Source organism: Delphinus delphis, chromosome 15, assembly GCF_949987515.2.
Source record: "Delphinus delphis chromosome 15, mDelDel1.2, whole genome shotgun sequence".
Taxonomy (NCBI): domain Eukaryota; kingdom Metazoa; phylum Chordata; class Mammalia; order Artiodactyla; family Delphinidae; genus Delphinus; species Delphinus delphis.
In genome coordinates, this window is record NC_082697.1 from 81,633,196 (window position 1) to 81,685,398 (window position 52,203).

The following is a 52,203-nucleotide window of genomic DNA, read 5'->3' on the forward strand; positions in this document are numbered from 1 at the left end:
AAACATGCGGTCTTGCATTATCCTGATGGAAGATTATGCGTTTTCTGTTGACTAATTCTGGACGCTTTTTGTCGAGTGCCGCTTTCAGTTGGTCTAATTGGGAGCAGTACTTGTTGGAATTAATTTTTTGGTTTTCCGGAAGGAGCTCATAATAGAGGACTCCCTTCTAATCCCACCATATACACAACATCACCTTCTTTAGATGAAAGACCGGCCTTTGGTGTGGTTGGTGGTGCTTCATTTCGCTTGCCCCACCATCTCTTCTGTTCCACATTGTTGTACAGTATCCACTTTTTATCACCTCTCACAATTTGTTTTATTTATTTATTTTCTCTCTCTCTTTTTTTTTTTTTTCATTTTGCGGTACGCGGGCCTCTCACTGTTGTGGCCTCTCCCGTTGCGGAGCACAGGTTCTGGACGTGCAGGCTCAGCGGCCATGGCTCACGGGCCCAGTCACTCCGCAGCACGTGGGATCTTCCCGGACGGGGGCACGAACCTGTGTCCCCTGCATCGGCAGGCGGACTCTCAACCACTGCGCCATCAGGGAAGCCCCTCACAATTTGTTTTAAAGACGGAATGTTTCCATTACGTTTCAGTAGAGAATCGCATGCAGAAATATGGTCCAGAAGGTTTTTTTTCGCTTAACTTATGTGGAACCTGAACATCAAAGCGATTAACATAACCGAGCCGGTGCAAATGATTTTCAGCGCCTGATCTGGATGTTTTGAGCTTCGATTTGATCGTTGCCATCTTCAGCTGGTCTACCCAGCCATGGAGCATCGTCCAGCGAGAAATCTCCAGCACAAAACTTTGCGAACCACTTCTGACATGTTCGATCAGTCACAGCACGTTCACTGCACAAATCTTTTTTTGTGTGTGTCAGTTGCGTTTTTTACCTTTCTTTAAATAATAAAGCATGATATGCTGAAAATGTTGCTTTTTTCTTCCATCTTCAATATTAAAATGGCCACACCAAAATTCACCAATTTTGATAAGTCTTTTTTTAAATGTACACTGATATGACAGCTGTCACATACAATCTAACAAAATTGTTTTGAATGAAGTTAAAGACAACTAAGTGCTACTAGAGCCACCTTACAGAAAAACCGAATGAACCTTTTGGCCCAGCCAAGAATAGCCAAGATAGGGAAACAACCTAAGTGTCTATCGATGGATGAATAGATAAAAAAAAATACAATGGAATATATACAATATATACAATGGAATATTATCAGCCATAAAAAATAAGGATGGACCGCGGGGGCATTATGCTAAGTGAAATAAGTCAGACAGAGAAAGACAAATACTCTACGCTATCACTTGTGTGTGGAACGAAAAAAACCCCTCAACTTTTAGGTACAGAGAACAGATTAGTGATTGCCAGAGTTGGGGCTGAGGGTGGGGGGAATGGGTGAAGGTGATCAAAAGCTAAAAGCGTCCAGTTTCGGGCTTCCCTGGTGGCGCAGTGGTTGAGAGTCCGCCTGCCGATGTAGGGGACACGGGTTCGTGCCCTGGTCCGGGAAGATCCCACATGCCGTGGAGCGGCTGGGCCCGTGAGCCATGGCTGCTGAGCCTGCACGTCCGGAGCCTGTGCTCTGCAACAGGAGAGGCCACAACAGTGAGAGGCCCGCGCACCGCAAAAAAAAAAAAAAAAAAAAAAAAAAACTTCCAGTTGCAAGATAAATTAGTTTGAAGGCTATAATGTACGGCATGGTGACTACAGTTAACAGTACTGGATTGTATATTTGAAAGTTGCCAAGGGAGTAGATCTTAAAAGTTCTTATAACAAGAAAAAAATTGTAACTACTTGAGGTGAATTGACTAAACTCATTTTGGTAATCATTTTGGAATACATACATCTATCAAATCAGTGTGTTGTACACCTTGGACTAATACAGTGTTATACGTCATTTACATCTTAATAGTGAGGCAGGAGACAGATGGGCTCCAGGCTAGGCATTTACAGCTGGCCTCCTGTTTACATTTCTTGCCGTGAGAAAAAGATGGGCTTCAGGCTGGACACTTAGAACTAGCCTCCTGTTTGCATTTCCTGAGACAGGAGACAGGTGGCTCCAGGTTAGATATTTACAACCAGCCTCCTGTTTGCACTTCGACATAGAAATAACAACAGAAACAGGGTAGCCAGACTTTGTCTCCTGAGGAAACTTTAATATAACAGTCATGGCAGGAACAGAGAGGGGCTAAACCCTTTTGAGTAAAAGATCAAGAGGTCATATATTTCCCTTTCTTGGGACAAGGGAGACATTGCACACGTGCAGAAAGGCTCCTTGGGGATTAAAAATGAGGGGGTGTCACCCCATAATAGATGATGTCAAGGCCCCCCCCAGAGGGTGGGCTGGAATCCATCTTGGAAGAAAGTTGTGCACGCATGCTGGGGAGGATCCTAGGGTAGGGCAGGTGTGGAGAAAGAAACCGGATAATTGGCCAAAGGTAAACAAAGACCCGAAGGACTGCCCTGTATAAATGATTTAACCGCCTTTTTACTGGCTCCTACTCATTAGGGAGGACGCCCACACCCTTTCTCTCTGGGTGTGTATCTCTGCCTTGCGTTGGTCTTAACCAAACAAACTGTTTCTCTGTGTGCTCTCCCACTTGTGCTGTCCCTAATAATAAACTTTGTGCCTGTTTTTACAGTTTTTGCCTCCTTGAGAAATGCATTTTTCAGTGGGGGGCAAGGGCCAGGGAAAATTTGCTTCAGCCTCTAGCCCTGGCTAGTCTAGTGGCTGGGATTCCTGGTTTTCATCCAGGCTACCCAGGTTCAATTCCTGGGTGGAGAACTAAGATCTCCCTTCAAGCCAGTGCTCACTGCTGTCTCTCTGAGATCAACAGCAGTAGGAAAAATGAATCTTACCCTTTAATAAAAACAAACAAACAAAAACCACGATAAGATTCCACCTCACGCTATTGAGATTGCTATTATTAAACAGCAGAGAAGGGCAAGTGTTGGTAAGGATGTGGAGAAATCGGAACGTGTGTGCACTGTTGATGGGAATGTAAAATGCTGCAGCCACTCTAGCAAACAGTTTGGTGGTTCCTCAAAAAATAAAAAAAAAAAAGAATTACAGCAATTCCATTTCTGGGTATATGCCCAAAAGAACTGAAAGCAGGATCTCAAAGAGGTATTTGTATGCCCTTGTCCATAGCAGCGTAATTCACAAGAGCCCCAAAATGGAAGGAACTCAAGTGTCCATTGATGAAGGAATGGATTAACAGAATGTGGTAAGTATACATACAATGGAATATTATTCATCCTTGAAAAGGAAGGAAATTTTGACGCATGCTACAACATGGATGAACCTTGAGGACATCATTCTAAGTGAAATAAGCCAGTAATGAAAACACACATACTGTATGACTCTACTTCTCTGAGGTACCTAGAGCAGTCAAATTCATAGAGAAAGAACCTAGAATGATGAATGCCAGGGGGTAGGGAATTGTTTCATGGGTGTAGAGGTTTAGTTTGAGAAGACCAAAAGAGTTCTGGAGACTTGTTTCACACAACGCCAATGTACTTAACACTACTGAAACTATACACTTAAAAATGGTTAAGATGGTAAATTTTATGTTATGGGTATTTATCACAATTTTAAAAATTTATGTTAAAAACTTAGGTTGGGTTGAATACAGGGCACTCTCATCATTAATGAGATATTCATTTGGATTAACAGAAAGGTATGATCCAAAGACCTACCACAAACATACATTTTAATGGAAAAAAAAACATTAGAAGTTTTCCCACTAAAGCCAAGACACAAAATTACAATTACTGCTACGATTAAGCATTGTATTAAAGAATCTTGCCAATACGCTAGGAAAGAAATAAGTTATCTTGAGCAGAAAGAAACCTTACAGTATTTTTCATACCTTAGAAGACCAAAAGAATCAATTTACAATTAACAGGAGCAAACAAGTAAGCTCGAGAAATGTACAAGAAACAATACATTACTTAACAACCCAAATATCCAGTCAGAAACTATACTAAAACATTAATAAATAAACTGAAAATGCTAAGATAAATAGAGATAACCCACATTCCTGAGTGGGAAACTTTTAATTGCAAAGAGGTCAGTCCTTCTTCAAATTAATCTTTGAATTCAAAACGATTCCAATCCAAATCTCTTACTGTGTATTATGGAATTTGCCAAGACCATTCAAAAAGTCAGAGAATATTGTAAGAATAAATAGAAAATAACTGAAAAACAGCAATAACGAAGAACAGGTGTTATCAACTGTCAGAACATACCATGAAATCCAGAAAGTTAAAACAGCATGGTATTAATTCAGAGAAAGCATCAATGAAAGAAGAGTGAGTGCAGAATACAGGTTTATATCTAGGAATTTAGTTTATAATAACCAGAGCATGGAAAATCAAGGAGGAAATGATGTTAGAACATTTAGGTACTTATGGCAGGGTGTGAGGAGTGAATTCTTCAAAGTATTGCTTAATTTAAAGCTTTCTAAATGTTTTATGAGATCCATGAAATAAAGCCTTAAATATTTATTTTTCCCCAGAGTTTGTTTTACCCCTTAATCTTCGCAGGGTATTCTTATCTTGCTTAAGGAGAATATTATAGCACCTGGAGGCAAAGATGCATCCTAGTAACACAGCACTGGAAGCCAAGATGGAAAAGATCTCCACAGCCACCATGACCTTCCCCTTGGTGCTATTATACACAAGGAGGAAGGTGATCCAGACACCGCAGAACACCAACATGCTGAATGTCAGGAACTTGGCTTCATTGAAAGTGTCAGGCAGGCTTCTGGCCAGGAAGGCCAAAGTGAAGCTCGAGAGGGCCAAGGAGCCCAAGTATCCTAAGGAAAGTTAGAACATGACAACGGAGCCCATATTGCACACAACGATTAGGAGGGTAGGCTCTGAATGTGTATCCATGTCAACGGAAGGGGGAGAGGTTCCCAACCAGACAGCACAGAGAGTCACTTGAATCAATGAGCAGATGGGAATGATCAAATTGGGTGCCCCTGAAAGCAACCACTGCCTCATCTTTCTCCCTGGGGTTGTGACCTTGAAAGTCAGGACTACAGTGATGGTTTTAGCCAAAATGGTGGAAATAGCCACAGTGCACATGACTCCAAATGTCATCTGTTGGAGGATGCAGGTGGCAGTGTTGGGATGGCCAATGAAGAGGAAAGAGCAGAGGAAGCACAGGATGAGGGAGATGAGCAGGATGCAGCTGAGAGCCCGGTGTTTAGCTTTGACTACGGAGGTGTCCCTGTACTTCACAAAGACGCCAAGAACTACAGCTGTGAGGACAGACAGACAAAGGGCAGTGCAGGCAAGGACCATCCCCAGAGGATCTTCGTAGGACAAGAAGGTCACAGCCTTTGAGAGGCAACGATCTCGATCACTATTTGGGTCCTGATGGTCTGGACACTTCATACATTGCTTCACATCCAGCAAGAAAAGCAAGGTGCCGTTACCTTGGGTTCAGTGATTCTCTTGATCTCCCTAAATATTTACCTGTGGTCAAATTTCTATAATTCAACACCAAATAAAGGAACATTACAGAGAGAAGAATTCTGAGTTAATGCTGTCTAGTGTTTCTTAGTATATCAAGGACCAAGGAACCTAACATCACCTCTTTTGCTTATCTTACATATGCAAAGGAACATGTTCTTTCATATAAACAAAAATTACACCCAACTGTTTCACTTAGATATGGGCAGAGGAGGACATATCCTGGATTCATTCACTCAAAAGCAAGTGTTTATTGATAACCTGCAGTGACCTAGAGAATATCCCAACTGTTGCACATATAGAGAGCAGCAAGGCATAAACGCTCACTTAATAAGCTACAATTTACATTATTTCTGTTATCCACATCATTGCAAACCTATGTCCTGTTCATTATCACTTTTACTATGTTGTTCCAATTTGAATAACTTGTATTTTAACAGAATAACTCCCTAATGAGTCTCCCTGTCTTCTGTCTTGAATCCCTCTCATCTCTCAACCATTCAATCACAGGTATTATTGTTTCTATTATTTAAATCCTTTCATACTACTTCCACGATTCAAATGCCACAATTATTCTCATGTTCTTCTAGATCAGTGATTCTCAGACATTAGCATGCATTAGAATCACATGGGGGGCTTGCTAAAGCAGTTTGCTGGTCCCCCGCCAGGGTTTCTGATTGGGAAACTCAGAATTTACATTTCTAACACGTTCTCCAGCGATGCTGATGCTGTTGGTGTACGTACTACACTTTGAGAATCACTGCTCTAGATTGAGTCCAAACTCTCAACCACACAAAAAGCTCTGTTATTATCTACATTCTACCTACTTCTCCTGCAGCACCTTCTTTTTTCTGAGGCCGTGGAGTAGGGAGGCTAAAGAAACCAATTCTAATGTGTATCTGTGATACTCCAGGCAATTTGCTTCATATAATATCTCCCCTTCAATTTTCACAGAATCTCAAGAGGTAGGTAGATAGAAGCAACCACTCTGCAGAAGAAAACTGTTGAGGCTTAAAGAGCTGAAGTAACTCACCCGAGATCTTGGAGGCAGGTCGAGCAGGGCTAGATGTAGACTCGTGACCAGGGGGCTGAATTAGGGTGAGCCAAGTAGGACACCCACAGGGGCAAAATTCAAGCAGGATTCTGTTTCAGGTGCCAACCCTGCCTCTGCAAGACCCCGAGTGCCTCCTTAATGTTTGTACCTCCTGCACTTCACTTTCCTTACCGTAGTCTGGGCCCTAATCACGTTTGTCTGATTCCAAAGCCTGTGATCTTTCCTTTATACACATTTTGCTAGTTTTCATGTTCATTACCACCTTTTCTCTTAAAAAGCTGTCATTCTCTTAGAATTACAGGGTTTAGAGAAATTTCTGTATTTTGATATTTATCTCAATATGAATTTCTCAAGATTTAATTTCATAAATTTATCATCAAAAAGAAAACCATAGGCCAATCTCATTTATAAAATGCTAATAAATTTTAAATCAAGCCTTAGAAATGATTAATCAAGTACATTAAATAAATAGCACACCACAGCCAACCGGGACTAAAATTTTTAAATGTTTTCTAACAAAAGAACTTGAAAGAACATTAGAGTCAGGCAGACCTGAGTTCACAATAGTCCAAATATTGGCAAGAATTTTATGCTGAATTATAATAAACAAAAGCAAACCATAAAATTTATGAAGCTTTCCTCTTTAAAAAAATTATGGTACTATTAAATTGAGTGAAAATTACCTGTTTCCTGAAGGTTTAATGGAATCTTCAGCTCAACTGATCAGTACCTCGTGCCCTGTTGGGTGAGCAGCCCTTTGAGGTCCTTCATTACTATCAAAACCTTGAAAGAAATCTACCTTCAGTTCTCAGAATGCTCCTTCGTCTTCATACCTGTGTGTATCACTCTTGTTCTCTTCTTCCTGGGGCATCGTTTCCTCCCTTCTCCACGTAACTAACTATAAACACCTGTCTCTAGACTGAGCTTGAATCATCTCACCTGAGTAGCATCCCTTGCCTGTGTCAAGATTATTGACTCCATATTTCCCCAACAAATAATTTTAGAATACTTTTGTATCAGACTTGTGTACTTGCAGTTCATTACTAAATATTTTAAACGCGTACCTACATTTTGGAATATTTTTCTGCCGTAGAGTTAATACGGTTATTATTTGTCCATAGAAAAGCTGCTGCACTTTTGTGTACTTATTTAGAGACTGGACCTACCCAATTGTGGCAAAATGATCATTTTTGTCTTGTTTTTAAACAAGAGTGCTTTAACGACGGTGAAGAAAGAGTAGTTTTTAATAACCTTCAATATCTTAAATGGGGTTTTCACCCTAATCACTCTCTTATATAATTATTTTCTTGAAATTGATTTTTCTTACAAATGAAATTTGAAATGATTTTGCCTGATTTCAAAATGAGGGTTCTGGCATTATTTGTTATTTAAAATTTCTTTAAGCCTACTTATTATTTCTGAGTAGATTAGGATGTTTCCAAATTCCAAATTTGTATTCTGTAAAATAAAGAGATGTTATATAGACAGGAAGGGGGATCTATTACAGAGAACAGAGGAAGGTCATCGAGTAAAGCAGACAGAAATAAGAGGAGTTAATTAGTGGATTCAGGAAAAATTCTACTTTACAGCCTGATCTGTGGCTACAGGAGAGAAAACTGGCAGAACTTTGCAGTGTTCGGTGTACTTTTGATTCCAAATGTGTGTGAAACCCAGAACATAGTAAAAATCGGATCAAGCAAAGCAAAGGGCTCTTTTTCAGGGCATAGGATCCACTGCAAGCTGCTCTGGCAATGACCCCCCAGCTGATGACAATGAGCTTCTAATGAGAAAGACGTGCAAATAAAGCCAACGCTAATTCGAGGTGAGCTAGTCAGCAGCCAAGTTTGCAAAGGGTTCATGCTGAAGAAGAGCTTGAGTTTCCCCAAAAGGATTCATTTGAGCTTGTGTTCTCCTGAGAGCTCCTGGGTACACACCTGACCTAACAGTCAATTACCCGAGAAGTAGGTCTTGTCCATGGCATTTTCTATTATACACTGTCATCACTGCTTGTAAGCAAACTTCAAGAGGCATGGGGTCAGAGCATGAGGAATTCTGCTCTTGAGGCATTCTACACCAATTTGCCGGAACTGAGCAAGCTAGACCACCTACTGCTTTTATAACTTTCCATGCTTTCACCACTGGCCCGAGGGTGAGCCCAGTCAGGGGGTGTAAAGAAGCCAAGGTTCGCTCTTTCATTTAATCAAGATACACACCTCTCCCAAAGTTTGCATTTTGATGATATAATTACCACGCAGCTCTTCTTAAGGTTATCCCGAGATATACTGTACATTGCTACTATCCGAACGGAATATTTTATTTCCTCTACTTGATTATTTTTATAAAAAGAAAAATCATGTATTTTTATATATGTATCTTGAATCAGGAGATTTTACATGAAAGTTTTAGCAATTATACTGTTTCAGTTGATTCTCTGGAGTAGTTTTGGTACAAAAGGATGTACTTTAACCTCTTGTATTTTCCTTTTCTATAAATATGACCCCTTTGGTTCCATGCATTGTTGTGCCGCTCAGAACTTCAATGTTAAATAACAGGAAGGAAAGTGACCAATTTATGTTGTCCACAAATTTACTTGGTGGGGGGTGTTTTCCCTCTCTCATCATTTAATTAGCTTGTCTGTTGGCAAATCCAGAATACTAGCTGTGGTGTGAAAAGTCTCCAGTACAAGACTGTTGTCACCTCCCATCATGGGGTCCCACCATCCCACCCTATACTTGCTGTTTTTCAGCCACATTAGACATTTTTTTTTTCAGGTTCCTGAAGAGTGGGGGAAATGTGCCACTTATTTCTGACAAGGAATTCTTCCTCCCTTTATTCAGCTGATACAATCCTTTTCAACTTTCAGAAGTCAATAATAAAACCTGCACACTTTGTGGAAAATTCTCTGACCTCCCAAAGTAATGTGAGATCCTCCCCCACATCTCTGTGTAGTGGCCATGGTCCGTGTGGTCAGCTCTCATGTTCATCTCCTCTCCTTGACTCTGAACTAGCAGAGCACAGGCATGATTGAACAATGAGGGGTACCGGAATTTATCCTCAGCACATTGTACAATACAGGCTCACAGCAGCAATACAGAATGTTTTTTCATTTGTGAAATCACAGAAATTATTTCTGAACACTCATTTGTGTTATGAATGGTGCTAGGCACGTGAGAAAGGAAGCAGAATAAGATACAACCTTCAGTGTGATCAGGGTTTGGTTGAGAGTAACATGTACAATAAAACCAAGATACTCATAATACTGTGTATTAAGTTTCCTGGTAGAAACAAACATAGGTCCTTCTGGGATGGTCCTTAAATATTTTCTTGAGAAGATAATGCTAAGGGTCAAAAAGATGAGTAGGAATAAACCAAAGAGAAGAGTATCCTTTCATAGGAATATTAATTCATATCCCTTTCATAGGGATTAAATTTAATAGTGAAATTGCTGAGTAAATGAGGGAACTTGAAGATTTCAGTCGTAGTCTAGATCCTTCGCTTTTGGGGGGCAAATAAGAATGTAAATGAAAGGGTGAGGAAGGAAATTCCTCCTGATTGGTACCTGTGTGATTGGAAATCTCCTTGTCCGGGCAGCGCATGCAGTCTAAGTAGCAGGCAGCCTGTCCCCACTGGGGAGATTTCCTCCATCCAGGGCCACCGCTTTTGCTGCACACAGAGCAAGGAGTCTCGAGAAATCAGAGGAAAGTCTTGTTGAAACCTGCACATGTGATCTAGTCCTGTGTAACCAGAGTGTTTCAGGGACAACCAACAAGTTTTATTTTGAAAAAGGAGCCCATTCATTGACTGGATTGGATGCTCTTCTCTACTGCATGACACTAACTCTACCAAATGTTAGGAGCAGTTTTTAAATGGAGCTGATAGGAAGAGGCCTTTAGTAGAAGTCAGTGTCACCTGTGAGCACCTGCCACATACCTGGTGGGAGAGACCCAAGGATTGAGTGGCTGAAGATTACACTGAGCCAGGTTCTCTGTCTGCTTGGCAGAGAAACTGTGGATTATGTAAAAAACAAAACCTCTGAAGTTCTTAAAACTCAACAGAAATGGAAGACATTTCAGCTGTGTTTGTGCGCTTCCTTCTCCCTTTATCCTTTCTCACCTTCAGTTCTTCTGAAAGTCCCCAGGGCTGCCCAACACTGGCCTGAGTGCATGGATCTCATTGGTAAAGTGCAGTAAGTCCCAACTGTCTCTCCTGCCCTCGCTTATTTCCTTGGGAGCTTGTCATGCAGCATGAAATTGCTACCATGATAATTTGTCATCTTTGGGTTCAGGCTTTCTTGAGAAGGCAGCTGTTAAAATCCATAGCTGCCACTGGAAATCGTAATGCATGAAAATATCTATTCTTCCTTCCGCTGATTCAAGTCCAAGTGGGCGTATGCCTTGTGCAGGCGTTTTGCTGGTCTAGAAGCCATGCATGCAGGTCGTTTCTTGGAGGCAGTCTCCCAGTGGAGGGAATGAGATAGTCAACCGAGCTCAGTATGGAGCATACCTCTGGAGTCTCTGGGATAATGGAGCCCTACAGAGAGGCGACTAAGGAGAGAAGTGGCTGTAAGCTTCCATACCAACAAAGGACAGACCTGGGAAGCTGGAAGATGATCCCCAGGAAAAGTAGGATGGAAAGTCCTAGGAATTTTGATTTGTCTCTGGCCCCTCATGGTGCCTTGTCTGGGCACCTTGAAGTGGGGTCATGCCACAACCCCCAGTTTACAGATGTAGAAACTGAGGTTCAGGGACTGCAAGTGGCTTCCCAACAGCTATTGATGACAACATGTCATATGTATGCTAACATGAAGGTAGATTGGCAAGTCTTCTGCTCTGAAATGCCAGTATGCAATGTTTGCTGTTTTGTGATAAGGGTCACTATGGGAAATAGTGAGACCTGAGGCTGCAGCAGCAACTTGGTTACAATTCTGACTCCTACCTCCATGGCTACCCCTGCCCAGGAGCTCCCCCACGGGTCTCCAGAACCAAGGACTCTATCTCACCTCACCAGGAATAAAGACAGGTGCAGGTCATGAGGACACTAGGGTCTTGTGTGTAGGATCCACCTCTGTATGTTCCCAACTGAGAGGGACACAAAATACATCCCACATGGAATGACTGGGGTGTCATCTGATAACTTCTGACAACTTAGTTCACTCAACTAAACCCACAGCCTTTCTTATTCTTCTTAAAAACAAAACCCTTGCGGAAAGTACAAGCTTTCATCTTCCTCCAAAATATGTACTCGGCTAAGATAATTTTCTCACTAAGCCTTATTTGACCATCACCTGCCCTATTCACCTCAGGACCTGGTCCAGCTGGTTGGAATCTATCCCAGTGGCGATAGGCTAGTCATTTCCCTGCAATAAAATGTAGGCAGTGCCACGTCCTAACCAATACAAATGGCCTTACTCTGCACAGGGGAAAAATAGACGGCATGATCTTTGTGTCCCTTCATTCCACAGCAGGGAACACCTAACGTGAAAAGTCTTACCTACTAAGATTGTAAAGGAAGACATGTGTGCCTGAAGGTCACCCCACACCCATGCCTCTCATCTACTCATCTGTGTACTAATGGGCTTGGCATGTACTTTCAAAGCTCTGTTCTCATGCTTAGCGTGCAGATATGACTAAGACCCAGACTGTATTCAGTTGAAGAGAGAGACAAACAGGTAGTTATAGTACAGCCAAGGTGAACTAATTATACAGGTAAGAGAACACAGTTCCCTCATCAGGTGTAAATGGCTTCTCAGTCCTTAGCACTCAAAGTTGAACCTCAAATAGCATTCTGGGCAGCATTAGGCGCAGATATCAGTATAGATGAAGCATCCTGGTCTTATTTTCCTGTCCTTTTATATTGTTAGCCCAAGTAACTCCTCTTCTGGGAAGCCTATCTAGACTTTCACGGCTGAGAGAAGTGCTCAAGGTATGAAGAGGCAGTGTTACTCTGGAAGGATTTGTGCCTCACATTCAAATTTCACAATCTGGAGTGGGCAAACAATGAAAGCAAGATTATGTGTTTGTAACTCTGCTCCTAAGCCTTCACGCTTCTCAGAAGGGAAAAACTTGATCTTGCCATTTGGGGGTAACCAGGTGGTATTTAAGTTTTGGCAGCTGGGAGAGGGAAATAGCCAACTTTTCTTAGTCTCCTGGTTTGCAGGTGGTGCTGAGTGACAGGACATTCTGTCCTGGCCTTAGAGGAGGTGGGCACCTCACCCCAGTGTCACTGTATGTTGCTTGGGATCCATGCCTGCTGTGTTCAGGCCACATGCCAAGACTAATTATAAAGAAGTCAAAATCCTTGCTCTCATGAAGCCTACACTTAAAAGGGAGAGAAACAAATAATTTCACAAATAATATTAAATTATGTCTGTGACACGTGCTAGAAAATAAGCTCCTTTAGCATTGATACAGTTGACCTTTCTTTTTTTAAAATTCCATTCTCCTTGAAAGATGTGAAGAGATGAGAATCGACAGGACTTGATGCATTGGAAGCGTGTGACCTTGGGCATCCCTGGGTCTGTTTCCTCATCTGTCTGTGAGGAAAATTGACCAGAATTGACCTATGAGGACCTTATCCAAATTGCGAGGCCCCTTGATGGCCTGCTTCTCAACTTCTGTGACCCTGCCCCCTCCTTTATTCTCTTTCCCTTACATGCCATTGAGGGTCCCCAGGTCCCCCAGCCTAGTCAGGAACCAAGAGTTCCTGAGGGCAAGATGGAGAGCCAAGATGGAATAGGATGGACCTGGGAGAAGACAACCAACCATTTAGGTCTTGAGCTCTAAATTCTAGAGTGGTTTCTCAACTGGGGCTGCAGAGAGAGACACAACACACCACACACACACACACACACACACACACACACACACACACACACACACACAGAGCAAGACCTAACCTCAGGCAAGGAGAGATAAATTTCTTGTTCTGAATAGTTGGCCTACATTAAGTGATTCAATCCATCCAACAACCCCATGAGATAGGTATTGTATGGTTCCTATTTTAAAGATGAGCAACAAACGGGGGCACAGAATGGTTGAGTGACCCTCCAAGCACTCATCACCAATTCCTACAGAGCTGGGATTCAGATTCAGTTCATCTAGGTTTAGAACCTGAAGTCTTTACTGTCGCTAGTCTCAGCTTTGCCCTGGAATTAGTGGGGGAACTAGCTCTAGAGCCCAGGTCTTCTGAGAGGGTAGTGACCAGTGTTCTGCCCCGACACAGAGACGAGGTAAGTCTCCCTAGCAAGCCCGTCGATGAGAACTGGGGTGAGGTAGGAGGATATGCTCTCTGCCCCACATGCACTGCAACACGGAGAAAGCCCCCTATCCTGAGGCAGAAGCTCTTCCCTAGACTTCACAGCAAGGGGAAGAGGAGGAGGTCTTCTCATGGCTGCTCAGTTTCTACTCCATCCTGGAGGGTCTCTTTCTTGATAAACTAACCACTAACATCTCTACCACCCTGTACACTTGATAAAGTTCTTTCATATCTCTCTTAATCGATCCTCAGGAAAACTCTGTGAGATAAGCAGTGTTGGGATTATTTACATCCCACTTTACAGGTGTGGAAACAGAAGTTCAGTATGGGAAAGAGTTTTCCCCAGCAATTCAACCACGAATCCACTCATGCCAGGCTGCTGTTCCTGTGGACACTTTCCCCTCCCTACTCAGTCTCTGACTTGGAGTCACTGTGCCTCCCTTCTCTGCCCCCACCCTGCATTGTGTGCCTGCCCACCTTCTGTCACCCCACCCCCCAATGACTTTAGGACTGGATTATCCAGGAAGGGAAGGCAAGGCAGGAGAGGAAAAATGGAGGGAGGGGGCAGAAAAGGGAAAGGAAGAGCCCTGGGCAGCTTCTGATACCAACTGAAACTGATCAGTGCTTGTAGCCTTTCTGCCTGAACAACTGACCAATTAACCATCTTTTATTCCACATTCATTGTGGTTAAGACAGTTGGGAGTTGAGGATGGAATGCAAAGAGGTGTGAAAAACATCTTTCCTGCCTTCCAGAAACATCAGGGGAGATGAAATGAAAACATTAAATCAAACAAATAATATAAGTTTCTCAGTTGAGTGTTACAAAAAATATGTGCTCCAAAAAAGGTAGGTATAAACTACGAATATACTTTCTAAGCAATAGGCAAAGCTGCATTGGATTGGCTCTTACCTATTGAATAGGAGTCAAATTGGAGTTTTGATAAAGGCCCCAACCAACCAGTGATTTTGATGGTCAAAAGCAAGTAGTCACTGAACCTCCCTGATTCAGTTGTATACATTCCCCCCCTAATGTGCACAAAGGCATCAGATTATACTTTTGTAAAGAGATGTTTATTGACTTTCTCAATATAATATTTAATTTAGAATATTCAAAATAAACTCTGTGATATGAACGTCACTATTTCAGTCATCACTATCATTCTTATTTTCATTAGCGCTTGTGAGAAATTTTCATTCTGATCAGTGCTCAGGAGGAGTAGATGGTCCTAAGTGGGGTGTGGTGGGGTGGAGATAGTTCTGTGAGAACCAGATAAGCTGAGTTTGCATATCTGGCATTTATTAATGTATATATATAACACTCCACATAGACAGTGAGAAAGCTAAATGAATGTGCAGAGTCTCTAGTCATCCATCAATCGCAGTAGGGGAATCCAATATTGATTTCTGTGTTTTATCACAAAGTAAATCAAGGCCTCTGTTGTCCTGGGACGCAGCTTCCTTGAAGAACAAAGCGCAAGTCCTTAGGGAAAGTCAGGCTCCAGTTAAGGTCCCATCTCTGGGCTCAACCTTTAGAATAATGGGTTTTTCTAGTTGAAGAAGTACCTGACGCCTTAATTTCAGGTGCCTCTGCAACAGTTAAACAAACACGTGAGAATCGAATAATGAAGCAAGGCCAGCAAGAGAAACAAAGTATTGATATAAAAGATACATTATGGACAATAATGCTTTACAAACATATAACAGCTAGTTTTAGCATCGTATACCTTTGATTCTTTTCTAAAAACTACAAATTCCATGTATTTAATAGATACAGGGATGGTCAGCTTATCTGTTTTTCATAGGGTGAACTTTAATAGTCGTGTCTTTCAAGGAACTGGCCACATTTATGTATAAACTATATGGAGTAAAATTGTTTGCCGCATTCCCTTATTATCTTTTTTATTAAATTAAAATTTCCACCTATTGAGACATAACTGTCTTACAGGCGTGCATAAGTTTAAGGTGCACAGCATAATGATTTGACGTACATATATGGTGAAATTATCACCACAGTAAGTTTCATTAACATCCATCAGCTCATGGATACGAAGAAAAAATATTGTTTCCTTCAGGTGATAGCTCTCAGGATCTACTCTCTTAACAGCTTTCCTGTACACCATACAGAAAGGTTAATAGAGCCATCATGTTGTACGTGGCATCTCTAGTACTTATGTATCTTATAAATGGAAGTTGGTAGCTTCATCCAATCTACCCTCCTTATCTTTGATTGTTTATACTTATTCTTTAAGTTATGTCAAGACGAGATAGTGAAAGCATTCATCCATCATTCTTTCCACGAAATATCTATTGAGTGCTTATTTCATACCAGGCTAGAGACAAAAATCTGGTTGGCTTGTGTTCTTTTTTTGATTTAAATTTTAGGTACAAAGGATGAGGTTTTTAAATTTACCAGATTCTTAGGCATTATGGCCAACTATCTTGAGCCATGTAAAGATAATTTTGTGTCCATTGAAACTTGCAAGGTAATCCTAGTAGGAATCACACGTGTTAGTTACATCGGCCTTCCTCAACTTCTGCAGAGTCCAGTCACCTCTCCCAGTAGAACCCATCCAGTTTCATGATCGGAAGAGGTCGTTGTGAAGCATTATGCCTGTTTTTTTTTTTTTTTTTAACATTTCCTGTCTCCCAAATGCAGTGCAAATGGTGAACTTCTGACGACCTACAGTGTTTGTTCCAGTACTTTTAGCCCTTTTCTCACCCAGTCACTCCTTCAGTGTTGGGGGAACCAACAGAGTGACCTTCTAATCTCAGTTGACTGAAGGGCAAACAAATTGTCATGGAGGAGAGAAGCCCCAGCCTGCGGATGGCTGGGTGGAGCTTCAGGGAGTATCTGCCCTTCCCAGGTGCGCCAGAGGCTCCCTTTCTCTCAGGGCTGAGTCCCCTGTCTGTACACACCTACAGGACGGCCACACAGACTCCCACAAGTAAAACGGAAACCGTCTCTGTCCTCCTCTTCCCTGAGAAAGCCTACCCAAGGGGAGGAGCTGCTGGTTAAATGTGTGACTCCTAGAAATAAGCCTTCTTATAGGGCCGTGTTTGAGACGAAAAAATGGTAACTGTTCTTTGTGTGCTTCAGGAGAGATTCCAGATCTTTCTATAAATGTAACACCTTGTTATTTTAAAATTTCAAATGACATGCATATATGTCCCCCGCAGATAGACATACACACGTACACCAGGCATGTACACAAATGTCATTTGTTAAATTTCAGAAGTTCAAATTGTCACAATTTGTATCCAAGAACTCTAATCAACGGCACATCTAACTCCTTAAGCATTTGCTGGGTGACTGGGAGGCATCGTTCAGAGTTTACGAAAGGAATAAAATGAGAAGCTACAGTTGAAGACGTTCATAGGTATAAAGAAAACATAGGAACCAAACTGGATGGTTCCATGACAAAGTGTTAAGTTAGGTCGTAGGAACCGTGATGCCAGCCTGTGGTGACTGATACAGAGCAGAGGGGAGAGTGGGCTGTGGACTGGGTTGGGGAGGCTCCATGAAGGGGCTCAGGATTGAACTAGAACTTGAAGGGGGAAGAACAGAATCGGGGGGGTGGTGGGCGGGGAAGAGCACACATAGAGTTATTATTAGAATGTAAAGGGAGCCCATCTTTTTTTTTTTTTTTTTTTTTTGCGGTACGCGGGCCTCTCACTGTTGGGCCTCTCCCGTTGCAGAGCACAGGCTCCGGACGCGCAGGCTCAGCAGCCATGGCTCACGGGCCCAGCCGCTCCGCGGTATGTGGGATCTTCCCGGACCAGGGCACGAACCCGTGTCCCCTGCATTGGCAGGCGGACTCTCAACCACTGCGCCACCAGGGAAGCCCAGGGAGCCCCATCTTGATGGCAGCAGGACCCCTGGAAGGTGAGGGGGCTGTGGGAGTCCTTCACATCTGGCAGAAATGCTTTCCATCAGGGGTTCTCACCGTGGCTACACAGGAGAATCCGCGGGAGTGGTTTGAATGCCACACTCCAGGCGAATTATTTTAGAATAAATGAGTTGACCTAGGCATCAGGATTTTTTAAAGCACCACAGTAATTTCATTATACAAGCAGAGGCTGAGAACCACTGCCAGGAGAGCTTCTGTAAGTTCTGGTGGAGAAGAGCATCACTGAAGAGCCATGACTTTTCAGTGTGTGCTCTCATGACTGTGCACACACTTCCCCTTCCTTCCGGTGGACTTGAAATGAAATTTAAAACATTGCTGAGGTTCAAAAGACTGCCAAGAATCATGTCATGCTAACTGCATTGACTCTAGATGACCTTTATGGTTGGATCATTAGAAAGCCACAGGCTTAGCCATCCAGAGCTGAAGGACACTTAAAGGTCACAGATGGCTCCAAATACATTCATGTCCAATATGACAAATTATTCCTTGAATAGAACACATTCATATATGTGTGTGTATGTGTGTGTGTGTGCATATATATATATGATATCTATCTATCTATATCAGTTTTAAAAACTCACAATAAACACAATTAATGCAGCTAGGTAACTGTCTGACCTGTGTTTCTTTGCAAGGTTTGAAGGAGAGGTTCTGCAGGACTTTGATAACAGCAAGTTTCATGTTCATGATACCAAGTCTCATACCAATGCAGTTTCGGGGTCCAGTTCCAAAAGGCATGTATGTGTAAGGATTTCTGCTCTCCTTGTTCTCCTTACTGAACCTGGTTCCACAACAGTAAATGAAACAAATTAACGAAACAGAAAACCCACAAGAGCTCAAAGTCTGAGGCTTAACTTAAACACTCAACTAGTAGCATTAGGGATGCCTGTGTGAGCTAGTCATTGAATCCTGCTGTGGTGATTTTGCTATGAGAAAGGTAAACTCCAGATCCTTCCCATTCCCCGGACCCTATAGGAGCTTTCAGTCCTGTTGAGGAGATGAGATGAATGCTGTTTAAAAACAAATTTCTCTCTAAACACTAAATTTACGTTCAGGCAGTGAGATGTTCATGCTCTGAACTGATTGAAGGAAACGTGGGTTCCTGCCTCCACGCACACTTATGTCGGTCATGTGCTCATGGGGGAAGGCAGCAGGAGAATCAGCTCCCAGGATTTAAATTGTCATTTCCCCCTTGTATTCCCTTCCTTCCCGTCCCCTTGTGTCTGTCTGTCTGTCTGTCTCCCCCACAGCACAGAATGCTTAGGTCACATCTCCATAACTATATGACGCTACTATAGACTAACCACTGATTTCCTTGTCTATCTGTTCCACTAGCCTCTAAATTCCTTGATGGTTAGACCTCTGTTTTATTCAACTTTGACTCCTCAGTATTTGAATATATTAAGGAAAAATATGGAATTGTGGAAAGTGATAATAGCATTGCGATTATGTATATCTTAAAGAGTCCCTACTTTGCAAAACATTTTGGAATATTTACAGACACTGTGACCTCAAATAATATGGGTAGATGGAGGAGGGTAGCAGTAGCATGTGGATGGAGCAGAGACGTGGGATGGTTGTTGGGCAGGGAATGGGCACATATAGATACATCAAAAGTCCTCCACAGGCTAGTGCCTATAGAATATATTTGTGCATACGTCAAAAATTCTCCATGATAGGCTTTTTTGTAAACATTTGGATTTCTCGCTGCCTGGCCGAGTCCCTGACACGCAGGTGAGCACTAACTCTCTGCTTGAGGACTGAATGAATCAAAAACGAACTGGGAGATGAGGATTGACATAAATACACTACCATGTGTAAAATAGCTAGCTAGTGGCAACCTGCAGTACAGCACAGGGAGCTCAGCTCTGTGCTCTGTGATGACCTAGATGGGTGGGATGGGGGGGAGGGAGGTCCAAGAGGGAGGAGATATAGGTATACACACAGCTGATTCACTTTGCTGTGCAGCAGAAACTAACACAACATTGTAAAGCAACTATACGCCAATAAAAAATAAATAAAGTGAACCAAAATGAACAACAGCAAAAAAGAAATAACGGTGAGTGGTCTCTGGTCTTAGGCTCGTGAAGCTGCAGGAGAGGGAGCTACTGAGCTTCAGGGAAACACAGAGGTTCCCTGGGCCAGAAAACAGAGGACTTGGTCCACTCCAACTTCCTGTTTCAAGAAGTGCTATGTGTAGAGGTGATGCTGGCACTCAGGACACTAGGGCGAACAAGATAAAGTCCTTGCCATCAGGGAGCTTATAGTCAGGGGCTCATAAAAGTCTAGATCCCAGCTACTGCCCTAAATTATTCATCTCCAATTTTGCTCACTGTACAATAAGTGGGAAAGCATCCACTCTTTCCAGAGTCCAAACTGTACCGAAGCCAGACCTTGACTCTGAATTCCCAAAGAGGATGCTCAACCCCTCCAAGGAGGAAGTCTCAGACGTCTAGAGAGCAGAGGACTTCTCTTTGGAAGGTCACCAAGTACTGAGGTAGAAGGGACTGGCCCAGGTGTGCAGCCACAGACAGAACCAGGGCACCTGTGTGTATCTCGGTCCTCAGTGAGGCTGCCTGAACCACCAGGGATGAGACCTCTAGGTCCCCAGCCTGCACTCTCACAGTAATGCTAGAGGAAATGTAGCCAGTGTTTAAAGAAATGGAAATGTGGGAACATTAGTGATGAATTCAAAGAGCTAAGGAGAAGGGACAGAAAAACTTAAAGGAAATAAAAGGCCTATACACCTCAAATAAGATAGTGGTTACGTAAATTACGGCATATGCATATAATCACTTATATAATTATATATATATAGAGAGAGAGAGATAGCTAGATAGCTAGACACACACACAAATTCACATAGAATGTTGTTTATAGTTTACTGTGAAATCAAGTAAGCAGTTCAAAACCAAATTAAATATACTACCATTCTAGTTTAAAAAATCTATATATGCCTAGACAAATGTCCATGCGGACATACATCACATTATCAGTGAGGCTTATCTTAAGGTATTAGGAATGTAGACAGTTATAATTCTTTTTTCTAGTCCACAGTTTGTAAAATTTGATTCGCACAATGATCACTCTTATATTAAGAAAAAACATCAAACACTAAAAAGAGGCACAAATAAATGATGGTACAATCGCTCATTTGTCTCCTACAGTAAGAGGCGTCTAATATGCTGGAACCACTCTGGATCAGAGAGGGTTCCCTTCCCTGGGTTCTCCTACCTTTCAGGACGGAACTCCTCAGGCTCTGGCCAGTGTTCCGGATCTCTGTGAATAGTGAAGAGTGGCACCATCACCACTGTCCCTTTGGGAATCAACACCCCATGGACTTCCACATCTTTCTTACAGACTCTCTCAAGTCTAGCAGTAAGTGGGAGTAATCTGAGAGATTCATTCAACACCATGTCAAGATATTCCATCTGTTCCAGGGACTCATAGGTGGGAGGTGCCTGGAAGAAAGAAATAGATTTTGATAAATTGAGATTGGGATCAAACTTCAACTCAGTCTAAATAGTCCTATTGAAATGGTAGGAGCTCCAGAGAATAATTTCAACTGGTAAAGGACCTTAACATTTATAGATGTTATAATATCTATCATGTCTTTTGACCTGCTCAGTGGCCCACTGAGATGTGTGGAGTGGTTATGACTCTACGAGAACATTGGGACAATCCCCTAAACAGGGCCTGAAATCCCGCACGTTATCAGCTAGTGTATTTTCTTTCTCACGAGAACAAACATGACTAATAGACTATGACCCTTAGTCTTAAGTGAAATAGGCCAAAGTCACTGTTTCCTTTTGAAAGTGAGGCCACACATCTGTACCAAGGGAAGAAATGTATAAGTGCAAATCCTCTACTCAGCATAAAATTTTTACCTGAGAAATCTCGTTTACTCATTCTTTTGACTATACCTATAAAATCTGAAAATACTTTATGATGTTAAAACTCTATAAATAATTTAGGGAGAAACGAGTTCCTTTCTAAACCAAATACAAAAACAAAGAGCAAGATTGGGTGCTACAAGGAACACAATTTCAGATCCAGGGAAAGTTACAAGAGGATGAGAACCCTACTCTCAGCCACAGCCTCTGTTGCTGGAACAGTCTCCTATGGTCCCTTCAGGGGTGACTGTTAAGGTCTGAAGGTCTAAACAAGCCACTGCAGCCCCAGAGGCCAGCTCTCCTCACACCACAAAGAATTCCACTCTTGGCAGAGATCTGAGACCAGTGGGGGTGACACGTGGCTGTCACGTGGGGTTATATTTAAGGGGCAACATTGTAGAGGGTGAGAGTTGGCTCAGGAGACAGACACCCTGGCACATAGGTTGGCGTTTTCACCACTAGGTACACGACTAGTATGTGAAAGTATTTCATCTCTCTGTCGCTCAGGTTTCTGAAACGTCACATGGAGATAATTAGAGTTGACACTTCAAAGGCTTGTGTGGCAAACACACTCACTGCTCACCCAGTATCCACGTAGTCCCTGTATTTCCCAGCCCACTTGAAGTTATAGGAAACCAGCTTTGCCAATGGGCTGTGAACCGAGGCGATTATGTCAGTTCGGGGACAAATCATTTGAAAAGCCAGTGAGCAACGCTCGAGTCCCTTATTCCCCAGACAACAGGAAGTCCTCATGTTCCAGATAAGGTAGCTACAGGAAGGTGGAGCCTCTTAGCCTGTATCCCCGAGTAACGCTGTGGAGCAGAGCTGCCCTCTCCCATCCTCCACTAACAATCCATGTTGGTCATGTAGATGTGGGTTAGAAGTAAACCTCTGCTATGAAAGCTCTGAGATTTGAGGGCTCATCTGCTGCTGAGGCATAACTTAGCCTCTCCTGACTTATACAGAATTTTATGAAGATTAAATTCGTTTATAAATAGCATCTAGAACAGACACATATAGTAAAAAAGCAAATGTTGGCCAATAGTGCTCTTGTCATTGTATTATTATAAAAGAGGAAGAAGACAATGCTTTAGCAATTCTCTCTTGCCTGGTGACCATCTTATTACAATGAAAAGAATTGCAATATGTGGTTTACCAGAGAAGACAGATCATCTCTAATTTAGTTAGGCACTACAATCTATCCTTACCTTATATTTGAAGGACCCAGGACCCTGAAGGTGATAAAATTTGTCCAAAACCACAGCCAGGACTCAAACTCACGTCCTCTGTTTCCTACTTTAAGCCCTTTGTTGTTCCGAGGCTCCTCCTAGTCTGCAGTGTACCCAGGGCGGTAGACTGAATTAATGGTCCCAGTTCTCCAGCCCTTCCTGGGTCCATGCCCTTTGCCACCTACCTCTGTGGTTCCCTCCCATCCTGACTCTGGGGTTGGCCAGGTGGTTTACTTTACACCAGTGGAAATCTGGCTAAGTGTGATGCTAGGAGAGTTTTGAAAATCACCCATATGATTGGACTTTTGGTTCTTGCCATCTACCATTGCCTTGAGAAGTAGACAGGTGGAGACTGAGAGGCAGGAGGAGCAAGTGTGGAGTTGAGTCAGCCTAGCCAGCTTAGACAAGGCCAGCCTAGATCAGCCAAGAGCCAGAACCAAGCAAGTCCAGCCAATGTCAGCAGATAACTATGTGGGCACTAGAGCAACAGATGCTTACTGTTAGATGCCACTGAGGTTTTGTGATTTATTTTATTTTATTTTTTTTGCGGCACGTGGGCCTCTCCCATTGCGGAGCACAGGCTCCAGATGCGCAGACTCAGCGGCCGTGGCTCACGGGCCCAGCCGCTCCTCGGTATGTGGGATCTTCCCAGACCGGGGCATGAACCCGTGTCCCCTGCCTTGGCAGGCGGACTCTCAACCACTGCGCCACCAGGGAAGCCCCGAGGTTTTGTGATCTTTATGTGGCATTATTGTGATAACTGATATGCCAGGACCAGCACTTGTTTCAAACCACTTATATTTCTGTGAGTAGTACGCATTACCTACGTTTTCCCCCTTTGTGCTTGACTCTTGAGGTCCTTCCTAAATAGCACAAGTGAAAACTTTGATACTTATGCTTTTTGCAAAAATCTCCTGAGAAGTGGCAAGGAGACATTTGTGCTAAGGCTTCACTTTCCCCCTCCCTCTCCAGGTATCATCACTCACCTTACTGGGGAGAGCTGCGTCAATCTCTTCCTGCAGCTTCTGCTGGATGTCAGGGTGAGTGGCCAATTCATAGAAAAGGAAGGAGAGAGCCTCAGCAGTGGGCTCATAGCCACCAAAAATAAAGATAATACCTTGGGCCACCATTTCTGGGTCAGACAGAGCTAAAAGGGGAGGAGAGACATTGTAGGTAAAGCATGTCAATATAAAACATCACAAGTTAGAGGATGAGAAATCCCAATGAGACTCCCAAATCCCTAGGGAAAAAAATGGAAAAGCAATTCAGAGCAAAACTGGGAGTGGTTTGCACTCTCATGTCTGTTTTACAGAGCCAGAAACAGGCAAAACTTTTCTTAATCCACTTTTTCCTCAAGGTCTGTACTATACTTGGCCCTCTGCTCCTGGTTATGCCACAGTCTCCACCAACACAGCTGAGTAATTTCAAGACATAGCATTTCTGTCTAACACACACAGCATTATCAGTATGCCCCTTGGAGAATCCTAAATGCACTTTAGCTACAAACAGTATGGGGTAGCCATGTTTTTCCTTTAAAAAATTATATTATTCTAGCTAAAGTATAACATGAATTTTTTTGAGAAAGTTTGCAATACTAAGGTTGTACTGTAGGGAAAATTGATAGAAGACTTGGGGCACAAGTCTTCAAATGGATGATCACAGATATACAGAAACTACAGAAAAAAAAAAAAAAAGCTAGAAGAGTGCCGATTGATCCTAGTCTAATCAATGGCATTAAAATGGCAGAAGAAAGAATGTGTCCTTAGAAGGGCATTGGCCAGCATACAATATAGAAAAATAGGACCCAGGGAGTGGAATTAGCAATGCTTATTCAATCATGACCTGAATGTCATCTTCCTCAGTACAAGCCCCCTCTCTTTGCTCTCCCTTGTGCTCAGCAAACAGCCCTTGTGATTATAAATTGGTCTCCATTTTTATTTTCTCCTGAGAAAATCCAAGCATGGTCAGGCTCCAATCTATTTGATGGGACTATACTAGATACTTAGAACACTCAGATCAACATGGTACCTGCCCAATCATGTAATTCACAACTGAAACAATACAAAATGTGTGGAAGAAAGATCTACAGAGTTCTGATTTCCCCATGATGATTTCTGTGAAGCAGTTGTGGGTAAATTCAACTATCAAATTCTTTCCCCCCAGTTAGCATAAACCCTAGGATACTAAAAGTTTAGAGCTGTACTGTCTAATATGTGGCTATTTAATTTAAATTTTAATTGATTAAAATTAAGTACAATTTAACATTTAGTTCTTCTGTGGCATTACCCATATGTTCAATAGCCACATGTCTAGTGATTACTGTATTGAACAGTGCAGATATAGAATATTTCCTACGGAAATTTGTATTGGACCACGTAGTTAGATAGATGTCAGATAGATAGATAAGTAGATAGATAGATAGACAGATAGATAGACAGGGACATAGTTGTGGATATATTTATAATGGTGTGCTAGAGTCATCTCATTCCTCTCTCAAGAATCAATCTGTAAAAATCTAACAATATTGTGAGATGGTTGTCAAACCATTGGTATCTTGAAATTAACCAAGTGTGAGTATTCATATCATGGAAATAAACTAAAAACGAGGGCATTCTTGTTTTAAAGAGACGTTCTGTTCACATCACTGGTTATGAGTAGATATAGAAATACTTGGGGCTCCCCTGGTGGCACAGTGGTTAAGAGTCCACCTGCCAATGCAGGGGACATGGGTTCGAGCCCTGGTCCAGGAAGATCCCACATGCCGCAGAGCAACTAAGTCCATGTGCCACAACTACTGAGCCCGTGCCACAACTACTGACGTCTGTGCACCTAGACCCCGTGCTCCACAACAAGAGAAGCCACCGCAGTGAGAAGTCCGTGCACCGCAATGAAGAGTAGGCCCCGTTCGCTACAACTAGAGAAAGCCCAGGCGCAACGACAAAGACCCAACGCAGCCAAAAATAAATAAATAAAATAAATTTTAAAAACCAAGCAAACAAAAAAAAAGAAATACTTATGTTCATCAGTCTTGTGTAAATATATTTGATGATATGTTTGATGGTCTTATCTTTGTCCACCGAAAGGATGTAGAAGCAAAGAAACCATAGTAGAAATGAACACTCCTAGATCCCAGGTTTTGATTTCTAAATACACTTTCTCACTAAAGGAAACCAGAGCTCCTTTCAGGACTAGTTAAGGGAAACAGAATAGATACCTGGAACGTCTTGCATCAGAATAGAGACACAGATGTAGAGAATGGACACGTGGACACAGGGGGAAAGGGGAGGGTGGGACAAATTGGGAGATTAGGTTTGACATAAATACACTACCATATGTAAAATAGATAGCTAGTGGGACCCTGCAGTATAGCACAGGGAGCTCAGCTCGGTGCTCTGTGATGACCTAGTTGGGCGGGATGGTGGGGGATGGGAAGGACGTCCAAGAGGGAGGGGATATATGTATACATATAGCTGATTCACTTCACTGTACAGCAGAAACTAACACAATATTGTAAAGCAACTATACTCCAATAAAAAAAAAGAAAGCGAGGAAGTTCTCAGAAAATGATACTCTATATACTATAATGGTAGATACACATCATTGTACATTTGTCAAAACCCATAAAAAGGACAACACCAAGAATGAACACTAATGTAAACTATGGACTTTTGGTGGTAATAATATGTCAGTGTAGGTTCATTGACTGTAACAATTGTACTTTGATGTGATCTTTTGATAGTGGAAGAGGCTGTGTGTAGGTGGGGGGAGGATGTGTGTTTGAAATCTCTGTACTTTCCCCTCAATTTTGCTGTGAACCAAACTGCTCTAAGAATAGTCTAGTGGAAAAAAAACCATTTAAGAATAAAAAAAGAAATAAAACAGGATACAGGAGCCTACTTAAAAGGGATCCAGTGGGCAAACCTGAGAGAATTTTAGAATCAAAGTTAAAAGTGATATGAGAATAAACTAATGATGAAAGATCTGAAAATGAAATTAAGAAAACACTCCCATTTACCATTGCAACAAAAAGAATAAAATATCTAGGAATAAACCTACCTAAGGAGACAAAAAACCTGTATGCAGAAAATTATAAGACACTGATGAAAGAAATTAAAGATGATACAAATAGATGGAGAGATATACCATGTTCTTGGATTGGAAGAATCAACGTTGTGAAAATGACTATACTACCCAAAGCAATCTACAGATTTAATGCAATCTCTATCAAACTACCAATGGCATTTTTCACAGAACTAGAACAAAAAATTTCACAATTTGTATGGAAACACAAAAGACCCCGAATAACCAAAGCAATCTTGAGAACAAAAAACAGAGCTGGAAGAATCAGGCTCCCTGACTTCAGACTATACTACAAAGCTACAGTAATCAAGACAGTATGGTACTGGCACAAAAACAGGAATATAAATCAATGGAACAGGATAGAAAGCCCAGAGATAAACCCATGCACATATGGTCACCTTATCTTTGGTAAAGGAGGCAAGAATATACAGTGGAGAAAAGACAGCCTCTTCAATAAGTGGTGCTGGGAAAACTGTACAGGTACATGTAAAAGTATGACATTAGAACACTCCCTAACACTATACACAAAAATAAACTCAAAATGGATTAAAGACCTAAATGTAAGGCCAGACACTATCAAACTCTTAGAGGAAAACATAGGCAGAACACTCTATGACATCAATCACAGCAAGATCCTTTTTGACCCACTTCCTAGAGAAATGGAAATAAAAACAAAAATAAACAAATGGGACCTAATGAAACTTCAAAGCTTTTGCACAGCAAAGGAAACCATAAACAAGACCAAAAGACAACCCTCAGAATGGGAGAAAATATTTGCAAATGAAGCAACTGACAAAGGATTAATCTCCAAAATTTACAAGCAGCTCATGCAGCTCAATGTCAAAAAAACAAACAACCCAATCCAAAAATGGGCAGAAGACCTAAATAGACATTTCTCCAAAGAAGATATACAGATTGCCAACAAACACATGAAAGAATGCTCAACATCATTAATCATTAGAGAAATGCAAATCAAAACTACAATGAGATATCATCTCACACCGGTCAGAATGGCCATCATCAAAAAATCTACAAACAATAAATGCTGGAGAGTGTGTGGGGAAAAGGGAACCTTCTTGCAGTGTTGGTTGGAATGTAAATTGGTACAGCCACTATGGAGAACAGTATGGAGGTTCCTTAAAAAATTAAAAATAGAACTACCATATGACCCAGCAATCCCACTACTGGGCATATACCTTGAGAAAACCATAATTCAAAAAGAGTCATGTACCACAATGTTCATTGTAGCACTATTTACAATAGCCAGGACATGGAAGCAACCTAAGTGTCCATCGACAGATGAATGGATAAAGAAGATGTGGCACATATATACAATGGAGTATTACTCAGCCATAAAAAGAAATGAAATTGAGTTATTTGTAGTGAGGTGGATGGACCTAGAGTCTATCATACAGAGTAAAGTAAGTCAGAAAGAGAAAAACAAATACTGTATGCTAACACATATATACGGAATCTAAGGAAAGAAAAAAAAAGCTCATGAAGAGCCTAGGGGCAAGATGGGAATAAAGACACAGACCTACTAGAGAATGGACTTGAGGATAGGGGGAGGGGGAAGGGTAAGCTGGGACGAAGTAAGAAAGTGGCATGGACATATATACACTACCAAACATAAAATAGATAGCTAGTGGGAAGCAGCCGCATAGCACAGGGAGATCAGCTCGGTGCTTTGTGTCTACCTAGAGGGGTGGGATAAGGAGGGTGGGAGGGAGGGAGATGCAAGAGGGAAGAAATATGGGAACATATGTATATGTATAACTGATTCACTTTGTTATAAAGCAGAAACTAACACACCATTGTAAAGCAATTATACTCCAATAAAGATGTTAAAAAAAAAGATATGAGAGTAAATTACACATGAGAATGTACTGATATAGATAAATAAATAAATGATGGGGGAGAATGAAAAGCTCTCCCTTAAAATAGAACATCAACTGATAAATACAGAAGAATGATGAAATTACAAATTCATTTTGCAAACATCACAGTAATGAAGTTTTCAGTCAAAAACCATCCATGGATGGTAAAACTAGTGGGTGACAATTTGAAGAGGAACACTATATTTCCAGTCTCAAAGGTTTCTCCCACCAGCTGCTTGTTAATGACAAAGGAAAAAATTGAACTTTACAGTAGACTAAGCTAGTGAACACAACTTTAACCAAGTGTTCCAAGTTAAGGTCATCAACACTGGGGCAATGTTCCTCCTGATGGGATGAAGTCTTGATGCAAATTTCCAGGCAGAGGTTCTGACTCATTGGGTCCAGAGGAGCCTGAGAATTGACATTGGAAACAAGCTCCCCAGAGGTTCGGCTGTAGGTGATCCACAGACCATGACTGACTGATGGGCATGACATCCTTGTTATACTTGTCCTTCGAGCTCTGAACAAGGTTGTGCCTGCGTACTTCTAGAAAGTACCTCTGGCTACCATTTCTGTCTGACCACGTGTCTTCCTTCAATTTGGCAAAAATCCCCAGCTGCCTGGAAAACTTCCTGCACATTTTTAGAACCACACCCTAGCTCTGCGCCTCCCCACAGCGGCCCCTCGTAAGCTCTCCCTGGTTACCTTTACGGGTGCCCACATCTTTGGAATTCTGAGAGTTAATCATCAGCTGAAGAAGATCCACTCGGTGCTAGAAGCAGAAAGAGAAATGTCAATGACTGAAAGTCACCTGTTAAGTCAGAGATAAATCAGGAGTGCACATTTCACACCTCTTCCCTGAGAAGACGACCCCTTAAAGAGCAGAAGGCTGACGAGTACTGACTAAGTCCTCAGTGACCAAAACATCCACCTACAAATCTTGGAGATCATGATGTTTCCCTGAGAGAAACCCAGCCATCATGTCCATCTGCTTTTTGGTCCTCACTCTCTCTGATCTTTGGTTTCTCTGGTTTTTGAAACGGCTTCTTAACCAAAGAGTTATCTGCTCTCTCTCCTGTCATACCTGTTTGCTCAGGAGAGCAAGAAGAAAAAACCTCAATCTTTTTCTCCCTCCAGCTTTAATTCTTAAGGAACGGCCACATAAATTAATACCCAGACATTTGCAGAGTTCACTGGCAGCTTTTGTAGAAGCACCTTCAAGAGCCCCATCCTTCCAGATTGCTACACAGCTTTCAGTGCTTTCCTGGGATACCCAGCCCTGTCCCCCTGACCTGCAGACATCCTTGTGCTGGCCTCCAGGCCTCATGAGGCAAAGCTGGCTTAACCAGCTTGCAGCCTCATTGTCAGCAGAAGACCCCTGCCCACTCCAGCCTATGAGAGGGCTCAAATTTAACACAGACTACATTCCGCCAGGTGCCTGATGGGGCATTCCATTGGAAAATCTATAAAATAGGAGGATCGGATTTGAAGTGATTCTTTGCCAATCTAATATTTGGTGAAATATGAGTAAAATCACTTATAAACAGTAATTTTTATCCTTTGACAATTTATTGAAGGGAATTGGTAAAGTCTTAGCTCAACAATATTTATGCAGTGATATACTAATTGGCACACCTATTTTAAACTTAAACATTTCTCTCTGACTCATTTTCTTATCTTCTTCCCCAAAGAACTTACCCCCAAAGGTAAATTACATATTTATTTACCCCCAAAGTTTAGAACTCTTCTACTCTAAAATCTGTAGTTCTCTACCTACCTTTAAAAATGCTGAGATGTGCATAAGTCGTGTGTATACAGCTCAATAAATTACCAAAAGGTGAACACCCTCATGTCACCACCACCAGATTTTACCGTTTCTTTATCTTTGAGGCGACTTTCTTTCATCCTTTTTATAGATTTTGTGATAAAATTCACAGCATTTTTTGGAAACACAGAGAGATTTAATATTTCAAAGACTGGACGAAGGAACGGAAAAAGTGCTGTAAGGGAAAAGATAAAAGGAAAGCAGAGTAAAAATGCAAAATTTACCTGGAGCAATTATAATTTGCACTACCGATCAGAGAGTAAGAGACACCAGGGTTCTCAATCAGGATCAGTCCCTCTATGACCTTTGCTCAGACTTCCAAGCCAAGGCCCGAGCAAGGGCAAGTCCACATATAGGGGTCATCACTATAGTAGTGAGATCAGTGGTCCTCCCTCTATCTTTCACACGACCAGAGGAACAGGATTACATTTTGGACTTCATTGACTTTTATCTACTGAACTACAGTTTCTTTGGATAAAACAGACCATAGTCTGCTACTTCAATTAATCATGGTGTTCAAAAAAATAATGGGATAGATTTAATACAGTGTATGTCTTTCAACCATAATGGAATGTAATTTGAAATCAATAATAGAAAGAAAATTGGGAAACTCACAAATGTGTGGAAATTAAACAATACACTCCTAAATAACCAATGGGTTGTAGAAGAAATCAAAAGGGCAATCAGGAATTACTTTGAAGTGAATAAAAATGAAGTCAAGACATACCAAAACTGATGGAATGTTGCAAAGGGAGTGCTCAGAGAGAAATGTATGGCTTTATTTACCTACATTTTAAAAGAACAAAAATTTCCTATCAATAACCTAATAATTTTCCACCTTAACATTCTGAAAAAAGAGGAGCAAACAAAAACTAAAGCAAACAGAAGGAAGAAAATAATAAAGATGAGAGCCGAAACTAATGAACTAGAGAATAAAAAAAACAATAGAGGAAAATCAATGAAACAAAAGGTTGATTCTTTTAAAAGACCTTTTTCACTAGCTTGACCAAGAGAAAAAACAAAAGACAAATTGCCTGTGTCGAAACTAAAGAAGGGAGACTACCACTCACATTAAACAAATGAGAAGGACTATAAAGGACACCATAAACAGCTCTATGCCAATAAATACAATAACTTAGACAAAATGGACACAAACTACAGAAACAGATGCCAAAAAAAAAAAAAATAGACAATCTGAATAGACCTGTAAGAAGTACAAAGTTTTAGTTAGTAATCAAGAAAAAAACAATTTGACAAAGAAAAGCTCAGGTCCACATGGTTTCAATGGGGAATACTACCAAATATTTAAAGAAGGATTACAACAATTTTTCACAAACTCTTCTAAAAAATAGAAGAGGATGAAACACTTTCAAACTCATTCTATATGGCCAGTATTAATCTGATACAAAAACCAGGCAAAGATAGCATAGGAAAAGGAAACTACAGACCAACATATCTTATGAACATGGATGCACAAATCCTCAACAAATGAATCCAGCAAAATATAAAAAGAGGTATACACCACAACAAAGGGGGGTTTAATTCAAGGAATGCAAGGTTGTGTAATACACAGTTTCAATAGCATAAAGAACAAAACCATATGACCATCTAAATATACAGTAAAAGCAACTGACAAAATCCAACACCCTCCTGTGATAATAACACTCAGCAAAAAGGAACAGAAGGGAATTTCCTCAACCTGATGAAGGCCATCTACGAAAAACCCACATATAACGCGATACTTAATCGTCAAAGACTGGATGATTTCCTCTAAGTTTAAGAGCAAGACAAGGAAGCTTCTCTCACCACTTCTTCTCGACATTGTACTAGAGGTCCTAGCCAGGAGAATTAGGGAAGAAAAAGAAATAAAACGTATCCATATAGGAAATGAAGATGTAAACGATCTCTATCATAAGATAACATAATCTTGTATATAGAAAATTATAAAGACTCCACTAAAAACTTATTAGAACTAATTAACAAGTTCAGCAGGGTTTCAGGATACAAGACCAATACACAAAAATCAATTGTATTTCTATACCTTGCAATAAGTAATCCAAAAGTGAAATTAAGAAAATAACTCCATTTATAATAAAGTAAAAAATAGAATACTTAGGAATAAGTTAACAAAAAAGTGCAAAATTTCTACTCTGAAAACCACAACATTGTTGGAATAAAGATCGAAGTAAATGAAAAACATCCCATGTTCATGTATCAGGATTTAATATTTAACATTTGCTATCTTGACTTAACATTGTCAAGATAGCAAATCTACAGATTTAACACATTCCCTGTCAGAATCCTAGCTGGCTTCCTTGTAGACATTTACAAGCTGAAGTTAAAATTCATATGGAATTTCAAGGGGCCCAGAAGAGCCAAACCAATATTGGGGGAAAAAAAAAAAGGAAATAAGTTGCAGGACTCATACTTCCTGATTTCAAAACTTATACCACAAAGGTGCAGTAAGCAAAGCTCTATGCCCTAGCAGCATCCAAATATATCATATAGCAGTTTTAACTGTAGTCACATTGCACATCATACCACCAGTATTTATTTATGTTTTAACTCAAAGTTTGTACCTTTTGACCACCTTCATTCACTTCCCCCACCACCCAACCCCACTTCTGGTAAATCAAAACTATGAAATAGTTCTTCTATGAGTTTGATTTTCTTCTTTTTGATTTAGCATTTAAGTATTTGTCTTTCTCTGTCTGACTTATTTCACTTATAGTAATACCTTCAAGGTATATCCATATTATGCAAATGGCAGGATTTCCTTCCTTTTGATGGCTTACTAGAACTCCACTGCGCGCGCGCACACACCCACACGCACGTACATATACCTACCACTCTTTCTTCATCCATATGTCAACAGACACTTAGGTTCTAAATATTATTGAATTGTACATTTTAAATGGGTGAATTACATGGTATATAAATTATATCTCAATATAGATATCTATAAAAGGAAGAAAGAGATGGAAGGGAGGAAGGAAGGAACGAACGAACGAAGGAAAGAAAAAGAAATATAGTGGTCCACATACCTGAAAAGATAAGGAGTGGATCAAGGAAATCAAATCTCAAGAGCTTCTTAGTATATTCCACAAAGGGATCTTGTGGGTTGCTGAGGGAATCAATGTTCACTCCAAATGCTGTGCCAGTAATCACATCCATGCTGTAGGCCCCAAAGAAGCTGCGTAGAGAAAGATAGGAACAACTAAAATCAACACCTCTTTACTCTCCTTACCCAACACATATAACAAGAAGTACATGTGAAATCAGATGCCCAGACAAGGCAGGTAGAGAGCCACACTCTTTCAGAACCACCTGTTGGTCCATGGAAGTCTATGCTACTATCACTCACACATGAGGTGTGTCTGAGGTGCCAGTGATGCAGCTGGCCCTGTGCCAGGAGGGCTGGGGACACTAAGGCAAGTTAGACGTCCCCCCACAAACTCAAGGAGCTCAGTCATAGAGGGATAGACACCCATAATCAGACAAAGTACAGTGGTGTGTTTTGACTACAGGCAATAATAGGTGTATAAGGACTGTGTCTGAGCAGAACCAAGGGTGTAAAATTAACTCATCCTGGGGGAGTCAAGAAAGCGGACGCTGATCATTGATCTGGATCTTGCCTCACCACAGAAGCTGTGCTCAGAGCTGATTCCTCTTCAGTGAATTACAGAACATCATCCCTCACTGTCTTACACCCCTGCTAAGGATCCTGAAAGACCCACACTTCCTCAACTCCAGTGGTCTGTGGTTGACCTGAGGGCAGACTCATTTCTGTAAAAGGTAAAGAGTAAAAATGATCAATTCTATGGTCATCCTACCCATAGCCTGTATGAGGCCTTCTGTCTTTTCGGACTGACAGAAAGGGGAGTGGTGGCAAGATTTAACATTCAGTATTTGCAGGTGTCCTCAGCCAGATTGTGAAGAGATCTAAGTTGTTCCGAGTTCCATATTGTGATGATTGTATGTCACCCACTGCCTTCCAGTATGTACCAAGTCTCTTCCCTGCCACCATTCCATGCCATCCACACTCAAGATTGGTGCAGTCATGTTTCTTCCTTCTCTCCTGGCTGTCCTGCTTTTTTTTTGGTGAGCCACCTCTCTTTCTGGGATGGGCCTTTGGGAGTTGTACCACCACATACCTACTTCTGTCTGGTCACTACCGTAACTCAGCAGTGGGAATCTGGCTCCCTGGCAGGCTGCTGGAGGGTCTCAGTGGAGCTCAGGTACCAGCAGCCTCACCCCTACTTACTCTTTCACGGTGATGGGCTTGCCTTTCTCTGCTTCCTTTCTCAGGTTCCTCACCAACACATCTCCATACATGCTAATGATGGGGAACATCTAGACACAAAATAAACACCACCCGAGGTTAAATGTGGAGACTCAAGTCCTAGAAGGACCTGACTTTCCCATGAATGGAGCAGTGACATTTGATAAGGAATCTCATAATGTCTCTTCTAGGAGGTGAAGATAAAAGGCTATTTTAGGAAGCTCAAATTTAGTAGCCTCCTCCCTGGAAAAGGACTGTGATTTTATTTCCTACCTTATTCTTTAAGTTTCTAATTGAAAGTCCTCTTCTTTTCTTACCTGCTTGAGTTTTCCACTAGTGAAGGTTGGACACAGCAATGATCGTATTTTCTTCCATTGTTCATCCTCAGCCAGTGAGATGGCATTTTTCATAACTCCCACTGGACCAAACGTCTAGAGTTGAAAAAAACACATTTTACCCTACATAAGTTTTGAAAGTCTCGACATTTTTGGAAATTGTGTTCAATGTGCACCAATTATTCAACAAATATTTAGTGACTGTCCACTTGGAAGCAGGCCCTATGCTAGATGCTCAATAAATATTTATCCCAAATGCATAGCTTCCTGTGAGGGTCAAGGAGACATCCAGCCACCAGACATCACTTCCAGACTTTATATGCCAATCTCCTTTTAAATGAAATGACCCACATAGTAGGAGAACTGTTCTTCCAGAGGAATAGACAGGTATAAGACCTAGTTCATCCTCCTGGGCTGTGCAAAGTACAAGGGTATTGGTGACAGATAGCCAGATAGCCTTGGCAAAGTGTATGTTGACTCAGACAAGTTCTGTCTTTACATATATCTAAAGCCTGAGCAAGTGGAAAAAGGGATGTCTTGATACGGTGATTGTTTCTAAAAACAGTGCATAGCACTTGAAAGATTAGGAATCTATTTGCTAGTCTGAAGAAATAATGCAATTACACAAAAAACATTTTCCCCTATATTTTTTGCCCAGGATAAGAAGGAAAAAAGGTAATTCTATTTCTCAACTTGGGACTGGCCTATCAAACCAAGCTGCTTGGAAATTTCCACATTCTTCCAAAATAAAATTTTGTTTTAAAACGGATATTTCCAACACCCATTCATGATGAAAACTCATAAACTAGGAGGAGAGGGAAACTCCCTCTACTTGATAAAGGGCATATGCCAAAAACAAAGCAAAACAAAACAAAACAAAAAAACTATAGCAAAAAAAAAAAAAAGTCAGTACTTTGCAAAGGTCAAGTAAATAAATTGAAGTACTAACTTAAAATCTCTCCATAAAATATCCCAGGCCCAAATGAGTTCATTGTTAAAATATATAAAACATTTAATGAAAAAATAACCAACCAAGAATACTTTTCCCAAAAAAGGGATCCTTCAGAAATGAGGGAGGAATAAAGAAATTTTTAGACAAACAAAAGCAGAAAGAATTTGTCACTACTAGAACAGCCTTACAAGGAAGGTCTTCAAGCTGAAAAGACAGAACACTAACTAGTAACATGAAATCATATGAAATAATAAAACTCACTAGTAAATGTAAATATATAGTCAAATTCAGAATACAGTAATATTGTAATGGTGGTGTGCAAGTCACTTATGACTCTAGGGTAAATGTTAAAAGACAAAAGAGTTTTTAAAAAGTATAGCTAAAATAATTTGTTAATAGATACACAATATAAAAAGATGTACAATTCACCCTTAGTCAATTCAGGCTTGAACTATGCAGGTCCACTTACAGGTGCATTTTTTTCAATAGTAAATACTACAGTACTACATGATCCATGATTGGCTGAATCTGTGGATATGAAACCACGGACGGAGGAACCTCAAATACAAAGGAACCACATAACAGAGGACGGACTATAAGTTATATGCAAATTGACTACAGGGAAGGTTAGCACCCCTAACCCCAACACTGTTCAAGGATCAACTATAAACTATGACATCAAAAAGATAAAATAAGTAGGGGAGGGAGAGTAAAAACATTCAGCTTTTGAATGAGAATAAATAGGCTGTTATATGTATGTATAAGATGTTTTCTGCAAGCTTCACTAACCAGTAAGTAAAACCTATAGTTGATAAAGAGATAAAGAGGAAGGAATCAAAGATACCACTATAAAAAAATCATGAAATAACAAAGGAGATAAGAAGAAGAGAAAAAGAAGAAACAAAGAATCTATGAAACACCTGGATTAAGAAAATGGCAACAGTAAGTCTGACCTACAATCCCTTTAAATGTAGATGAACAGATGAATGGATAAAGAAATGTGTGCGTGTTTGTGTGTGTGTGAATAATTATATATATAATGGAATGTTACTCAGCTTTAAAAAAGAAAATCCTGCCATTTGCTACAACATGGATGAACCTTGAGGACAACACACTAAGTGAATTAAGCCAGACACAGAAGGATAAATATCACATGATCTCACTTATATATGGAATCTAAAAAAAACAAAAAAATTCAAACTGATAGCAACATAGAGAAGAATGGTGCTTATCAGAGGCTAGTGGGAGATGGGGCAGGGGGAGGGGGAGAAGATATTGATCAAAGGGTACAAATTTTCAGTTATCAGGTGAATAAATGGAGACCTAATTTACAGTATGGTGACTCTAGTTAATAATACTGTAATGCACACTTGAAATTTACTGAAAGAGTAGATCTCAAACATTCATACCACTCACACACAAAAGGTAATCATGAGGGGGGATGTATGTGTTAATTAGTTTGTGGTAATCATTTCACAACATATACATATATCAAAGCATCATGTTGAGTACACCTTGAGTATATACAATTCTTTTGTCCAAAATAAACAAATAAAAAATTTTAGGTGGTGAAAGCTCAGGAAAAATGCACCATTCTTTTCCTACATTATAAAAAGTTTGAACTAGTGCAGTAAGTTCTAGCTAGTGCAGCAAGACAAGAAAAATAAATGAAAGGCATACCGATTGGAAAAGAAAAAAGTGTTGCTATTTTCAGTTGACATAATTGTCAGTATAGAAATTCTCAAGGAAATAATAGGGAAACCTCTAGAACTAATAAATGACCTGAGCAAGTTAGTAGCATATAAGATCAACACACAAAACTCAACCCCATTTCTATATGATAACAATGAATATGTGACAACACATTAAAAACACAGTACCATTTACAATCACTCTAAAGAAAATGAAATAATTTAGGTGTAAATAAAACAAAACATGTATGAAATCTCTATGCTGAATACTACAGACTGCTGTGAAATGATCAAAGAAAGCCTAAATAAATTGAGAAACAATACTACGTTCATAGATTCAAAGATGTGACCTAGTAAAAATATAGATTTTCCCCAAGTTGATGTAAGGGTTAATTCAATTCTTATCAAAACCTCAGCAAGTATTTTGCAAACATAGATTAGCTTATCCTAAATTTGTAGGGAAAGGCAAAGGACCTAAAACAGTTAAAACAATTCTGAAAAAAATTAAGTGGGAGGGATATTCTACTTGCTAAGACTTACTGTGCAACTACAGTCATCAAGATTGTGTGGTACTGGGGGAGGGATAGATACGTAGATCAATGAACTGAACAGAGAGTAAGAAATAGACCCACAGAAATAGGCCCTAATGATTTTTGACAATGGTGCAAAAGCTATTTAATGAAGGAAGGAGTCTTTCCACAAATGGTGGAGGAACAACTCAGACATTTACAGGCAAAAAAACCCCCCAAAAAACCCCAAAGACAAAAGAACTATGACCTAGGCTCACATGTTATACAAAAATCAACACAAAATGGATCATAGACTTGGGCTTCCCTGGTGGCGCAGTGGTTGAGAGTCCGCCTGCCGATGCAGGGGACATGGGTTCGTGCCCCAGTCCGGGAGGATCCCACATGCCGTGGAGTGGCTGGGCCTGTGAGCCATGGCCACTGAGCCTGCGCGTCCGGAGCCTGTGCTCCGCAACAGGAGAGACCACAACAGTGAGAGGCCTGCGTACTGCAAAAAAAAAAAAAAAAAAAAAAAAGATCATAGACTTAAATGTAAAACATAATACTATATACTGTTTAGAGGAATAAGAAAAACTTTGGAACCTAGGACTAGGTAGAGGTTTCAGACTTGACATCAAAGGTACAACCCATAAAAGAAAAAATTGACAAAATTGGCCTCATCAAAATTTAAAAAAAAAAAAATTTTGCTGTGCTAAAGACCCTGATAAGAGGAAAAGACAAGGTACTCACGGTGACTATAAAAGAATAGTAGGAGGGGGCGTTATGGTGATGGAACAGTTCTGTATATTGATGGAGGTAGTTACACAAGCCTAAATACATGATAAATTTTCATACAGCAACACACACGCAAAAATGAGTGCACAAAAAACTGATTAAAACTGAATAAGCTCTGTGGATAGAATCAATGTCAATTTCCTGCTTTGATACTGTACTATAATTTTTCAAGATATTATCATTGGGAGAAACATGACGAGGGTACATAACATGTATTTTTTTCTTTTGAGAACATGCTGTGAATTTATAATTATTTCAAAATGAAAATTTAATAATTAATTAATTAAAAATTTAAAATGCATGCCTACCCGCCGGTTTGTGAAGACAGAATAACATTCTTTCACTAGCACTGTTTTGATCATGTCTAGATCTGTGATAGCCAACACAGGCTGTCGACCATCAAAAAACCTGTGTAGGGAAAACAGAGCTGATTAAACTTAATGAGCCAGTTTCTGCAGCTGGAGCCACAACCAGAAGTCCAGATTTTCAACTAGATGTTACATAATCCCTACTCCTAGAGATCATGGTTAGAAATAACATTAAAACATGGGTTAGGTCTAGGTGGTGTGTGTATGGGTATTTCCTATACCAACTTCATAATTCTTAGGGCTTTAAAATATTTCATATCAAAACATAAGTTAGCTTAGTAAATAATTGAAGGCAAGTTAATTAACTTGAAACAAAAAAATAATTAATTACGGAGAGTCCACCCATTCTGTCATTTTTGAAGATATATCAAAAGCATGAAAAATGTAATGATGTAATAGCTGAAACTTGTAGACACACTGATCATAAATATGTACAATGTGTCTGCAAATGGAAGAAGATTAAGAATGTTCAAAAGTGAAAGTAGGATTATGAAAGGTTTCTTTGCTCTATTTTCAAAAATACGCTTACTTTATACTTTTTTTTAAAGGAAATCGTATTTTAAATAACAAGGAGATATCCTTGGTAGCATCAAGGATTTGAAACAAAAGGACTGAGAGAATCAAGTAATTCAGAGGAACATGTATAAATTCATTTTTAAAATATTTTCTTTTCACTATTTATATTTATTCTTCGACATGGGTTCCAAGAGGGCCTAGGGCTCCATGTTGGTGACTGACATCCATCAGCAGCTAGGCAGGTCCACTTTTGACACATGTACCACACAAAGCTGACTCCTCAAATGTGACACATCCCAATTTGGCCTGATCTCCTGACTGTCAGGATGCCCGTTCATGGGAATGGGCCACTGGCATGAGGTTGACTCTAAGTTAATCACACTGTCTTCTGGCATTTTGTTTCCTCTATCAATCGTTTGCAATGGCTAGAACACAATGGAAGGTTTTCTACATGTTACCTATTATTCCTCTGACTTCACACAGGAATTTCAAATGGTTTTGTGATCACATATAAAAATGGATGAGAACTAAAACTGAGAGGGTTTAAGTGAGTGTCGTGTGCATTTAGTGTTGAAGCAGTGACGGAAGGGATTGAGGAGGCACTTAATCTGCTTTTTCATCTGACTGACCGTATTTCTTGGATGATTTCCCTTCTTCCCATCATGTTTTTTCAAAAACACCTGGGTGGAGAAGGGATAGTGGTTTGGGGTGACCCTTTATACTCATGATGTCACTCCAGCCTTAGTATTTCTTACACTCTGAGTTAAAATTCAGATTCTTGGGCCCCATCCCAGATCCTCCAGGTTCAGTGTTGCTGGAGGGTGGGGCCCAAGGCTTAATTTTTAACAAGCCCTCCCACGTGGTTCTTATTTACACCTAAACATGAGAAACATTTTCTAAAAAGAGAACTATGAAAGAGTGACTCCATCCAGAGCTCAAAAGTACTAAATGTTGGAGGGGCATTTGGAGCTGGTCCAGTGGCAATCCAGTGCTACGTGTTTTTCCACGCAATCACGTTGCCTTTGGGGGCCATGGCAACTCAGCAGAGCCCTATGGTTTCTGAGAACTTGATGAGAGAAGATGAAGAGGTACAGAGAGGAAGAACTTTCTCCCACTTGCTTTTGGCAAATAGTCACCACGTTACACCTCTCCTGCTGCTCGCACCAAACCTCCAGCAGCTGCAAAAGGGACCAGCCACTGGAATCAGCTGGGGCCACTCTCCAAAATCATCAAGTCCTTCAGCCCACCGGAAACACTATGTGTTAGAAATATCCCACATCTCTTCAAAGTCAGAGGAATAGAGTAGTTAAAGCAATACCAGTATACACTTCTACTGAAAAGTCTTGACTTAAAAAAAAACAAACTAAACTACATAAGTGCAGAGAAATTTTTAAAAAGCTGAGCAGAAATGGTTTCCTTTTCTTGTTACCTATACCCCCGAGTCCTTTGAAAAGGACATATTAAATCCAAAATTTAGGTAAAGGAGTTTTGGGTTTTAATTAAAAGTGAATCATGTGGGAGACAATAAAAGCATACATTTGTGAGCAGATATTAGAATGTTCTGGAATAATGCATTTTATGCAATTAAAGGTGCCCCAAGGAAGGAAAAAATGGCGAAGGGGGGAAGAGCAAGGTACTGGGCATAAAGTGATGTTAGGAGTCCCTGGGCCTCAAAGTCTGGAGCAAAGTGATGACCTGTGACTCTCCAGGCCTGACTCAGACTGTGGACCTGGACACCTGGTGACATCTGGGATCCCTGGTAGAACAAGCCTCCAAAGCTTTACGATAGATGACTTCATCCTAGGAAGCTCTGGACTGAGACTGTCCTCCACACCACAAGGGGGCGCCACATCATAACAAGTCTACACAATGCAAGTTTCCAGAATACTCACCCCCACATTTTCCCATACTTTTTAAAACATTTATTGTCAAAATCCCAAATACCCTGCAAGAAAAAAAAATTGGATTATTAGTTTAAATGTATTGAACTTTACCTCTAATTAGGACAAAAATTACTTGAATCGCATGGTATCAGGCTTCCTATTTCCCACTGGCAAATGCAAGGAAACACTTTTTCAGAGACATCTTAGGGGAAAGAAGACAAAATAGAGGAGATATTTGAAATGGAGAATTTAAAATCACTCGAATTTTCTTTGAGTATTGTAGATACTAAACACTTACCCTTGTCAATGAATACTAATTACTCCTTGTCTTTCTGAGGGTTTTTGCTTGAGCACCGTGTTGTCTCTAAAATCTCATAACCCTCTGAGTTAATCCTCCAGGGACAAGTGAGAAAACTGAAGCTGAGGGTAAGAGTTTCCTACATACACTTGCATCTCCTAGTTAAGCAGCCTTTTCATTTATCTCATGAGCCCCCTCTAGAATTCTAGCAGAATAAGGGAGTTAAGGCGCCAGTAACTTCTTTGGGTCTAGCAGTAAACAAAACATCTAGGGCGTGTGGTGAGTGATAAAGTGAGTGAGTGAATGAATGAATGACAAAGTAGATCGCCTTCTAGTTTTCCAGCTCAGCACAGAAAAGATGGGGAGATACCACAACTACACAAAGGACAAAGGACAGTGCGATTAAAACACTTGCCCTGAGTTTTCACTTCTGTAACTTAAAAACAAACAACAACAAAAACCTTCCTGTAGCTAACTTTCTGCTGTGATATTTGATGGTTTAACTATGCAAAAGAAAGTCCCAGAAATGTGGGTCTCGGAGTGCATCTACTAAAGAGTTCATCCGGGAAAGGTGGAAAATAAATTATTGCTTTTTCAGAGAGAAAACAGTTCATGAAGTTCACAGGCAGTAATGAGACAATGAAGACCTCAGTTGGGAGAATCAGGATCTGAGAAACAAGGCTTACGTCTGCAGGAAAGGAAATCTGAGCCAGAGAGCAGCCTACACACAAGGCTCTGCCCCCTGGACACATGGACGTAGCTCATGACCTTCATTTCAGGGGCCAGGCCCTGGGCAAGGCATCAGAGCTGGATTAATATCAAGGCTCAGCCAGAATTCATAGTCCATATGCCACCTAGTACATTCTGTTCAGTTAAATTAAAATTTTAATAATTTTGCCAAATCCTGTCCTTTCTAGTGATTTTCCATAAGTAATTCTGCCTTGTTTTTTTGTTTTTTAACCCACAGTTCATTTAGTAGTTAAATATCTGAAGTCGAAGACAACCACTATCCAGTCTCCGTTATACTCTCTCTCTGCTCAAACTCATCCATGAGGTGCCTCCTCTGAAGACACAGAAGTAAAGCAGAAAGTTCTTGTTCCATCTCTCAAATCTCCAAAATAGTCACCGGTACAAGAGGTGGATTAGAGCATGGAAATAACTGCTGGGGTTAGCAGTTCTTGAGGGAATTCAAGTATGTGCAAATTACTCAACGGTGAGTACTAGGGTTGCCTCAGAAAGTGAAGTTTCCAATCAATCCAGGAGGAATTTCTTTTAAAAGGGTACCCACAGCACATGCTAGCAAAAGGAAAGTCTGACTGTAGTGTAGGCAGCTTAATAAGCCACGACCAGGCACCCTCTTCATGCTTTTCTCCTAATACTAAGGGGATGGTGCCTTCCTGGGAATCTGCACCTGGCAGAAAGAAAATCCTCTTCACAATACTCACCAGGTGGAAAATCAAGTCCTGTGCTGAATCAGCTAGAGAGCTGGGCTGTCTGAGGCCGCACAACCTGAGGCTCCTAACAGCTGAAAATGGAGCCATGGGGTAAACTTGGCCATGTGCTGAGTGGAGCCTATGGTGTCGTTTCTGGAAAGCATGAAACTTCAGACCTTTCTCTTGAGAAGGGGAAATTTTATCATGGAACTCAGCTGAGATTTGCAACCAGAAGAAGCAAAGCTGGAGCTCAAACATCACGTACCTTTTGGTAGGACAGAATATTTCCAAAATAAGGCAGAGGTGTTGGCCCAGGAATCCCCAGCTTCTTAAAAAGTCCATGTGAATAAGTTCCGTATCTATAAAGTGGAAGAGGAAACTAGGTCACAGGGATTGTGTAGTAAGTGCTGGAGCTGGCCAGTCACTGACTCAGAACTGGACAGTCAACCTAGGGAGGTAACATGTAGGTGATAACTAATAACAGCGATTCCAAAACTGATATTACATCCACTCATCACCTCCTTTCCCACCTGCACTGTGAGACCCACAAAAAGTAATGATGATTAGATAAAAGCAGCTGAAGTCTTCACCGTCCCAATCCTAGAATGAATACTTGATAAATGTTTCCAATTTGAGTGTTCCTGAGAAGTTGAGGCAGGAATCTTCCAGGGAATTAATCATGTTTATTAGTTACTTGACTCTTCCATGATTTGGAGATTCTCATTCTAGGTAGAAAGGGGAAAAGGTTTTTTTTTTGGTAGTACCCAAAGCTTTAGCAACTTCTGGTCCATTAACTTGGATCTTCAAAACAGACAAGGAAAGGGAGACCTGATTAGCACCCCAAGTCCAAGATCACAGAGGAGACAAGCCTGGACAGTTACTCACATATAGAGAAGCACGAGGATGGTAGCCAGGAGAACCCAGGTTTCCGTGGAAAAGCTTGAGATTGGGTCCATGGCCACTTTCCTCTGAGTTTCCCTCCTCTGAGTTTCCTTTCAGCTGTGTGTGTTATTCTTTGCAGGCCTTTGAGTGTGGAGTTTCCCTTCCTGGCCAGTGGAGATTCAGTGAGGCTGGAAGGTTTATGTTCTGGGAAGGGGGTGGAGCTGGAGCTGCAGCCAGTAGAAGGGCCACCTGTGCTCCACCTGCATGAGCCCTCCCTGCCTTGATGGTTGGCAAAGCATCAGGGACACTCCAGTTCGACGTCCCTTGAGCTGGTATCTGTGACAATTCAATATCAACTCAATCAGTGTTATCAGTAAGCCCAACTATTACAGAAACTCACATAAAGCCACTGACCATATCTCCTCTAAACTACCCTTGTCCCCATAACTGCCCACACTTTAAAATACCTGAAATTCTTCCAACAAGCTAGGTCTACAGATCTTTACCCATGCAGTTTCCTCTGCCTAGAAATGTCCTTGTTTCCTCTCTAAGTCTCCTGTTCATCCTTCAAATCCCAGCTCAGACAGAACCCACCGTTTTAGAGACTTTCCTAACCAACTTCCTTGAACAGATATAACCTCTTCTTCCTCTGGCGAACTTCTGTCCTCTGCACACAGTTTTAATATGTCCATCACGATTGTTGGATTCCTTACCTAGTTCCCCCACCAGATTGAGAGCTTGTGCACAGTCTGGGTATTCGTCACCATCATGTCCCTGGAACCAAGACAGTGCTTTCTGCCGAGTGGGAATGAGAAAGTTTGGTGGACTTGAGCTGGTGGAGGTAAGATCACTGGGCCACTCTGTGTCCTTTTCAAGCGGCTCTTTGGTGACCACACCATCTTCCTGGATTATTAATACAACAAGAGAGCCTGGCTGCACCTCGGCCACCATCCCTGCACATTCAGGATGATCCATCAGGATTCTATTGACAAGAAGGCTCCTGAGGGAGAGACAGGATATGGAGGGGATGGTGATGGCACACTAAGGAGTATGGATTCAGGCTGATTCCTGTCCTGCCCTCAGATAGTCCTGCATTAGCAAGTTAGACAGATTCTAGACCAAAGAATGGCCCCCTATCTCTGGAGAAGCTGCAAGTCCAAGATCAATGGGTGTAAAGAGGAGAAACAGCCTGATAGCCAAGCGGGCCCCACCTCTTTATCCACCAGTGTTGTGGCACACACAGTACACAGGACTCCAAAAAGATGGTATGAGGTTTTTCTATGGGGCAAAGTGGCGTCAGAGCAGATGGCTTCCTGCTTTTTGACAAGTAGGGAATTTATAATGGGTATGAGGACCTGGCAAGGAGGAGGCTTACATTAGAGGTCAGTGTCATCTGTGAGCCCGCACCCCATTCCTTATGAGAGAAACCTGAGGATTGAGGGTCTGGAAATTACATGGCCTCACTGTCATTATTCTGACCCAGGTCCTGGGATTGCTTGGCCTGGAAAACCATGAATTACGTAAAAAACAAAATCTCAAAGATTCTTAAACTCAACAGAAACACAAGACATTTAAGCTGTGCTTGTGCACTTCCTTCTCTCTTTATCCTTTCTCACTTTAAGTCCTTCTGCAGAAAGTGATACCCATCTTTCACCAACTCTTTCCCTCCCTCTGACTTGAAAGTCCCCAGGGCTCCTGGACAACAGCCTGAGAGGGTGGATGTCTCATTGGTTAAATGCAGTAAGTCCCAACTATGTCACCTGCCTTCTTTTGTTTCCTTGGGGACTTGTCATGCAGCATGAAATTTCTACCATCATAGTTTGTCATCTTTGGGTTCAGACTTTCTCCAGGAGACACCTGTTAAAATCCATAGCTGCCACTGGTAAGTAAAATGCATGAATACATCTATTCATTCGTGCGTTGATTCAAGGTCAAGTGGGTGAATGTCAGGTGCAGGTATTGTGCTGGGGTGTGGGCTAGAAGCCATACAGTCTCCTTCCTTGAGAGCAGCTTCCAAGTGGAGGGAGTGAGACACACAACCATGCTTAGTGTGTGGCATACCTCTGGAATCTCTGAAAAAAGAATGGAGCCCTACAGAGAGGTAGTGAAGGAGGGAAGTGGCTGCAAGCCTGAATACCGACAAAGGACAGGCCTGGGAAGCTGGAAGATGATCCCCAGGAAAAGTAGGATAGAAAGTCCCTGAAACTCTGATACATTTCTGCCCTCTTTCGGTAACTTCTCTGGGCGCTGTTAAGTGGAGTCGTGTTACAGCCCCCAGGTTACAGATGTAGAGACTGTGGCTTAGTGACTGCAGGTGGCTTCCCAACAGCTGTTGATCACAACCTGTCATATGTAAGCTAACATGAAGGTAGATTGGCAAGTCTTCTGCACTGAAATGCCAGTATGCAATGTTTGCTGTTTCGTGATAAGGGTCACTATGGGAAATAGTGAGACCCGAGGCTGCAGCAGCAACTTGGTTACAATCTGGCTCCTATCTCCATGGCTACCCCTGCCCAGGAGCTCCCCCACGGGTCTCCAGAACCAAGGACTCTATCTCACCTCACCAGGAATAAAGACAGGTGCAGGTCATGAGGACACTAAGGGTCTTGTGTGTAGGATCCACCTCTCTATGTTCCCAACTGAGAGGAACATAAAATACACCCCACATGGGATGATTGGGGTGTTGTCTGATAACTACTGACAACTCAATTCACTCAACTAAACTCACAGCCTTTCTTATTCTTCTTGAGAACAAAACCCTTTATAGAAACTATATGATTTCATCTTCCTCCAAAACACACACTTGGCTATGATGATTTTCTCACTAAGCCTTATATGACCATCACCTGCCCTATTCACCGCAGGGCCGGTCCAGCTGGTTGGAATCTATCCCAATGGCGATAGGATAGTCATTTCCTGGGAATAGAATGTAGCCAGTACCACGTCCTAACCAATACAAATAGCCTTGCTCTGCAAGGGGAAATAATAGAAGGCATGATCTTTGTGCCCCTTCATTCACAGCCAGGAAGACCTAACAGGAAGCGACGTATAGACTAAGATTGTGAAGGAAGACATGTGTGCCTGAAGGTCACCCCGCACCCATGTCTCTCATCTAGTCGTTTGTGTACTAATGGGCTCGTCATGTACTTTCAAAGCTCGTTTCTCAATGCCTAGGGCACGAATATGACTAAAATCCAGACAGCATTCAGGTTGAAGACAGAGACAAATAGGTAGTTATGGTACAGCCAAGGTAAACTAATTATACAAGTTTCAGAAACAGTGTCTTCATCAACTATAAATGGCTTATCTTCTCAGTCCTTAGCAATGAGCTGGAGTTGAAAATCAAATAACACTCAGGGAGGCGTTAGCTCACTAATAGGTGAACAGGGTGTCAGGGACTCAGTGATGCAAGAGGCACTGTCAGTCTGCTATTCCTGTCCTTTTATATTGTTTGCCTAGGTGGCTCCTCTTCTGGGAAGCCTGTCCTGATGTCCACTGGCTGAAAGAATTGCCCACCATATGGGGAGGCAGTGTTGCTCTGGAGTGATTTGTGTGTTAGACTCAAATTTCACAGGTCACAACCTGGAGTGTACAAACAATGAAAGCAAGATTTTGTGTTTGTATTATATCTCTGCTCCCACGCCCTCATTCTTCTCAGTAGGGCAATGGCATTGAGCATGTCATTTCAGGGTAACAGGTGATAGCTAAGTTTTGGTGGCTTGGGGAGGTGAGTAGACAACTTTTCAGGGTCTCCTAGTATCAAGGGTGGGGAGATAGTGACAGGACATTGTGTCCTGGCCTTAGAGGAGGTGGGCACCTCACCCCAGTGTCACTGTATGTTGCTTGGGATCCATGCCTGCTGTGTTCAGGCCACGTGCCAAGCCCTGATAATAAAAAAGTCAAAATCTTTGCTCTCATGAAGCCTACACTTAAAGGGGAGAGAGACATAAACAAATAACTTCTCAAATAAGTATTGAGTTACATATCAGGACATGTATTATGAAGTAGAAGAACCCCTTACTTAAGCTCCCTTACCATTGATATAGTTGACTTTTCTTTCTTTCCTTAAACTCTGTCCTCCTTGAAAGATATGAAGGCAACAGAATAAGCAGGACTTGACGCATTGGGAGTGTGTGACCTTGGGCATCCCTGGGTCTGTTCCTCATCTGTCCGTGATGGAAATTGACCAGAATTCATCTAAAAGGAACTTATTTCAACCACGTGGTCCCTTCACTGCCTGCCTCTCTCAGCCTCTGTGTCTGTGGAGGATTTTCTAAACATTCCCTCCATTATTCTTCTTCCCTTATAGGTCATTGAGGGTCTCCAAGTCCCCCAGCCCAGTCAGGAACCAAGAGTTCCTGAGGGCAAGATGGAGAGCCAAGATGGAATAGGATGGACCTGGGAGAAGACAACCAACCATTTAGGTCTTGAGCTCTAAATTCTAGAGTGGTTTCTCAACTGGGGCTTCAGAGAGAGACACATCACACCACACACACACACACACACACACACACACACACCACACACACGCAGAGAGCAAGACCTAACCTCAGGCAAGGAAAGCTAACAATTCTTTTTTTTTTTTAATTTTTATTTTTTAACATCTTTATTGGAGTATAATTGCTTTACAATGGTGTGTTAGTTTCTGTTTTATAACAAAGTGAATCAGTTATACATATACATATGTTCCCATATCTCTTCCCTCTTGCGTGTTGTAAGTACTCAGCCTTCATTAAGTGATTCAATTCCCCCCCCCCAACAAGCCCATGAGGTAGGTGTTGTTATGATCTCTCTTTTACAAATGAGCAAGCTGGGACACAGAAGGGTGATGTGACCACTCAAGGATGCATCACTAATTACTCACAGAGTTGGGATTCAAATTTAGATTATCTAGCTTTAGAGCCCAAGGTCTTAAATTAAACCAGGCTCAGCCTTGCCCAAGAATTTAATGGGAGCCTATCACTAAAACCCGGATCTTCCAAGAGGGTGGTGACCAGTGCTCTGCCCCAAACCAGAGACAAGGTGATGTCCCCTTGCAAGCCCATCGATGAGAGCTGGGGTGAGGTAGGAGAATATTTTTTCAGACCCACACACACTGCACCATAGAGAAAGCCCCTCCCCCATGCCCCGAAGCAGAAGCACTTCCATAGACTTCACAGCAAAGGGAAGAAGAGGAGGACATCCTCAGGGCTGCTCACTTTCTACTCCATCCTGGAGGGTCTCTTTCCTGATAAACTAGCCACTAACATCTCTACCACCCTGTACACCGTATAAAGTTCTTTCATGTCTCTCTTAATTGATCGTCGTGAAGACTCTGTGAGATAAGCAGTATTGGGATTATTTAATTCCCCCTTGACAGATGTGGAAATAGAAGCTCAGGGTGGAGAAAAGTCCTGCCCAAGCAATTAAACCATGAATCCAGATCACAGAGCCAGATCTTGCGATTCTAAATTGTGCCTATGGCTTGTTCGCTTAGATTCAAGGGGCCTCCTGAAATAACTTTGCAGGTTATGTCATCTTCCCATGGGATAACTATTTCCTGCCACACATCCCATCGTGCTTCCACTCTTGTTCCAAATGCTGCACAGCTGGTTGTGACTACAAAAACGATATGCACATCCTTCTACCCGTTACTAAGTTGGGTATTCACTGCACTTTTGGTGTCAGCAGTTCGAGGATGTAGCAAATGGTTCAGACATGTCACAATCAGAATCATTTGGGTTTCCAGGAGAGCAGAAAGTAAAAAGTGATGAAAAGGAGTAAAAGAGGAATCAGAGAACAGAGGCAAATATCGGACAACCATATGGAAAGGAATGAACGAAACAGGAAGTATAAGATGAAGGGAAAAAACGAGGGTCTTGAGGCATGTTGGAAAAGAAAGGAAAAGCATTGGTCTCTCCTCATCGCTGCAGTAACTTCCTAACAAGTTTTGCTTGACTCTGTGCTGGCCTCATCCAGGGAATTCCCTTCTTAAGCCACCCGACAGAGTCTGGTAAAACACAGATCTTGTAACATTCCTCTGTGGTTCAAAGCCCTACAAACACTCCCATCATCCCCAAGATAAAATCTAAGTGCCTCAGGGTAGTATCTGAAGACGCTTCTTCATCTGGCCAAGAGTGGCTTCTTCAGACTTGTCTTGATCCCATCTCCTCATGCATTTGGCCAGAAGGAGAGAAGGGGAGAGGGCATTTCAGGATGTGAGAGTGGCCCACCTTACCATCATTATCATTGTTGAGTATGCTTCTCATTTCTTGGTTGAAAAAGACAGGGTCTAAATCAAGCCAACTTTCTTACTGCTAATAAAGGAGTGATCAGATCCCAGGCCAAGACAGGGATCCTCTGCTTCTAGGGTCAATGTCTCACCCTGGTCTGGTCAACAGGGGGCTGGAGAGCGTGCAAGGCCTCTGGAAAGAGCTATTGGGCTTTGCAGGCACCATAGTGACCTGTCTTGTACTTGATAGGGTACAGTCCCGGGATTTGAAAATTTTAACTGAGGTAAAACTCATGGCACAAAATTAACCATTTTAAAGTGAACAACTTAGTGTCATTTAGCACATGCACAATGTTGTGCTACCTACACCACTATCTAGTTCCAAAATATTTCCATTACACCAAAATAAAATTTGTGCCCATTAAGCACATACCCTCCACTCTCCTCTTCCCAGGCCCTGATAACCACCAATGTACATTCTAGATGTTTCATATAAATGGATTCATGTAATATGTGGCCTTTTGTGTCTGGATTCTTTCATTCACATTTCAAGGTTCATCCCTCTTGCACCATGCATCAGTACTTCACTCCTTTGATGGATGAATACTATTCTATTTATGAAAAAATTAATTAACAGTCAATCTAGGGCTTCCCTGGTGGTGCAGTGGTTAAGAATCCGCCTGCCGATGCAAGGGACATGGGTTTGAGCCCTGGTCTGGAAGATCCCACATGCCACAGAGCAACTAAGCCCATGCGCCACAACTACTGAGCCTGCGCTCCAGAGCCCGTGCTCCACAACAAGAGAAGCCACCGCAATGAGAAGCCTGCACACTGCAAGGAAGAGTAGCCCCTGCTCACTGCAACTAAAGAACACCAGTGCAGGAAGGAAGACCCAATGCAGCCAAAAATAAACAAATAAATAAATAAATAAAAATTAAAAGTTCCCTTAAAAAAAAAATAGTCAATCTAAGAAAGAAATAGAAAATTTTATTCGAGCCAATCTGAGGATTATAACCTGGGAGACAATCTTTCAGAAAGCTTTGAGGACCGTTCCAACCATTAGAGGTCAAAGCACAGTTATGTAAGTTTTTGAGTCAAAAGGTTATACAACAGGGCTTCCCTGGTGGCGCAGTGGTTGAGAGTCCGCCTGCCGATGCAGGGGACACAGGTTCGTGCCCCGGTCCGGGAAGATCCCACATGCCGCGGAGCGGCTGGGCCCGTGAGCCGTGGCCGCTGAGCCTGCGCGTCCGGAGCCTGTGCTCCGCAACAGGAGAGGCCACAGCAGTGGGAGGCCCGCGTACCGCAAAAAAAAAAAAAAAAAAAAGGGGGTTATACATCGAATGACATACTGACAATTTACACAAGCCAGATCTGCACGTTGCAACCCCTTACAAGACTAAAAGGATTGTTATCTCTAAGGAGTTATCTTGCTGG

General features: G+C 41.6%; 1 protein-coding gene across 1 annotated transcript; it reads right to left on the reverse strand.

The window, feature by feature from the left end:
- Window positions 1–15,296: 15,296 nt before the first annotated feature.
- Window positions 15,297–44,632, reverse strand: LOC132438317 (cytochrome P450 3A29-like). The gene is made up of 13 exons (XM_060032400.1): window positions 44,562–44,632; window positions 43,942–44,035; window positions 41,955–42,007; window positions 39,487–39,586; window positions 35,217–35,330; window positions 34,882–34,970; window positions 33,662–33,810; window positions 30,665–30,792; window positions 29,498–29,564; window positions 23,822–23,982; window positions 20,948–21,174; window positions 18,332–18,494; window positions 15,297–15,392 (listed from the first exon to the last, which is right to left on the reverse strand). The coding sequence occupies exons 1-13, from the start codon at window positions 44,630–44,632 to the stop codon at window positions 15,297–15,299; spliced, it is 1,512 nt and encodes a 503-aa protein (XP_059888383.1).
- Window positions 44,633–52,203: the final 7,571 nt, after the last annotated feature.

Excerpts from the sequence above, each read along its gene's own strand:
- LOC132438317 (XM_060032400.1), bottom strand. The coding sequence starts at position 44,632 with ATGGACCCAATCTCAAGCTTTTCCACGGAAACCTGGGTTCTCCTGGCT. Across the intron at positions 42,008-43,941 it reads ATATTCTGTCCTACCAAAAG|GGTATTTGGGATTTTGACAA; the intron begins GTACGTGATGTT and ends TTTTTCTTGCAG. Across the intron at positions 34,971-35,216 it reads CTAGTGGAAAACTCAAGCAG|ATGTTCCCCATCATTAGCAT; the intron begins GTAAGAAAAGAA and ends TTTTGTGTCTAG.